This window comes from Epinephelus moara, chromosome 8 (genome assembly GCF_006386435.1).
Source record: "Epinephelus moara isolate mb chromosome 8, YSFRI_EMoa_1.0, whole genome shotgun sequence".
Lineage (NCBI taxonomy): Eukaryota > Metazoa > Chordata > Actinopteri > Perciformes > Serranidae > Epinephelus > Epinephelus moara.
Window position 1 is genome coordinate 15,761,957 of NC_065513.1, and position 71,862 is coordinate 15,833,818.

Consider the following 71,862-nt stretch of genomic DNA (forward strand, 5'->3'; position numbering starts at 1 on the left):
GAAACTAACAAATGCAAGCAGTGGTGCCCCCAAGGGAAGGGCATGGCCCCCCCGATGCAATTGCTGCCCCCCACCCAAAATACCTGGAGGCTAACATTAATGTCTTTAAGGGGCTGTGATATACTCAATGTTTTCAGCTAGCATGAAGGTAATGGTTTCTTGTCAAACAAGACAACCTAAGGCTTTCACTGATACCAGCTTGTTGGGAAAGGGGGTAGGCTTAAATAATGCTCCAAACTTCATCTGAAGTTTAGTTAGGGAACTAATGTGTCCCTTGAACTTGCTCCTCAAGATATCTGAAGAGAAATGGGCTCTATGGGTACCCATGGGTCTCAGCTAAACTTGAGTGGGCTTGTTCTTAGTAAATGTTTTGCTCCCTACAATCAATGTGCTGCTTTAAATTAAAGCTGCATGTGTCTTTTTTTTAAGAAAAGGACCATCAGACTGTTTTAAGAGCAATGAATCACCTAACATGTTCATACATAAATTAATAAAGAACCAAATGTTAACTGTACTGGTATTAGTGTATGAACATCAGATTAGATACTAATCAGTTAGTAGTCTGGGACTATCTGTAAATCAAGAAACCAAAGAAATACTTCAACAGCATAATGGAATTCCTGAAATTCAGTTATGGCTTTTTGTTTTGGTGTGCCAACTCAAGATTTTGAGAAGCCCCATGTGGCCACCCCTATGACAGTTTTCTGAGGGCGCCACTGAATGCAAGTGACATTTTTCAAGTGTCAGTTAGATTCAGTTGCCAACATTCAACGTCATTTATCACAACATGATATGTTAAAATTCAGCTCTCACATTGTAACCTGGGAGATACCACTTGCATCGTGTTCCCAACGATCTCTCTTATCAAGTGTAACAATGTGAACTCTCTGACCCTGAAAATCTGGATCCACCAGTTTAGCAACAAGAAATCATCTGACTAGAATCAACCTATCAGATTACATTACGTCAGCCCTCAGATGTTGCCATGAGAAAAAAAGTACTAGACATGCTACAGCATAACATATTGTAGGGCTGCGGTTATGATAATCACTGGGTTGAAAAGTTGCAATTACAGTTACACTTTTTCATGCCCTATGGCCATTCGTTGAAGTGATTCAACCAGCTGTACACACACACACACACACACACACACACACACACACACACGAAATATATCAGCCATCCACGTGTCCACAAAATGCTGCCTAGTGTTTATGACACCTGCTCAAACTGGAGGATGTAAAGCTCCTCCTGCCCTTCATTGCACATTTCCTTCACATATACCTGGGCATATCTCTGTATACATTTCACAGAGTAAAACAATGCATGTTTGCAGAGCTCTTTGTGACTCTTGGTATTCAGTGGAAGGATAGGACCTGACTTTCACAGCTGCATTATTTACATGTATTTGAATAGCACACGTGGAAGCAAAAGGAGACTAAATATTTAGGCCAGATTCAAACACAGATGCTGCTGTATGTGAGGCTGACATCCTCCTATTGTACTCACACCCACTGTACTCAACTGACCTGAACTTGTAAAGGTAAAGAGAGCTCTACTAGAGAAATAAAACTTGTATCTATCATTGTATGTACAGTGGGGGAAAGTAACTAGGTACATTTACTCAAGTACTGTACTTAACTACAATTTTGAGGTACTTGTACTTTGCTTAAGTATTTCATTTTATGCCACTGTTTACTTCTACTTCACTACAATTCAGAAGGAGATATTGTACTCTTCACTCACTGCATTTATTTGATAACTTTATTTTGCGGATTCAGATTGTTAATACAAAATACAAATAAATTATGATGTATAATTATTGATTAAGCTACATGGCAACATGTAAAATAACTTAAATGAGTCCCAGCTTTGCCAGCTGCATGTTATTTTCATGTGATATAAATATTAATTGCATCAACACGCAATAATTAATCCAATAATAATATGACATTATTCTGAAATGGGCCGTTCTGCCTAATGAGTACTTTTACTATTGGTGCTTAAAGTAGATTGTAATGCTCTTACTTTTGTACTTTTGCTTGAGAAAACTTTTGATTGCAGAACTTTTACTTGTAACAGAGTATTTCTCTCATTACTTTCATTTGTTTTTTTGGAATAAAAGATCTGAGTATTTCCTACACCACTGATTATAAATACATTTTTTTCTAAAGATCCACCACAAGGGGAGTGGAGGAGATAATATTTATATCAGTACTGCCACCCACAGGTTAGGTGCTGACATGATGGGGTATTTACTCCACATGAGGTGGCTGCGTCAGTATTTGACCTTATCAGCAGATGGCAGTATTGATATACAGTGCAAATAAAAAAAAAAGCTCATGACACCAGATTACTTCACATGCATGTAATTATAGGGGTTTGCAAAACACTATTAACCCATTATATGGTCAAATAATAACTTTTATATGTATAAAAATATTAATTATAGAGATTAAAATTCTGTTTTAGTAAAAAAAACAAAAAAAACATAAAGTCACTAAAGTTTACAGTCAAGCACCACAAGTAGTATTAACAATATTATAGGGACGACAGTTGAAGGTGTGTAGTCGCTTTAGACATGAGATAATCATCAAAATGTTAACTGGAGGTGTTTAACATCTCAGCAGGGTGTGGGGGACCTGTGGGCTCTTGTAATGAATATGTCTTAATTGTGGCAGGCTATTTGACATTTGAAAAGTCCGATGATCCCGCTCATTCTTGACACCTATTTGCATTTCCATCTTTAAGGTCAAATGAGTATGAATAATACATTAAGGAGGTTCTTAAGCTCACAGCCAGCCATACCTTTCTGCACAAAGGCACCAGCTGAGTGTTGCTGAGCTCGGTGAACGCTAAAGAAACAATCAATTAATATCACTTTGGAAAACCACACGTGAAGCAAATACAGCATCCTGTTATTAATGGGAATATAAGGTCATGAGTCAATAGAAGATATGCTGTAGGATCTGATCAGTTTCATGGAGTCGACTTGTTAATCACAGTGATATTCATTTTTTAGCCTTGTTGTGTGCATTCAGACTAAATTGTGCTGCTGGGAAAGTGTTGCTCCTTTTAAAAAAAATATTTTTAGTGACTTATCAAATGACAGTTCCCGGTGCAATATTAGGCATGTGAACTATCAAAGGGTTAACCTGGAATAAATTCAAGATCAAAGGAAGGCCCAAAAAAGAACCTTGGCAAGAGATTGGAAGAATTTAATGAGCAAAAATTAACATGTATTAAATCTGACCTCGTGCTTACATGGCAGATGTTGAGTGGAGCAGCAACCAGATACGTTATTAGAGATAAACAGTGGCGTGTTACATTTTGAGAGGAGCATGGGAACTTTCAGATAACCTTTTTTTTTTTTTTATTCCATTTCAAAAAGATATTTCATTTAAAGCTGAGAAAAATGCCTGCACTTAGAATCCTATTCACTCATGTGTTATGTACTAAATTTCATCGATCAAATGATGCTTTAATAATCAGGTTTCACTAGATATCATGGGATTTCCTTCAATATGATAAAACTCATATGAGATTAAAAGAAATAAAAAATAAAAATAAGGCAGGCGCAGGCAGGGGAATGTCTTTAATAAAGGAACTACCGAGTATAACCAGCACATCTGAAGTCATTCACTTGGGGGCTGAGTTTCATAATAAGGGTACTGTCTTAGGAGAATTGAACATTGCACTGGATGTATGGCCTTGAGGAGACAGATTTGCCGGCTGTTTTGACAACTCATTACCTGTAATTTCACTGACGGATTGGTGAAGTGGCTCCGAGAAGGCAGCCGTGGCACCAGAGACTGTGTGGTTTGTGCCCGGAATGATGTAAGATAGAACGCCGCATAAGCAAAGATTTATTATGGCTAATGATTGCTTAAAAACGGAGCGAGGGGGACTTGACAGTTTGGTGCCTCTGCCAGAAACGTAGACACATTCTCAGTCCACCTATCTATAGATTTAGAAGCCTGTTTGAAACAGAGTTAAGACGATTAACAGTAAACTGGTGACAAATATATATCTGCTCCTGGATCTTTCTGGCAGTGTTAAGATCATTATTGTTGAATCTAAGCTTACAATCAATTAATTCAGACTGCCCTGTTGTTTCCAGTGTGCCTGATGGTGCTGTCTAATATCTGGAAACTAATCTTTATTGGTAAAATGCACACACTGAATATTCCAATCAGCTCAAATACTCTAAAAAAAAGTAACATTTCCCAGTTCTCCCCGTGGGTAAGATCTTGGATAAGTCTCCAAGTCAGTAGGTGGTGGGGGTGGGCGTCAGTGGGCTCGTCCAGGCCAGTCCCCCCTGCTCCGACATAATTGGTCCATCCCTGGCACAACTCCTCATCTCCAAAGCCACCAAAAACTGTAACCTACCTTGTGTATTTTTCACTAATTGAAATGCCTAATGAGGTCCCAGGGGCTCCATCCCATTACCTCTGAGTTAATTAAAGCCTAAGCAGTGTGCCAAACGGTGAATAAAGATGCAGTAAAAGTGCAAGAGGAACAGGGAGCCTGAGCAGGGTTCGGTGTGCTGGGATGGGGCTGACCTGCTTTTTTGTCATTGTTGTGGGACGCTATATTCCAAGACAGAGCAGATGTCTATTATTTTTTTTATTTGTATTTATTTTGGGCTTCAAATTTTGTTACCCTGGTTCAAGCGCTTATTATCCAGTGTGGTTAGCCTAATTCTGCTTTATTAAACATTAAAACTAGCCGCCACCATCAGCAAGGTTTTTACAAAGATGCTCCCTGTTTAGAACTAAAGCAGAACACAAGGTGAAAAAACGCAGCAGGTGTGTTATGGAGTTTTCTTCTATTTCAGTGTGGCTGTGATAGAATTATAGTGCTCATTAAATCTACATTTGTAACACATTCAAAAGGCAGTTATCTACTTGTTATGCTCTGTGGTCACTAGTGTGAGAATATTAACCCAAACCACATTACCTTGTTAAGAAACCTCTCTTTATTAAAAGGCAAAAGCATCGACTGGTGGAACGTGAAAAGACAAAAAGAGGCATTTCTTTTAAGAAACAATTTCAAATGTTTATTTAACATGTCAAAGAAGGGGCACACACTCGTGAATTCAAAAGGGGGGCAGCAATTATTGGCCAGTACTATGACTTAAACTTAATACTAACATTAATCAGGTTTTGGCTAAAAAGAAAACATGTTTTTGTTCCTTTTTGTTTTTATAAAGAAACTTTATGTACATTGGTTCTTTTATACAAGAGGTTCATTGGATAAATGCATCAAAAAGAAACCAGTTCTGCAGTAAACTTTACAAAAAATACATTTTGTTTTCATTGAGAGATGTAGAAAAGGAGGCAGTCAAATATTGACCAATAATATTTCTTCCTTTTCATTATTTAGAAAAAAAGCAGTTCTAATACCTATTTTAAGGAAAAGCAATATACAGCACAATAAATGGGAGAGAATTGCCTTTGCGGATTCATTCAGTTGGTTTGGTGACCAGAGAGAGGGGCTGCGACTGGAAGAGGGCATGATGGGAGTGAAGGGCTGCCTGATGGAAAGGGGAAGGTGGGGAGAGCATGGAAGGGTGCAGGGAGGTGAAGGGGATTGGCCGGGTGAGGATGGGTGTGGTCGACTGGCTACCTGAAGTACCAATTGGGATGGAGAGGTGGGTGTGGGAGGAGGAGGAGGAAGAGGAGGAGGAGGAGGAAGAAGATGTGGATCCAGAAGCCTTCCCAGCTAGGGAGAAGTGGTGGTGCACGCGTCCCTCCGGTTTGGTGGTGAGCGATAACGGCTGGGCCTGCTCGGAGTGAGTGGCGGCGGGAGCAGCCGGGGAGGCCAAGGCTGCAGAGGGAGTGGCCGGCGAGTCCAGCATGCTGCCGTGTGACGACGCCGGGCTGTCACACATCTTCTCCGAGGGCAGGTACTGCACACACTGCTTCTTGCTTCTTATCGAGAAGTCTGGGGAAAACAAAGAGACGTGAGGAAGCTGAATTATGGATCTGCTGCTGGCTTCAAATCTGGTTCACGTCCCTCAATGCTGCCGTGACAGAAGCGAACGAGTGATTATCAAAGCAGTGAAGATGATGGCGGTGAAAACTGTGAAAGAAATCAACTTGAAAACGCATTCCAACAGGGAGAGTGAAACATGATGTTTAACATGTTCAGATGGTATGCATTTGCGATAAAAAAAGGAACATGACACGATGTAAATGTGGACTGAAGTGTGGAAAGTGCTCTTATTTTGGGCAAATTACAGTGGTCACTTGGTTGCACAACAGCACACATACCTGCCACTATTAGCACTGAACCTCATAAGCTGCTTGTCAAAGCATAGAAGCAGGGAAAGAAGTTAGTCAGTGTTAGTGAGGAAAAGAATCCATGCAGAAATAACTGAATAAAGGTGCAGCATCGCAGTTTGCACTTCAGCTTTGCAAGAAAATTCAAGTCCTATCCGTTAGTTCCTACACTTCTTCTCCCTTACTTCAGTGTGTGGAGAAAAAAATCTAAAACACAGACAGGAAGAAATGGCCCCTTACCTTCTGGTTTTGAGTCGGGTTTATTGTCTCTCTTCCTCTTTTTCCGCTTCCCCTGCACAGATAAGACAATGCTGTTAATTCTCATAGTGAAAGCAAAGCACCTCAACTGCTTCGGTTTTAAAGTTCAATTACTATAATTAACTGACACACTCATATTTGACTGAGCCTGGTGAGAAAAAACAAACTTCCTCTTCTCATATATAACATAAGAGATGATTACGGAAATGTGCTACTCACATAGTTGTCTCGTGCTGACCACCCTGGATAGAGCTGGGAGTGGAGTTGCCTCTCTTTTCTGGCCAGCTCATAGTATTTGGCTTGTTCCTCTCTTGACAGGGAATGCCACTGTGGACAAAGACAGAAGATATCAAAGGATTGCTAAACACGCACACATATATCACGGTCATAAATTCACATGCACATCAGTGACTGTGCTACTTACCCGTCTTCCAAGGATCTGGTTGATGGCAGCGCTCTCTTTCAGAGTGCACTCTGCCACTACTTTGGCTCTCATCTCCTTCATATACAGCATGAAAGCATTCAGAGGTTTCTTGATATGAGGCCTCTTGTCCTCTTCTTTCTTGGGAGGAACGGGGGATTTCCTGCTAATCCGAAACATTAAAAATATGCCATTTAGAAACCGTGAATGGTGGCGAGTTGACGGTGAATTAAAGCTAACAAAGGGAAATATTGTGCGGCAATGAAAGCAGGTTTTGATACAATTATAAGGCATTCTTACGCATGCATCGAGGGACTCATGTCACCACTGGGCTCCTGTTTGATAGCCGGGGAGACAATGGCGGGGTGCGGTATGCCGGTCTGGTGGAGGCTGTGCGGCGGCGGAGTCACCATGTGAGGGGAGAAGCGGCTGGACACCAAGCTGCGAGAGCAACAGGAGGGAATGTTTTAACAGTCGGGTTTAACAGGGAACCTCTGTGAACCTGACGAGAAAAGGTTCAGCTAACTTGGCACACAACTGCCCTGCCTTAACCTCTGGGTTAAATTCACTGTGCCTACTGTGTCCGTCTAGACTAAAATCATACACACAATGAGTTACATGCTTGCTTTTTGTTCAAATAAAGACTTTTTCAAAAGCCCCTTTATTCAGCAGTGGCTGGAGAAAAGTGGAGTGTGTTGTTACCATAGCGACAGCATGGCCGTGACACCTGAAACCACTTTCCTTACCACGTTCCAGAGAGCGTTCTGACAGCCGTCCACACAGAACACCTTTACAAAGTGTCTCTCTTTATTTCCAATTGTTAATACAATGGAGCATTGTAATGAACAAGGGGGGAAATTAAACTCCATCTCTCTCTATCACACACACGCCCTAGTTAATGTTGGAAAATTCCTCTATTTTAACATGTCACAGCTCTACCTCATGATACATGCAGTATGGACAAACCCGGAGCTAACTTAAAATATATAAAGGCATTACTAACAGTCAAACAGGGGCCGGGCAATATATGTCTACGTTATATAGATATCATGACATTGGGGTGTGCAACATATCAATTATACTTGATGTTTCACAGCTTGTTCCACCTGGATGTATAAAAATGACTACATTGCAAACATCGACTTTAAATTGCTACATCATTATTTTTAAGCTACAAGCACAAACATGATGCTTCACACACCCATCCAGACCTCTGGCTCCTGGGCGACAGTGGCTGAGCAGGCAGAGTATGTGCTTTTGTATGTGCAGGGCTTCACATCGCCACCATTTACTCACAGTTTGCAACCAACCAGCACCAGTACAACTTGCAAATATTATTAATAAATGAACTGGAGAGCCGTTAGTTTGTGTCAGGCACACAGTGAATAAATCCTCACGTTTAACTGCGCCATCGTGACAGTTTAACTCTCTGCTACAGGCTAACATCTAGCTGCTGACCAGAAGCTTCAAATTCACAGCAAACATATCAACGGAGACAAGCCGGGTGCTTCAAAATGAAAGCACCAGTGGTTAAATTTGGATTTATTTCACTGGAACAATACTTTAATTTTGTTTTTATTTATTAAACTTCATTATAACAGTACTTTATTTAACTTTATTGTAACAGTAGTTCATTTATTAGTTTAGTAATTTAGTAATCTGCAGTCTTTTAAGGAGGAATTCAATAAAGGCCATATCACCCAGCCCTGCATGATACAACACAAGATATCATCTTCGATTTTGGAAAACATAATAGCATTAAAATTTGTCTTCCCTAGTTTTAAAGGCTGAATTAAAGTAAGGTGACATTATTTCTGAGCTTACCAGTCTGTTTTAGCTGTTCTATTATTTGCCTTTACCCACATAAATATTTTGTGAATGTACCACTAGTCAACCCTACAACATTGTTGCAATATCAATATTGAGGTTTTTGGTCAAAAATATTGTGATATTTGATTTTTGCCATATTGCTCAATCCTGTGACAAACACAACAGCATTAGAGTCCAGGTTAAAAATGCTCACACAGCACGATAGTTAAAAGCTTGTTTTGACTCAATGTTTGATATCTACTATCTGACTGAATTTAGAATCCAACCCTAAGAAAAAAAAAGTTATAAATACATGGAGTCTAATAAAATATCTGTTATTAAGAGCTGATATTTTGCTTTTTTCCTTTTTTTTGAACCACTTAATAATTCATGCTGTATAAACAAGGAGGTGCCTGTCATTCCCTCGGTAATAAACCTATACCGACTTACTCTGTAAACATCCCACTCAGTCCCTGATGAATAACTCAGCGCTGCTCACAGCTGATGGCATGCAGACAAGCTCCACATTTTGAAAATAATGCTCCCATTCGTGTAATGCAGTCATGTTTATGGTACCTACAGTATGCTGTTGCCATAAGATTTTATTCTTAATTTGAAATTTTGGCGCAGTATTTGGCATGCCCTAAATCCGATGCATTATATAGTGTGAAAAAAAACTTGCGAGGTATGTTTGCAATTGTTGTGAGTCCATCTCAGGACGGCATTACACATCCTATTGATCACAGAGACCCTTCTGAATTTTTCATCTCATACTAACACCGGAAGGCTCGCTACAAATCTTTCCAATTTTGAAAGAGGGTCGGAGAATTTAGTCTGATTGGACGTGTAGGTTCAGATGAGCTTTGATTTGTCGTTATCGATTCCCAGCCCTTTCATCTCTGCGGTGTGTGTGTGTGTGTTGTGGAGTGGCTCAGAACATTGGCCTGACCACGGAAGTTTAGCTCTGAGAGAAAAGACAGAAGGAGAGTGCTGAATGCCAATAATGCCTTCACACTATTTAAGAAGCTGAACTTGTCTGTGAGAGACTTAGACCTCACATCCCTTTGTAGTCCTGACACTGCAGCCTGTGCATGATCTGACAATGTTTGTCACAAACGGAAAGTGTGTTATGTGAAATAAGATTCATGCTATTTCTGTAGAATGTTGCCAAAACAGTTTAACAATGCAAACAATGGATGTTTAAAAGTGCACATCAGCCATTTCTTTGACCTAGTGTGTAAAAAGGCTGGCATAGAAAGCCTGAGAAATGTGATTACAGCATGTCATACAAGCAGCAGATATTAGATGTCTCCCTTTGGGAGGGTGGGGGTGTTGCCGAACACGATCTGCTCACCTGGACATGGATGCATTCATTGCTAGCGCTGGATAAGGGTGACGGAATCCCCCTGGAGGGATGGAGTACATGGGCTGGCCCTGCCTGAGAGACAGAGGGAGACAGAGTGAGCGAAAGCTCCAGTGTGAGGTGGATCAAACACAGCTGACAGCTAACCCACCAGCACTAATCCTCTACTCATCAACTCAAATCCCCTGCTTGTGGAACAGCACCGTTGCAATTGATTACGAGAGCCGTAGCAAAACCCATGAATGTTCATAAATTCCTCCTGGTGAACTCAAATGTTTAAATTTATTATTGTTCTGATATGGCACACCTGCACTTAAACAGCAGGGGATAAAAAACAGAAAAAAATGTCCCTGTGTTCACCCTTTTTCTTCTTGACTTGAACTTTATCAAACAGTTTGTTGTGCCTTCCTAAATCTTAACTCAGCACAAGTTGGTAGCCACACTGTGGATTCGCTGACGTCAGTACTTCATCTGTGCTGTGGTTTGTATCTATGAAGAAAATGTGTCTGGCCGAGTGGACAGCTAAAAAATCAAAGTGACTTACTGTGGCATGAGCCAGCCCAGAGGGTGTGCGATGGAACCAACAGCGCCAGGAGACAGGGGGTAGTATGGAGAGAGCTCCGACGGGTGAGGTGTCCGAGGAATACCTGCAGGTGCCACAGACGGAAGAAGCCAGCTTTTAAAAACCAGGGCATAAAAACAGCATTTAACATCTTTGAAAATATTGTTATCATCTCCGCCATACTCTCAATACTCCACCCAGAATCTGAGTACAGCAGCTGTGCTGAATTCACTTTGGCGATCCCAATAGTGTCCACTTCTCAAGGTGGAAAAAAGTAACAAAATGTCCATAGAAACCTGCTCAGCTCGTTCCAAACTGAAACAGTTTTTCCAAAATGTGTTTAAACACGCCGTTTCCTTTTCAAACTTCATGACCCTGTCATGCTCATTAGTGCGCGTTCGTTTGTGCACATTAGCGTGCATGCTTCCTGGTTTCTATGGATGTTTCAGTACTTCTTTCCCTCTTATGACAGGTGGTCACGACTGGAATTCATTGTGTAACTGGCGGGAATTTTGCACGGTTGTTGACCTGTTAATTCAGTTACTGCAAAATGCTGAACCTCTTTGCTCCTTCTGTCACCACACAGATGAGACGACAACCCATCTTTTTTGGGATTGTACCTCTAGTCAGACTTTCGGTATGACCTTAATCTTTCATAAACAGAATATTAGATACTCAACTCAAACTTGAAATTTAATTAATTAATTATTTACTGATTTAAAGCCTGTTATCAATAATATTTTCTTAATAACACACTAGCAAATTTGCAAAACAGAAACCCAACCTTACTTTCTTCATGTCTTCCTTAAAATCCTGCCAGGATACACTAAAATACTGCACATATTCTGTGAAAACTAGAGCCATATGTCATTTCTTTTGTTTGTAATTTATTTTATTTTATTTGTGTTTGCTTGCTATTTTTATTTCTTATGTACTTTTTTTATGTATAATGTTCTCTGCACTACCTAAACCTGTTTTAAGTTCCATTGTGTAAATAAAGTTAAAAAAAAAACTGACATAAATTTACTGACTAAACTAGAATTTTTTACGGCCACTTGTAAAGATTACAGACAGTGATATGTAATATGAGGAATATCACTTTAAGATGTGAAGCGAGCCAGTGTCCATTACCTGTCTTTGGATCGAGGATTTCTGGGGAGAGGTGTGATGGTGGCGTGCCGGGGGAGAAGTGTTCATTGCTGTAGGTGATGAGGGGCGTCAGTGGGTGGACATGGTGGGCGTGCTGCACCACTGGGACTTTATTGGACTGTTGATGAAGAAAAAAAGAGAAGAACACACACACAAATAAGTTATGAGCAGGAGGAGACCAATGTGCAACAAGTGTCTGACAAGTAACATTCAAAACACAGTGAGAGTCATCCATCAAAGCTTTAATGTCTGTGGCTGAGACAAGTTTATAACTCTCCCAAAGTGTACACCACGCTTGCTTTCCGTTTCACATTGTTCAAAAGAAAAAGGACTGGAGTAAACAGGCCATCATGTGTGAATGCCCTCTACGGTAAACATCACATCAGCCTGCGCATGTGACCGGCCCTGTGATGCAATCTGGACCGGCACCAAGGAACACTAAAAAGCTTTGCAGACACATGCCAAGACCATTACGGCCATTTAGCTGAGGAGAGAACTGTTTGTTCAGTCCAACAAAAAACAACAACGGTGCCACCGAGTCCAAAAGTCACACCAAGTGAGCCACAAACAAACACAATCACGCTAAGGTAAACTGAATACCCATAAACAAGTGGAGACATCAGCTCCCACTCTGTCTGACGGCAGTCACTTGATGGGAAGAAGCAGACGCCCATGGGTGGATTACACTGCCACATTATACTGCATATGACCCTAATGTTAGAACAACACTTGAACTTCTGTATAACTTAAAGGGACAGTTCACCCTAAAACCTAAAAAACATATTTTTCCTCTTGCCTGTAGTGCTATTTATCAATCTAGACAGTTTTGTCTGCCTCCTCTTGAATATACTGGAACTAGATGTCACTCAGCTTGTGGTGCTCAAAAACATAAATTTCCAAAACTCACCAGCAATGTCTCTTTCCAGAAATCATGACCAGTTCCTCAAAATAACCCACAGACCTTGTTGTGAGCAAGTTTCATGAAGGAACTATTTTCTTTCAACTGAACTACACCTGCCAACCGTATCAACGTGCAGAAGGAAGTGTGCATCTACTCATGGAAGAGAGGGTCTTGCTCGTGACAGCACAACATGTAAACATTAATGTCGTCCCCCTCGGCTGAGCTGAGATCAGCTAGCTCAGTGTTGCTAGGAGAGCTAGCAGTAGATGCACACTTTCTTTTGTGCTGTGATGCGGTTGGCAGGGTGCCATCTAGTTCTATTATATTCGAGACAATGCAGACATCTCTACAGCCAATATCTGCAAATGTGGTAACAATCTGGATTAATAAATAGCACTGCAGGTGAGCGGAAAAACAGGTATTGTTGCTTTTGGGATGAACTGTCCATTTAAGTTAAGTGAAGAAAGAAGAAGAAGAAACTTCCTTTTACATTCAACGACGCTTTACCCACAGACCCCAGTTGAGATCTGACTGGCATCATGGCTACGACTAGGAGGATGAAGACAATAATAATAACCAGCGTCTCTACTTTCATTAGGCAGCGCTCAGCCTCGCAGTCATTTCCCCTGGCTGCCTGGCTGAATAGAGCACTTGTTGGCTCAACTTGTCACATGGGAGGGTCAAGGGGTGGAGGGGGGGTTTGAAGGGGGGAGAAAGGAGTCTTGTTCCTCCAGGCTAACCTTTCTTCAATATCCCTCCCCACCCCCTTCTCAACCTCTCGTCTCTCTCCAACGTGGTCTGCTAAGGGAACAAGGTTTGCATTGAGACTTCTGTACACTCTCTTGCTTCACGCTGCTTAGAATTGTTCCAAATCTTTGCTTTTTTTTCGGCCACTCTTTTTTTTTTCTTTTTAAAGGAAGGTCCAACCTTTTCCTCCTTTTAAATCTTTAGCAAATTGGTTTCTCCCGTGTCTAAAGCACGCTTTGATTCTGGTAATGCCAGATGGAGTGAGGAAAATATTTACTGGTGTTAAACATGGCTATATTAAGATCACTTTGCTCAGGACTTTTTTTTAGGTTTCTCCAGACTTAGAGCATATAAGGTCAATGCATATGGTGATGCGCAGAGAATACGCACAGCACAGAAAAGGCTTTGATGAAGCCTCATGGCAGAAATAGTGTTGACCTGCTGGGTTGAAATCCCAAGTCCCACATGTCATGTATATTTGAGTTGTGCTTTGTTGTTCTACTTAATGTACAATATGCCTGAATTTTCCCTATATTGTGAGGGCTGTTTGAGACCTCTAGACCTGGGTGCCAACACATTTTGGGAAGCACTTCAGTGAGAATTTGAAATGATGCCTATTAATTATTCATATCCTGGAATACACCAATCGTGTGCTCCCTACACATATTTCTAAGTTTGAAGGCACTAGTTTCAACTCCAGGCTGCCTTTCAGTTCAGCAGCTCGACAAAATGTGGAGAAAAATGGAGTCTGCAGGTTGCACACATGCAAAACTCTTCTAACCTGTATCCTACCTGCCAGGTTTTATCCAGGAGGAATAAAGATGGCTTCATCGAGGAAATTCCTCTCTTTAAATCATTTTTGAATGAAATAAATCAAAATCAGCATCATTTTTAAACTCATTTAAATGAGAATTACGAGAACTACGAGAATTAAGCTCTCCAGAACTCTGAGAGCAAAACATGTGGTTTTGTGAAAATGAAAAACTGGACTAATGGCTCAATCATGACTTAAAACTAAACACTAATGTATCAATGCCTTCTTTCACTTGCTTTATGTGTGGAGGTAATATTCCTGCAGCCCATGAGGGCTTCATACGTCTGGGTTCATGATCCACAAGCAAAGTGTAATAAGGAAACCACAAGGAACATGAGCCGTGTTTCAAATATAAACAACATCTACGTGATAGCACGGATAAAGGGCAACCTGGAACCAGATGGTATCTACATTGACTGACAGAAATCATGCTCTGTACATAGATGTGCCTGTTACAAACAGGTCTGCAGTGGCGTTAAGTATAAACACCCAAACTGGTCTTTTGGACATATTAACAGGAAGATTTAGAGGAAGAAATAAAAACAGCAAAAAGTTGCTGAGCCGGTGCAGAGAAAAAGATGTCTGTCTCATAAGAGGGTTTGAAGCTAAAAAGGCCGAGGTGGCAGTACCTCGCCTGGCTGTCCAACTTGGAACGGCGCTAAGAAAAGCACAGTCCTTGGTCAATGTGGGTGGAGGGGTGGATTTCATTCAAGCAAACATGTTTTTGGATCCTGCACATCTGAATTGAATTACTAGGCAAACAGCCGATGGGGAAGAGAGCTTAGAACAAACTGAATAACCCCACAGCTTTGTGTGTCTTTATGCTCGGTGATTCTGGGTGGGAGGCTCAGAGGCCTTTCAAAACTCCAGGAAAGACAGGGTGAAAAGAATGCCTGGCATGCTGAGAAATCCAAGCCTTGTTTGTCAACGCCAACAGGAAGCGGACGTGAGAGGGGACCGAGCGTGTCGTATGTCTTTAAAATCAACCCCTCCAAAAACTATGCCATTCATCACAGACAACGTGTGCTTTGCTGGTCTGGTCATCGCCTCTGAAAGGGTCAACGGGAGTAATATTCTAGCTTGAAATAATACAGAGCAGAGCGGCGTCATATTACTGGAGTGAATATCCCCAGTGGTCATTAAATAAATTGAGAGAGCGCTTAACAAAATCAGCAAAGCATATATGGGCACAAACATGGACAAATTGAGATCTAATAAATATTTGTAAACTGACATATATTAGCATTATTTTCTGGTAACTCTGCCGATAATAAACGCTGTAATTTCAAGGATTCATTCTGCGTACATTTCAGGGTTTGACTGAAATCAAAGCGCTGGTTCCTTATTCCATTTCTGGAGAGGATCTTGTCTCTGCAGTGGCCCAGCAGGACTGCAGACCTTAGATCAGTATTCAGTTCAGTCCTCCCAAAGCCTTTGATTTCGTGATGGATCCCGGTTGTTCACTGCCTAATGCAAAGCGAGAGAATCTCTCTGGACTCCCAGTCAAAGGTCTGTTGAAAGAATATGGGTCGAAAGCAAGTATGTGTATCGCTTTGGGAGCAAAAAAAAGAAAAGGCAGCAGATTTTCAGTTAATATCTCTGCTTTAGGTGTCGTATAGCCCTGAGAGTTAAAGATTGCACCGGACACATGCAGGGAGACAAAAGGCATCTCTGGAATGCTGCTCTAGACCTTCCCACTTCAATTCACTTAAACAATTCTGTGACTAAGTGACATATGACACGCTGACAGGACCCAGGTCCCTCGGTGCCTTGATTACTCTTGACGCTAATACGATATTGAAACAAGGAGGGCGATTCTTGCGTCCCTGTCAAGTGAAGATCAGCCCATATTTGAGCCCTGAGTGCACAGTGATCTGATAAGTAACTGAGGGACGGGCACCCTAGTCAGTTCTACCTCATTATAGAGTCACAGCTCCTTCTAATCCAGAATAACAGTACAAGTCAGTGTAGTCTGTAATGACACAGAGAATAGACATTATGGACAAATTACTCCGAGTGACCTCAGAGAAGGATGTACGCAGCCTTGACATCATTATCAGGAGAGTGTTAATGACTGTGAATCAGTGTGTTGTGGAAGATGAGTACAAGACACGCATGATTCAGACAGTTCCTCCTCTCCTCTCCTCTCCTCTCCTCTCCTCTCCTCTCCTCTCCTCTCCTCTCATCTCATCTCCTCTCCTCTCCTGCCTGGTCCAGCTCGGCCACTACTGATGGGCTGACACGTTCCCCATACTGCATCACCTGGCCCTGCAGCGCCTTTGATGTATTATTCATGAAGAGGCAGCCCTCTGAACACCGGGGTCTATATGGGGGTTTTGGGGTGCTGAACGTGTGTGCGTGCATGTGCGTGTGTGTATGCATGGTGGGGTGCGATATGTTCATAGAAAAGCTTGTTCCCCTCTTCCCAGTCCTCCCACCCCACCACCACCATTACTACCAAAAGCAATACCAACTGAATGCTAAACAAACCTGTCTGTTGAATAATTGAGGATCTCAGGCCAGAGCAGGCTACGATTAGCATACGGGCCTTATGGACCCAATCTGCACAGTGACAGGATGGTCTTTCCCTGGACTTTGGAATCTGCCGAACGCTCAGATTTCTATTTAACATTCTGTAATCTTGTTCGGCGCTGCCAGAATTAGCAGAAATGTCACAGCAATTTCAAATCATCAACAATGAGTGCGTTGATTTCCGCAGGGCAGCATATGTAGGAATGATAGAGATGATATCATTCACAAAAAAATCCAAATATCAACATTGTCTTCATGCGGAGGCTCGCCAGTGGATGATTTATTAATCTGCAGAGGAGGCGCTTGACTGAGCAGGCCTCTCATTGCTATCAGTACACTAACATTATGCATAGTTGACATGAATGTAAAATATAAGATGTGCCTACAAGCAGGCCTTGACACATATTCCACACCATGCCAGTCCATCATAGAAACAAAACAACGATGTCAGATTTAACACATGCTTGCAGAATGACTGCAGGAGTACAGGTCTGCTCCAGGAGTCCCTGCTGGTGTCTCCTCTCCTCGGGTCTTTCTCTCTGGCTCCTCTTGGCCCTGGGCAGTAATCCCTGGCCCCCCGTGTGTGCCCATCCGCTCCCCCTGCTCTCATTAGTGCAGTGTTGGGGCCTGGGGAGCCTGCAGGCCTGGGGAGACAGCCTGCTGCTCCCCTCCCACTCTCCCTCTCTCTCCTCGGCTGGAGTAATGAGCACATAATCAGCCTGGCTCCCTGTCAGCAGCAGCACACCAGAGGGGCATGTGGGCTCCTGGCCCAGAGTGGGGGGTAAGGCACAGCGGGGTGTTTCGCTCTCTATCCTCTGTGCCCAGGGTACGCAGCACCCGGTATTAGAGCTTCCCACCACTAATCAAATCATCCTCTAGTCACAGGTCACCAGATCAAGCATGGTGACTTCCTCTTTTCGTTCACATACCGAAAGCTGTTACACTTTCAATGAACTTCCCTACATTTTAAACTGCTTTAACATGAAAGTGTTACATGAAGACACGTATGTTGTCTCACATTCTTTTTCTGCCAGTTCAAGTGTTTGACTTGAGATGTTTGGCCTTGGGCTGCACATTCATTAGAGCTGTTATTTGACGCCAGTAAACACAGTAAAATGATCATAATAAATAGCAGGAAAGTATTGACATTTATTTAAAAGCAAGATAAAAGAAGCTTCTATCTATGCTAACAACAATGTTAGATATGTGTAGGTACTTTTAGGGTCCTATGTGCATATATAAAAACATTTAATAATTAATCAAAGGGAAAGGGACAAACGCTCCAAACTTAAGGGAAGTACATATTAAGGCTCGCAAAAAAAATGTGAAGGCTAAAAATTATTCCGTTTTTAACAGCTTGATCGCTCACATTCTCAGCCCTCTACAAAGTTTCTTTTTGTATTGACTTTTAAGGCTTAATGACGTTCAAACAGATGAAGGCCAAACAAAAAAAGAAAGAGAAAAAGAAAAAAGAAAAGCACCAAAGCAGAGCCACATGAAAAGTAACAGCAACCACCGAAGGACAGAACAGAAACAACCAAAGCAAGGAAGTCAACTTCAGTCAATGTGCTTTCATTTCCTTTAAATTCAACTGCTATTATCGTACTCATTGTTTTGACTTTTTCTCCTAATTCCGTCTCCCTGCACTGTGGATTCACAGATTTCATAACTGTCTTAAGTTATCAGAATCAGTTTGCTGTGACACAAACTTCACACAATAGCTGCTGTGTCTAACAGAAAAATCAACAGGGTCACTGACAGGTCAGCATTTATTCTGATCAAATATGTAACTGCTTCCTATTGAGACTTAAGTCAGTCCTGGATTCCCATGAGCAAACTCCGTCCCCTTCACAACAGTTTCCCATTGACTTGCCCTCAATGAGGACTTTGTCATGTGCATCGCTGCGATTATGGGATCCAGCGAGTCAACCACAAACTCAGCAAGCACGTCGTCTAGCCAGGATATGTGAGGTCAAGGGGCTGCGTCATAGCGGCTGCATTTACCCAAGTGTAGTGACAGTGGCTTTCTGCTCCATGCACTGCTTAACTTGACTTCCCGGAGCAGAAAACACCCAGATACGATCGAGCAGGTGCCAGATAGATGCTCGCGTTATCTAATGTTTTCAATCCCAAACACACATCCCTCAGCGAAGCCACACACCAAACAGGTCTGCTGAGGCCCCGCATTGTCTAACCAGAGTGTGACACCATGATGACTAGTTCACACCTGTGTGGGAAAGTTCAAGAATGGCAAGCAGGTTCGAGGTTGAGAGATTTATGGCGGAGACTGAGTTATTGAGGTAAAGGCAGACAGACTGTACAGCAGTTGGCCTGCGGGCGGGTGCTGTGGCGGGGTTGTGCAGGGGGTGACTGTAGATGGGGTGGATGGGAACCAGTAAAAATTTACATGCCCACTAACTTCATTATTGTGAATAATCACATTATGGTGATAGTTTGATTAAAGCATTTATATGATTCGCAGTAAACTGATTCCCCGAATAAGCTGACATGATTTGTTTGATAATTGACTTAATGTCCCGTAGGATGTAGACCCGGAGGAAACATCTTATTACTGCCACAAAATAAGGGAGGGATAGTGTTGGGACACTGCTGGTGTTCATTCAGTTATTTTGTGTGTGAAATTTGTCTTTTTTTCCTCCAGCCAGTCACGTTGCTCTTTGGTCAAAAACAATTTATCTGGTTTACTTGCAGTCTTTCAAATGTTTCTGGCTTCCTCATCTCCTCATAATCAAACTTTTGTTTTTTATTGAGTGTAAGTACTTACTAAATGCCCCGGTGTTGGAGAACGGGAGTCTTTTAGTCCTGCAGATCCAGGGACGTCCAAAAGAGGCCATTTCATCTGCAGGTACTGCGGGCAACACAAAGGAAGCAGAATTACAAAACAGAAGCAGACGCACTGCAGGGAAGAAACATGCACGGTAATAAAAACAAAATGCATTCAGAAATAGACATGATAAAGAAACAACAAAGCTAAATCCAAAGCTCTGTTTTGCAAAAAAACACAACTCTAATATTTACTTTTAGTGAACCGTGGGGACTGAAGCGTGCAAAAGTGGTATGAATGGTGTCAAGCCCGCAGAGATCTCCAGCAGACACCTGTACCAGACCCACATCGCTGCTGGAGTCAGACAGTGAGTTTTGGCATGAGGGAGAGCAGGGAGAGCGATGTGAACACAGCGGACTGGTGGAGGACTGTGAAATTGCCGTTTGTCAAGGAAAAACAAGAGGCCAGCTGTGGGCGCCCATCGCTGAGCGGGTGGGAAGAGACAGCTGGAAGGAAGCCCCGTCTAGAGCGGCGAATGGTTGAGCCTCCGACTCGGAGCTAACTCCATTGGTTTGGCCTTTTGACCCCAGACATAGTCCCTCCTCCTTTCAGTATCACTACTTTTCACACATGTACCAAAGTTATCATGAGGGGGTTGTGTAAGTGTTTGCTCTTTTTTTTCCCCCCACGTCACAAAGACTTCCACCACCGTATTGCCCGTCTCTTTGCCACTGTGCCATGCGGAAAGAGCTGTGTGTACTGGAGGAGAGGTTTTTATGATTTACAGCCTCATACAACAAGCTTTTTTTTTTTTGTCCTCCAGCGATGGAGATAGCATGAAGCCAGAGCTCCAAAAGCACGGCTCAACCATCTGGTTTATGAATCAGTTTAAATACCGGACACAGCAGCTTGTCATGCATGTGGATTTTCTCTCTGGTACAATTTCAAATTAATTAAAAGGGTTTTATATTATAGGTTGTGTTTTGCTCATCCAGACCCATGTAGTGCAGAGACATAAAGGTATTGTAGAACATTACTGAAGTTGCCTTTTGGGCACGGGAGCGTATACGGGTTATATATTCTGTCTGTAAGTGGTGATTATACAATCTCACCATGCATCCTCTGTTATTACTCTACAATGCATACTATCATTTGTATTTACATAGCACTGTGCATATGAATTCCTCCGCCCAGAGCAAACATCGGATGAATGGAAGAGACACGAAATAGTATCTGACGTTTAATAAATGACTGACGACAGCAGTTAAAGAATATATGCAACGCTTTGTCCGCTTTTCAAAAGTTGTTGCAGGATAAATGATGACAAACAAGCAAACTGGAGGAGTCATGCATTCAGGTTCTGATTTTTAAAACTTCATTCATCACTCAGGGTTTGTAAGGAGGAAGGAAGCTTGGATGGCTGTGGGTTAAAAATGGAAAAGACATTATAGCAGGAGGGGGGAAAGGGAGAGGAGGGAGAGAAAAAAAAACATTTTCAGGAATGAGTTTGTCGGAGCAGGCAGAGGGTATTGTTTCCTGACAGCTGGGGTCCAACAGAGCACCGAGGCAGGGGGAAGGGGACCCTTTTTCCCTTCGAAAAAGGGGGAAATTCTTGGAGTTGACATCAGCCCTCTTCATTTTCACTATACTGCTCAAGGCTGAATCGTAGGTTCCAACTAATGGGCCCAAGTCCATACAACTGTCAGGAGGCAGTTGCTTTTAGAGGCTGCTAGCTCCCTATTGAAACTTTACTCTGCTGTGTGCATGGCGCCTAATGAATGCTGCTCTCCGGAGAGAAAATCCAAAACAATGCAGTTTTCTCTGTCTAATCTATGTCAATCATGAGTCCTTCCACAAATGAAACGAGCGCTATTGTGAGCGTTTGGTCTTGCCCGGCCGTGCCCACCCCGGCTCTCCCACCCAATCCATCCCTTATTTGACAGCTTCTGCCAGGACTGAGGAACATGCCCCCAGGCACTTTTTTTTCCCTGAGCGCCTACTTTTCTTTTAATTGCCAGCGTGCCCTATGGAGCAACTGTTCACACACTCCCCGAAACATCCAGCCAGGTAAATGCCAGCCGCACACTGTCACATTAGCTCCAGTCCAGACTACAGCAGCACACCACTCACACTAACACATGAGAGGGAGAGAGGGAGGGTGTTCCGGAAACAAAAGGCGAGGAATTGTGGGCCATGCTGCTCAGCAAAAACTTTCTCAGTGTTACAGTGAGAAAAAAAACCCACAAGGGAAGTGTAAGAAAAAAAAAAGTTAGGACAGCTGTATGAGAGCCAGCACTTAAAATGGATGATTCAAATAGTTTTGACATGTTTTAAAAGATATTAAATGTTTGTAAAAGATTAAAACAGGAGATGCATCAGTATCACTGTAACTGCAGGACATTTAGTGATCCTTTACACATGCCCTTATTTTATTAGAGACAAATACAGACATATGGCTGAGGCCCATAGCAATGTCTGTTTCAGCATGGGAGCTGGAAGCTCTGGTAAACAGACTCGGACGGACTACTGAAAGAAATGTGTAACTAAAGTAAAGTTTAGTTGATCCATTTTCATAGCTCTCTAATTGTCTTCCAGCCTTCCCTGCTGCCTCCAACGCTTAGAATAGACATCAGTAGAATGTGCTACTTTTACAGGACCCAGATGCGACAAAGGTGGCAGTGATGCCACTGAAATTTTCCAAAAAGCTACACTGGAGCCCTTTGGTTTTTTGAACAGAGAGAATGCAACATATGCTCTGGGGCATGTGGCCTGCCAGAGCTGGGTTCTAATTGTTACATCGCTCTCACAGAGCGAAGGAAAACACAGCCAAGAGTCTTTGTCATCTCTGAAGTGTGTGGTGCCATACTGCAGGCCAACATCAGAGCACCGAGAAGAGACAGATGTCTGGACATTTGCTGTCAAACTAAGTCAGACACTCTGCCAAAGGGACAGAAAAAAAAATCCCAAACTTTGCTAGCTACTGTCTGCCCACTTCAGGGCTGCAGTGAGAAGTCAGAATGACTGTCAAAAAGTAAAGTCAAGAAATAATATAAAAGCAGAATTTGTTTGTAATTCTATAAAATGTGCAGAATAATTATTACTAAAACATTTTGATTTTGGAAAACAGTAGATGTGCCTTAAAACTAACACTATCTAAAACAGATCATTTGTTTCTGCATCTTACCCTGAATTGCATTAACTCAGTAAGTCACGAGCAGACAATGAGACAAAGTCAAACAACAAATAAAAGAATGAATATGTATAAAGTGGCAGCTCAGACGCTTGTGAAATGGCTTCGCTTAACTTGTGTTGAATAGCGGAGCAGCAGGAATGCCTCCATGGATCGCTCCAGCAGATAATGTCAATCACCTACTGTGTGGAGAGCCCCTCCCCATTGTTTTCTTTTACCCCCCAACAGAAAACAAATGGGCCGCACAGCTTGCTGTTTGGCTGAGGTGTTAATTACCGTCCCCTGCCCATATGAACAGCAACTTCAGACAATGGCCCTGTCAGGCCCCCTACACAACAGTCCCTCCCTGGTTTGCTCTGCTGATATCACCTGCTCATGCGGGGGCCATTGACACCTAAACCTGATCTATGCGCGCAACACAATTAAAGCCTCGGCGACAAAGACAATGTGATAAGGAGCCCCCGCCTTGTCTCGGAGTTTGCATTAAGGCTCATTGTTTACCAACATTAGAGGCAATTACATTGACAATTCTTAAGCAAACCTCGGCAGTCATTGTGCTAATTAGTGTGTAATTGATGGGGAAACGACAAGCAGCTCAGCTGGTCAGACCCACAATGCACTACTGGGCCACTGCAAATTTTTCTGAATGGGGACCATGTCCTATTATCCAGTCCACTATGAAGTAAGTAGATTAGTCAGGGAGGAAGTTATTAATTAAAGTTATCTTCAAGGAAGGTACACAGAAAAAAACCATTATATATATTTTGTTGTGGGTGTAATTGGTGGAGATATTAGTCATCCAAACAGACTACCTGGATTTCTACCCATTTTATTAGTGGGGATGTGCTTCAATTTTAGATGCTGCCCATAAAAAATCTATAAGTACTGTATTTGTCCATTTTTCCTCTCATCACTTGAATTTAACACACAGCCGAGTCTCTTTACATTTATTAACCCTGAGAAGCCTGTGGTCCTGCAGTGGAGATAGCACACAGCTAATGGCTACCACATTTGAAGTGTCCATTAGCCCATAGAGGAATGAAGTTAAGTGACTATGACAGGGGCACTCCCTCAGTTCGCCGGGCCTCTATTGTGACCCGGTTGGTCGTCCTGCGCTCTTATTCACAGCCAGCAAAAAAAACTGGGTCAAAGGTCAGACATCCAGAGTGCTGCGGTTTCTATGGCAACGTGGCCTATTAAGGCCAGGCTCATTGGCCTCTTAACATGCTCTTGTACACAAAAGAACTATTAGTGCAAAGAGGGAGAGAGGAGAGTGAAGAGGGGAGGCAGCGCGAGGGAGGTCCCAACAACACAGCGACAAGGTTTTTCCAAGATTTCCAAGATGGTTACACACTCGGCCTGCGACTCCAACCATGTCTACATGGAGCACGCAGAGAATCTGAGCAGCCCATAAGAGGATGCTAAGAAGAAACTGTACGTGCGTAATTTATTAACACATAATCAGAAGGAGAAAAATCTGTTGTGGTAGTTTGTGCCACATTTGGAGGGTAAAATTCTCATTTTCTGCAAAGAATTTCCAAGACTCACTTTTTAAAAAGTCAGTGAGCAATGGTGTCACATGACTGTCTCATGTATATTCTACACAAGGCCAAGCTGGCCAGCAAACTTGTTTTATTTGAAAAGTCCTGGGAGTGAATTTACTGCTGTTTCAGTAATAAAACAGCATTAAAAGTATACAAGGCCAAGATAAACCCCCCCTAAAGAGCTTCTTTAACATTCTGCCCCGGTGAATGAGCTGCGACTTCAGCAGGAGTTTGCATTTTTGCAACTCAAGCAATTATTTGTATCAGGGTTTTTTTTTTCCTTTTGCATGACATGATCCTGAGTTATTGCTTCCTGTATCCACAGCATTAGAGTTCATATGAGTCATTAAATGAAGCCGCCATTGTTCTTATTCTATCTCACTGACTCTCAGGTACTTTGAATCAGACGTGGAGCAGTCCGGTCTCGCTGAGGTTAAACTTAGGAATAAGTGAGTAATTCTGTAACGGCAGCTCATATAAAACTCACTGTATAATTAGACACACAAGAAAATAATTATGCATCTGGTAAGAGCAAGGCCATCTCATAAAGACAGAGAGGAGGGCGCGAAGCTATTCAAGTCAATTATGTGCAGTCAGTTATGTGGTTTCCCGTACCTGGGAGATCTGCTTTCAATTGTCACACACTGCTCCGCTTAATGTCAGTGTGATCTGTAGCATGTCCTGATGTCAGGACAGGCTACACCTCGAATGTCAAAGATGTCGTCCTTTTCCATGTCCTGTGGCATTGTTTGTCCAGTCATGCAGGAACACAACTTTTTATTGTTTGGGGAGTAGCCTCGTTTCATTGAAATTCACAGCCGTAAACGTCTGTATAATTAACTCCAGAACACAAGGTGGTTACCAGTGGTTGGCTGGATGTTTACAGTAAAGCTCGACTTAAAAATGAAACGCGTGTGTGTGCGTCTGAGTGTAGGTGTGTGTGCAAGTCTACGCCAATGACACACAAGTGAGACCTGAATTGTTCATTTATGACCGAGCACAAATTGACTGGAGACAGCATGGGTTACCAATATAATACAGCGTTTCCTGCCAAGGCATTTAGGAGGCAATAATCCAGCATGCACCCCTCACACCGAATAGGGCAAATACCACAGCGCAGTAATCACTCCAAACTCTCGGCAAAGACATAAAAATAATCTTTTTCTCTTCTTTTTCCAGAAACTGCAGATAAATATTTACCCCCACCGAAAGAGTAAATTTGAGCACCTCTGCTAAAAGTGTGTCTAAAAGTTTTGTTTTTTTTCCCCTGACAGGGCACAGTGGGTGATTGTTTCTTTTTTAAAAACTTCCTAAGAGCAGCTGACAGTGGCAGGGGAGGCAACGAGGCATCTTGAAGGGGGAAAAAAGTCAGTTTTGAAAGCCTGAGGTGGGCATAAGTGGGTGTAGTGGAAAAGGCAAGAGAGAGAGAAAAAAGGGCCTAAATTAAACACATTTGTTTCTGCTCTCACATACCACAAGTCTTATGAAAACAGAGGGCTGATTGTGTTCACTCTGCAAGTCCACCCCCCCANACCCTCACACACACACACACACATACGCACACACAGCTGCCTGCAGATGCCTCCTGTGTTTGCTTGCCGAGTGCAGGCGCAAATCTCCAGGCCCCGCAGACTCCTGGGCCCTGCCTCATCTCACTTTTTACTACCTGACATCCCTATCACCCCACCGCTAACTCCACTCGCTCCACTCTCCCGTCTCCTCTCCGCCTGCCCTCCCCCCACCAAGTCTGTCCTACTCAAACAAGCAGACACATTCACAATCCACAGGTATGCATCGACACCCGCTCCTGTCGCACAGGGAGACAGACACTGACTGTTAGAATTAAAAACTATATCATATATGTACACTTTAAAATATCTAAAAATGGACTTCAAAATCAAAATAAATCTCTTATCTAACAGGCTAAATCGGAAAAACAACAAAAATAACATTTTTGGACAGAAAATAAACTCATTTGACACACAATGCTTTGTCTGTTACACATGATCCAATAATATAATGAAAACAATATTTTGTAAAGTAGTTTCAAACTTCCACACTGTGCCACAGAGCACCCAACTTACTACCATGACATTCCCCAGGATTAGTTATGCGTATTGTCAGCAGGCTGCAGGGAGGTCTGGAACGTCGCCAGAGCATTTTTATACCTTAAAACATTTGTAAAAGTCATTCCCCTGCAATCTACAGGCTTCATTTTCATCACGCTGCGTGCATAGTGATATTGAGTGCTAAATCATGATCTAGTGATAGCTTTGGCTGTAAATTCCGATGCACGCTCACATCCAGGGATCCTCTTACATGACTGAAACTTTGTAAAGAATAAATTTTCCAGTAAGAATGTATAGGTTTTCAGTGTTGGAGGAAAAAGCCTTTAGAGGAGTCACAAGGCGGGATGAGGTTGGGTCATGAGGTCCCCTACCTCTTCAAGGTTCATCAGGTCTCTTGAAAGCAAAACAATGGGAGTAGAGACATTAAGCAAAGAACTGCCCTAGATTTTTTTTTGCTCTGTCAATATTGAATAAATTACTTTTAACACATTTTGTTAAGAGACATGTTTGAGGGGAACTAACATTGATTTATATGAGCTGCTAGAGTTTTCAAAGTTGCAGAAAAATGTCGTCGTAACATTAACCAGACCACTGAGAACTCAAGGTTGGACATGCTATTTAAAACAATATATATATGTACAGCTGCTGCTATCTTTCAGTTTCAATACAATCTAATGAGAACGGCAAGGTGATTACGATCAGGGGCTGCTGCAAATATCAAATTCCCAGGGACAGAGTTTAGGAGAGGCCCCTCACAATTACACAGTATTCAGGAATGCAGAGCATGAACCACAGTAACATGGAGCTGAAGACAAAATGCTCACATCCCATTTTGGACGTTAAGCACACACCACGTGACAGACGAGGTTTACGAACAGCATAAAAATAAAAAAAAGTACGAAAGTTTATCTTTCATGAAGAGCTGTTTCTGCGAACCCCAAATCGGTGCCACAATGCAACAAACTTCCACTCAATCCAAACTGCACACTTCTGCAAACAATTAGTGTTAACCCAAGAACTGTAAGCTGCTCAGAGAGAGCGAGGACAGAGAGACTGAGGGAGAAGGAGAGAAAGAGAGAAAGGGGGAGTGACTGGAGAAAGAGAGGGGTGCTTGTGCACAATTACAGCAGGGATTTATGGCCTGAGAAACAATTTATAAATCACAGCGCCTGAGCTAATGTGCTCCAGATTGTTCTCCATGCAGCTGCAATTTTGGTCTGCGTGAAACGGCATAATAAACCTGGCTGGAGGACATGTTTGGGTGGTGGTGGTGGTGGTGGAGCAGGGAGAAAAGTTGAGTTTGTGGGTGGGGGCTGATGCGGGTGAGGTTGTGGGTTTGCAAACTTTTGGAGGTGTTTGGAACAAAGAAACTGAGAACTTTTTTTTTGGTGTGAGATTTTGCTGAGGTGCCATTCTTGTTTGTTTCAGTCGACAGAGAAAGAGCAAATAAGAAGGTTTGTGCAAAAATCTCAGAAATATAAATTCCCAAACCATGCGAGGACCAATTACGGGATGTGTTCTATGGTAATAGTGGGCTTACACAGTAGCAGGACAGTAAATGCAACAAAACTGTAACTGAATAATTACTCAAGTTTCCACTGAGAAACAATTAAAGTCTCAAGCCGTAAACATAAGACAGTTTTATGACCTCATTGTGAAACTGTGAACTATAACCTTCTAATTACACTCTCCACATGAGCGAAAATGAATTTTAGGTTATAATAAGAAAAGACAAATGTTGCAAACCGATCCCTTCATTGTGGCTACAGGCTGGTGTGGACGAAGGGATCGGATGTGCTGAGGGGAAGCCTGGGCTTTTGTGGCCACTCAGCCAACTGGCCCTGAACCTTGACCTCTAACCCTTCACCCTGGGGGGCAAACAAAGCTCTGAGTGACATCTGAAACTAGACACTCTGTGGGGAGAGAGTGTCTGGACAGGACTCAAATAACCCCATTAACTCTGCAGAAAAGATTTATGGCTTTTTATTCTTGCCCGTGCAAAATCTTGAACGCTGACGAGTCCCGTGGATCCGTCAAAGACAATTAGAGGTGTGCACCCAGTTTCGTCTTGTTTACTCGCCAACACCTCCATCTTGCACGAAGATAAGCAGAGAAAAAAGTTCCATAATTAACGACTCCGGGTAGAGTTGTGATTAGCGGTGATACACACATATGCCAGCAGTTAGTCTGTATCCAAATAAATTCTGCTTAATACGAACAACATGAAGCTAATCTTCAGGCGGTTTTAAGAGAGTCACTGATGCATATTCACCAGCACCTCTGATGGATTCTATACAATGGATTACGTAAACAGCTCTGGCATTAGTATACTGTAAACAAAAACAGAGAGAAAAGTTGATGGTAAATGTGCTGCGGTGAATGCGGGCCTCCGTCGCCAGAATGCTGAAAGCCACTGTAGTATTTAAATCAGGCAAGGAGGGAGGAAGACTGGGCCAAGCATTCTGTAGCTCAGCTGTGAGGCTCTAAGCCGTTGCCCTAGGGTCTTTGTCCTGCCTTTCAGGGCAAGTCTGAGGTAGTCAAAGACCCTATTCATGACCGGCGCTCCCCCTGCCAACACACCCATACAGCCCCAGTCAAGTCAGCCGAGAGCTATAGAGCCTTCCCATTTCACACGAGAATCAGACCTGCCCCTAAAGCCTGCTTCAGGGATTTCCAATAGCCAACCCCTCCAACCCATGTACAAATCAAACAAAAGGGCTCCTTGGCCTACTCCATGTCATATAGGGCTGATTAGATCTTTTTTTTTCCTAATGTAGCTACTCTAAATTTGAGGCAAATAAGTCAGTCACATTTGTAGGGATTTAGTATACAGCCATGTAAATGGATGAGGGATTATGTCAGCGGACGACGTGGAGCGGCCATCCAACACCCTATCATTATCATTCAATAATACAAGATTCACCTCATGCCTATTTTAAAGAAACAGACAAACATGAGTATGTCAAATGATAAAGTCACAGAGCAAGGACATCTAATCACACTAGTCATCTGAGGCAGGCACAAGGGGGAATCCCTCTATCACTACTCATGTCCGAGGAGCACAAGACCCTTGACAACAGCCATTACTCATAAATAATCATTACCTCATCATTTTAAATTGAGCAGATAAGGTCAGGCAAGAGTCATATTCTTCGGCCGAGGCCAGACTGAAAAAAAATATCAAGACGTTTCTGCTGCTTCTGCTGTTTATTCGAACAGGATCCACAAGTCTGGGTGCAGATAAGGAGGCTACACAGTTTAGATGACTTGCGCCTCTGCCACGCTTTAATTGAATTTGTTGCTCCGCAGAACATTGTGACTTCTTAACAAGTACAATTGGTTTACGAGGGTAACTAGGGGAAGCAAGGGGCACCTAAGGGTTACGTTCTTATCAATATTAGGACGAGCAAGCTCATGGGAAAACAGTACTTATGTGTGTGATATTCTAATTTCTAATTATCTCTAACCGAAAATTATTTTACCTTATCTCAACCCTCAAAGAATTGAAAGACTTATTTCAATTAATTCCATAGTTATTTCACGAGAGCAAATATGGCCGTCAATAACAGCTAAAATAAATCTGGGTTTAATTCCATAACTACCTAGGCTCATCTTTTCCTCTTGTATTCTTAGACAAAGTTAGTAAAAGTAACCCCAAAGTAGCACATGTCCCATTTATATAAAAGTATTAAAACATGGAAAAATTCCCTGTGGCTCCGTTTAAGATTTATGTAGTCAAACATACTATCCATTACATACTCCACTTGTGTTTTTAGAGCCGGAGCTAAATTCAGATTACAGATGGCACGTCAGTCTCTCAGTTACATCATCAGTTACAGCTCTAAGTTTATAGCATAAGTAAGTTTTAATCTTTATTTATACATAAGTATTAAGTGAGAGACAGATCCACGCTGTGACATGAAGTAAATAAAAGAGTATCAGTGAAGTAATAATTTACATGAATTGAAGCTAACCCAAATCAGCTATAATCTGCCAAAGGTCTGTAGGTTGCACGTGTACGCAGGTGCAATGTGTTGACGTGACATGTTTCCGTCAGGGGACGTGAGCCGCTCCGGCAGGCCAAACTTGCTCCACCATTACGGGGACAAACTCAGTGGGAAGCAGCCAAACTGATTTATAACTTCAACAAGAAGAACAGCTGCTCTGCTCGCTGTCAACTAACCTCATCCTGGACGGATATCCATCCACTTCTTAATTTAGTATGACCACTACAACCTCACTGATACTACGCACATACTGCATGACATGGCCTTTAACAGACGCGGCACAGCGAGAACACATTTCTACGTGAACTGAAGCGAAGCCCGATACAAATCTTCGTACTGCTGATGCAACATGTGCAGGATCTGATAGCCTCCTGCTGTTTGCTGATTGGGCCTCGGCTGTAAGGGAATGGTGAAGCATTGTGGTCGACGGTGGAGAAACAGCGCTCTGTGGGAGACAGAATCCCTCAGATAAGTGAGTGCCTCAAGGTCTGGAAGCCGGCCCACCTCGGGATAACAGGCAAAGGAATAGCAGGACCCGTATCTGCCCCAGTTTATGCTCCCACCACCACATCTCATCAACAATCTCTCCTCCTGCCTTCTCTCTCTCTCTCTCTCTCTCTCTCGCTCTCTTGCTGCCTGCAGTGCTTAAACTGAAAACAGCTGCTTGGAATACCAGACTGATGAAACCCTGTTTAGAGCTTTTTCGTTTTCTTCCTGCTGTACAATCACGTTTTATTAGCATGGAGTGAAGCGTTTAAGGTACAATTACAGAGGGAAAACATTTCTTTATGTGAGCTAAACAGTAGTGGTTATGGCTATGAGTGGGCCACATACACTTATATGGGACAGTCCAGCAGCACAGCATACTGTGCTGCTGGACTGTGCTGCCCCCCCAGTCTATCAGTTAGATACAAGTACGACTACAAGTAAGGACTGTTTTCGCTATCAGCTAATCTGAAGGGTTCAATCAAATTACACTGTCTGTAGCCGAAACAACAGTCGATTGATAAGATGATCAACAGGGATTAATCTGCATCTATTTTGATAATCAGTAGGACCCAATAACAAAATACAATACCAGTACCTTTAAAGGTCCAGTGTGCAGGATTTAGGGACATCTATTGGCAGAACATCATATTCGTAACTATGTTTTAATTAGTGTGTAATCACCTGAAAATAAGAATCATTGTGTTTTCGTTACCTTAGAATGAGCAGCTTATATCTATATATGGAGGGGTTCCTCGTCTATACAGTCCGCCAGTCACATGATTGGAAGTACTTCGTTTATGCTGGCAGATGCCTCAAGTATGTAGTATAGCCATTCTTTTGAACGTTTTGGTGGCATCTTGTCACGCTGAACTGCCAACTATGTCAAAAAAACTGCACTCGACTTCACGGGTTGTAGCTGCTGTAGTAGTGGGCCGATCACATGAAACATCAAATCGAAGAACGCTTGCAGTTATTGGCTGTGAGCAAAATCATATAAACAGTCTTTTTTTTCTAGATCTGGGTACAAAAAGGATCAAAGGATCCTTCATTGGAGACGTTTTGATACTACTTGGTGCTGGGTTATTTCAGTCATGGTATCTCGTACTGATACCAGCACTAGTTTATCACTTAGTAGTTGCAGACATGTTTCAAGCAAGCATTCCCAGAATATTCACTGATTCTCAACTGTGACTATTTGATGTTTTTCTCTATCACATTTGACAGTAAACTCAATATCTTTGGGTTTTTTATTGTTGGTCATACAAATAAGCCTGGGCTCTTTTCCATTTTCTAGAATTTTACAGCCCAACCAATTAAATATATTTAATTAACAGCTGCAGCCATGAATCACGTATTTAGTTTAACTAACAGACCATCAACAAAAATATGTTCGATGTCTGACATGCTGATGTAACCAAAACAGAAAGCAGAAGCTGCAAAGAGCTCATGTTTGGATTTAAATTGATTTTACAAGATAAACGAGTTTAACAATTTATCCATGATTAGATATTGTTCCAGGACACATAGTTTCAGAACTGTGGTCACTTGGGAGTGAGTCTGACCACCTTCCTGATAAATCCAGGGGCCCACCCTCATCCCTCCCATCCCCCCCTTTGCACCAGGGCTCCAGGTTAAGACCACAGAACAGACATGACTAAGCTGGTATTCACATGACACATGATACATGTCTCCACCTCCCACATCTTCATCTCCCAGAGCTTTAATTCATGGTAAAAACTTTTTTGATAATTAGCAGCTGTGGAGGACGGCAGATAGCAAGCTTTGTATTTCCACTGCTCCAGACTCAACTCTTCTGTCTCTGAGTTTCATAATAGCTCAACCAAGCAGTGACCATCCCCTACACAAGGATTGCAATTGTTTGAAAGTGTAGACCAAACACGTGTAGACATGACCAGCAGTTTCCTCAATAAGTAGCTAGAGATTTTTTGTTTACTGAAAGGCTTTAATATCTAACTCTACAGCAGCTTTTTTGTTGTTGTTTTGATGTCAAACAGACATGGTCAACAACACGTCGTTAAAGTGCTTCAAAGCTATAAAGAGATTTTGGTGTGAACTCAGGTTGTTAGGGATGTTCACCTTTGGCCAAATGTCTCTCTTGAAAACACAAGTTTGCCCAAATTTTTTAACAGGGAAAAAGCAATGTACCAAACCGCGGAGCAGCTCCAGCCAAACACAGCGAATGAGAAAAACACATTAATTGATAAAAACACATTTGCACACATATTCATCTTGGCACATCAAAGGGATTCATTGATGTCACTGAACATGGGGAGTCTGCGGCTGGAGAGGGGAGATGTTGGTTATCCTTTCCTCAAAGGGTGCTGAGATGCTCCTGATGGGCCCCGCGCTCGAGAAGCCAGAGAGCGCTATAAACAGAATTTCTAATGTCAGGCGGGCGGGTGGGTGGGTTTAGGTAGTGAACTAGCAGGCTATGGGGTAGTGGGAGGAATTGACGCCAGCTCATGCTTTCCACAGAGACCAAAGAGGGAAGGATACAGACCAGGACTGACACCATTTCACACAGTTCTTTACAAGTGATGTTAGGAAGTCAGCGTGAGCATCAACGGTCTGAAAACTGAACGCATGATCCTGTAAGACTGTATAAGAAAGGCTGTATGTGAAGCTACAGATTACAGAAGTGTTTCTTTCCACTCTGACGCCTACTGATTTCAATGTCTGTTACACACTGAGTGAATTTATACATGTAAAGTGGAATATTTGCAAACTGCTCTGACTATACAATCACCACTATACACTGCTTTGCTTTGTGTTGCACTAATTAGGCCTGTCCTTGAGTACCCCTGTGTCACATAAAAGTAACTGCTGAGACACACAGTTGTTGAGATACACAACAATTTCAACTGTAATCAATTAAAATGCTTCTATTTTAAAATGTGAAAGTGTGCGCATCAGTCCAAACATCCCTCCTCCTCCTCAAACTAAAATCATGACGAATCTAATATTTCAAAAACGTTTATTATTTTGCCAAATTTAATTTAATTTCCTCAAGCCCTAGCACTGAGTTTATTATCAGAATGAATCACTCCAGGCGAGAGCTCTCAGCCAGCGATGGCATTTCTGCGGTCGCTCGCGATCTGTTTTTAATTGAACAGTGCCACTAAATTGATGTAGATGTGTTTGCCTTTGAAGGAAAAATCTTTTAAAAACTATAAACCCAGTCAAAAATGTTAGCTCTGTTGACACAGCGCTTGGTTGAAAAAATATTTGCCGCGCTAACATTCAGGAACACAACACTGAGGGTTGTCAGAATGTGAGCCCTGTACACTGTTCCCTCTGTTGCAAAGTATCCACAGAGCCTCACCTGAGCACCCCTCCCCACCCCTCCTCTCCATCAACCCCCGACACTCACAGACCTTACACACACAAACGTGCAGCACGCATGGATGCATGTGTGCACATTCGCGTATGCAAGCAAGGTGAGCGAAATGCCAAGTGAGCCACCTGATGAAAAGACACCTCCACACAAACAGCGTTTGCTTATGCAGGGTGAGGCCCTTTTATTCAGTGGGACAATGTCTGTGTTGACTTTTTCTTTGTCTGCACATTTTTAAGCACCAAAAGCAGCAGAAAAAACGGGGGGAGGAAAAAAAAAGAAGTCAGAGAGGCATGCAATCGTAGCCACCGACATGTTCAGACTTATACAAGTTCTCCATTCATATCTCAATCTCAAACAATTTTCTATTCAACAATCATGCTCGGGAGTTGGAGTGTCCCGCTGCGCATTTGATGAAGATACATTCGAGCGACTAACCTCGCTCTCGCATACGTGCCACCTCTCACACACAAGAGGCATTTCACTCTTTGGTGATGATGATGATGTACTAGCAGAGTTATCTAAAAGTGCTGATGAGGCTGACAAGAGGTGGCGTCAAAGCAGAGTGTGTGCTCACCAATTAAATCTGGCACCAGTCTGTCACTACGGGAACAATGTGGCGATAATCACATCAATGAATTGACAAACAATAAGCTGGATTTGTCGGACTGACTTGGTAGGAAGGGAGGAAAAAAGAAAACTCTCTCTGGGCCCGGCACACCACAGCAGGCAGAAGTCTGGTGGAACATCTCTGCAAACATAAAAAACCTCCCTCCTCAGCTCTCAGTGGATTACAGCAGAATGTCAGCTCTGAGCAGGCTTTAAATCAGTTATGCTTGGCCCTCAGGGGAACTCTGTGCTGATCCCATGTAGGCCTGTCTCTCATTGCTCATGATAGGGTTGCCACATCCAAATTTAAAAGTTCGGGCCTCAAATCCTTCATCGTTCTGCACATTGCTGAGTGAAATCATTGCACGATGACTCTTGAGCAACATCTCGTATCTATTACTGAGCAGTGTGTTCCCTTAAATGCTGATATGTGCGAAATACATATGCATTACACTGCTTCAGTACTTTATTATTACGCAAAGATGTCAGACCGGAAGGGGGAGTTGTAAATAGATGCATGCAGGAAATGAAAAAAAACATGCCTCACACACACGTGCACACATTATTCTATCTGTAATTACAAAAAAATATATATATTTTACTCAAAGCAATGAAACTAAGAGCTGCAGAGGAGTCTGTCGGCTGGCAATAATCACGTGATCTGTTAGAGAACCATAACTTTAATATGTCTCCATGCAGCACAAGTACAACCACATACCACACCACACTTATAAAACAAATCTGTCAGTCCCAGCAGGGCTTTCCAAGACACACACTATAATACACTGGGATTGTTTGTGAGAAGTGGCAACACAAATTAGGCTACCCTGTGGGCAAATTTTTTTATCTCACAAGCCAATCAGCATATTCCACACAATGATGATGCCTGATAAATGGGGCCGAGGAGTTTGGTTAAACTAAGTTGTTGGCCAGGCGTGGGTGCAGGCCGCTGGTAAATATCATCTGTATTGAACTTCATCCACAGGTGTAAACAAACCATACCCCCAGAATGCGAGCCTAAAAAGGTGCTAAGTCGAACCTCTCTCATCAATCAAATTCACTGCGTTAAGCCACAGGCAATATGGAGGACCTTAAGACATCTGCTAAGTATGCCAGCCATTGTCTGCCTGCATGTTTTCTGCCACGCTGATGATTGACACAGTCAGCTCACTCTGTCCCATTGACCTCATTCTTTTCTCTTTCTAACATGGAGGATTATACCTCTGAATTTTAAATCCTCTCCAATTATTTGCTACTTTGCCTCGAGTAACAAGAACAGCAGTTTTTAATTTTCAACTTTGCTTTCCTGGACAAAAACACAAGACAGTGAGCGGCTTTCATACAAGACACAAGACAAAACAAAGCAGAGACTAGATAATGGGCTGCTAAAAATTCAGACAGTTACTTAAGACTGTTTGCTCCTTAATTATACCAAACACATCCAACAAAGTTTCCTGCTAAAAAATCTGTCAGAAAAAGCACAGCACGTTACGCTGCATTTACATTCCCGCGTGTTTATCTCTGACATTATCCCCTTCGAAGCTCTGGTGGCCAGAAGCAACGAGATAGACGATCTACACACAGTGGTATGTATCACCTAGTGTGAGCAGAGTAGCCATTTAGTTAATGAGCCCCAATGGAGACCTCCAATGAAGCCATCAAGACTGCTCAGAATAACAATGGTCAACTAACGCCTTTCTAATTGAATGGAAGGTAGAGGGAGGCGAGGGGAGTGGGCCTGGAACAGTGAAAAGGAGACAGAAAAAAAGGGAAGGGGGGGGCAAAAGGGGGGCCTTTTCAGTCAGATGCCTGCCAGGCCTTAACGAAAGTACTTGTTTTTCGGGGGGGGATGTGACATGGATTGGGGGATGGACGAGCTCGGAGGAACACAGCTCTCCAGCAGGGATTATTTCAAGGAAGTTTGCATAGTTAAATTGCATTTAATAGGTTGCCATCCCAAATAGTGGTGGTGAAATTGCTTAAAATCTTGCATGTTTGTTAGGAATCAGCGTCCATTGTCACTACATATGACATGTTCTTTGACCTTAGTGTGGACTGTTTTTTTATATCATGAACTTACTTCTGTGACTTTATTAGTCATGTCTGCAGCATTTCTAACTGCTGTGAAATCATTGTACAGCCTCCACACTTTATTAGCCTGTCGTTAAGGCGTGTTAAAATGTGAAATGTATGGATTATACTGGAGAAACCAAAGCAACTATAATCCCAGCGCTGGCTGAAAGCCCTTAACAAGCTTCGTGGACGACTGATGTGATGCAACAAGTCAATGAATCATTGCGAACTCCGCATCAACAACACTTACTTAAGAGTGTCAACCTTATCTAGGCTTTTTAAAAGTCCCTGCACAACAGCTGTCACAGACATGGCAGCGAAATGCCTCCCATGTGTGTCAAAGCGAGGTATTACATTGTGTTACTGAAGGATATGACTTCAGGAACAGGTTATTTTTTTTATACTTTCTGCAGGGAATGTGTGCAAAAAGCCTGTAGGGTTCAAAAGTAGTGATAGTGGCTTGACTGCATACTGAGGGAAGGCCTTCCTTAAAAACACAAGTGCAAACACAAAGGCAATCTTGCACTTCTAAAATACATTCTTTTGAAGAATACTTGCATCTACAGTGCAAAATATAAGAAACTAATGGTGGAAGCATATTAAATAAAAGCATGTTTAGTAAAGCAAGGTCACTTTAAAGTATGATCAACGTGCAGCATGGGTGTTGCAGGACATTTTCGACAAGGAGTTGCCATAAATCATTCTAAAATAATTCAGGAAAACAAATAATGACTAATGTGTCTGAACTTTGAGCTGATTGAGAAGTTGTCAAATGCACGGCTTGTGGAGGGGTTGGGTGGCAGGGAGAAATTTATATCCCCAAAAAAAGAACAAAGAAGTAGTTAGTACTCCTTGAGAGGCCACTCGGAGGGAATATGGCGGTCTGGCAGTGCACAAGGAACTTTTACGCACGGCCAAAGTTTTTGCAGAGCGCGAGCAAACGAGGAAAAGGGAGGAAAGGGTAACATATCCACAGGGGGGAACTTACTGTTCGTGCACTCGGAGACAGTGACCCGTTGGATAGGTATGGATTGGTAAGGTCTGGGATCATGAGAAACGGGTAGCCTGGATAATGAGGACTCTTAAAAAAGCCACCATCTTGCTGCCTCCTCAGTGCTGCAAGGAGAAAGAAAAGTGAGGGTTGATATAAAGGCACAAAAGCGACACATTTGCCAGCTGTGGCACATGAAGAGGTTTAGTTATGTATGTTTTTTACCTTCATTGAAGTAGTCTCTTGCTTTCTCATAACTTTCTGAGTCTGGTCTGGTTTGGGGGCGCCTCTCAGCTTGCTGACAAGGGGAGAAATATACACACGGAGGGGGAGAAACTATTGAAACTTTCAACACTATTATTATTTCTCTTCACGCTGGGCAGCATGAGACGCTTTTTATATATTTGCAATGTCCTTACCTCTGAGTCTGACGAGCTGCTGTTGTTTTCCGACTCGTTCACTAAGGAGGATTTCACATCATCCAAATCCCTTTCCGCTGACACATTTTCGGATATCTTTTCCTCCTGCTCCCCTTCGTCTTTAAACGAAATCATCTCATCATTGGCCCCCAAATCATCCCCACCACCTCCGTTCAGCTGAGGCATTTTTGCAGGATAGATCGTATCGAGGTGAGGCGAGAAACAAACAAAAAAAACAATCGCAGTATATTTTTATATGATCAGATCAATGTAGTCCAAACGTGTCACTGGAGTAGTAAACTAACTACAAGAAAAAGTGTTCATGTTTCAAAAGCCCCTTTTCATCCTCTGAACGTGCTCCACTGGTCCATGACGAGCCTCGCGATAATAATCCACAGTTAAAGTTGCGACAGAGGCAGAAAATATCGCAGGATATTTTGGCGTCGGCGGCCGGATGCGCAGCAACTTGGCAAAGTTTGGTCTCCTTCGCAGCTTGTGGACAACTTGTGGCCCCTGTGTGTGTCTCCTTGTTGTGCTGCTGAGGAATGGGACTCTCTCTCCTCCTCCTACAGAGCCCGGGGACCACATAAACTACAGTCCGAGCGACCGAGCGGGGGTTACTCAAGAACAAGGAACGCGTCCGATATGATCTCCTTTAATATCCATGTGTGAGAAAACAATGGCTCGAGTTTTAAAAAAAAAAAAGAAAAAGAAAACACGAGACGATCAGGCTGCAGTTTTCTCCACTTCTCACTCGCTTCTTGTTTTTTCCTCCCTAACAAGCGACGATCCGCAGTTTCTTCCTCTTGCAAAGTTTATCAAGGAGAAATAAAAGCCGATGCAAGTGTGTATAAAAATGTTCAACTGGACGTGGTCGCCCTTTCCCTCCACATTGCTGCCGGGGAATGCGCCCTGAAAAACTACTTGGTTGTTCAAGTGGAAGAAAAGCGCAGCCCGTCCGTAGGGGAGGAGTTTGCACTGAAAACCGACACTTCATTCACCACCATGTAGATCAGCTATTCTTCACCCTCAAGCCACCAACGCACAGCCACCACAGCATGCAGTGAAATGAGGGCATTTGGACGGAATAAAGGAGGTTTGCAAATGGAGAGATACAGTAACCAAACACATAGGGCAGAATGAGCCAGTTATTTATAGCAGTATTATTATTAGTATTAATGCTGACTTTATTTTTTAAAGGATCACTCAGTCAATTTTGCATGTGTTATGAGAATAAACTTATGTTTTCTCATGGGAAGTTGAAGGAAACTTAAGCAGCACCAATCTATTATGTGGTGATCAGCTGATACCTACGCAATATTGTCAGGGAAAGATAAGAGTGTAGGTTTTGTTTCAACATTTGGGAGGACACATATGTAATCAGTGGGTTAAGGGGTCCAGAAAAATTCAAACACTTTGATTTAGTGCATTCAGGTGACATGTATGCATCAATTTGTGCATTTATGACTTTTTTTATGTGCATTTTAATTTTGTCAAAAAAAGAAGCCCTCTGCTGCTTTTCTGTTTCTATTAATATCGAGGGGGATGTGTCCCCTCTGCCCCCCCCTTAAATCTACGCCTATGGGGCAAGAGACCACACTGCCTCCCTCTGTGTGAAAATGACAGAGCAGGACTAAGTGAGAAAGTCATAATTACACACTGCCATGTAAATTGCACGTCTGTGTGTCCTAAAAACAATGCGCTGGGAAAGACAAAGCGCAATAACACCTGGGATAAGCAGGGGCCCATTGTGGCACAACTGTAGGCATGACAGAGAGAGGCAGCATGCAGGCCTCCTCTGACAGGACAAACCTCACTTCTCTGTCTCCCCCCCCCCCCCCCCCCTCTCTTTGGGCTGTAATACATGGCCCCATTGTTGATTTGAGGAACAGGACTGGAGGCCCTGTTTTGCAAGCAGTCTTGGAAGAAGGAGGAAGGGAAGTTGTTTCAGCTTTTTTTCTCCATTCCTGTGGAGTAACCTGCACATTAATCTGAACCATGACTCGGAGATGTGGTTTTTTTTTAAATGCACGAAAAAGAAATGTTTGCTCTCAAAGTTGCAAAGTTGGATGTACACACAGAAGTTAGCTGCTGCTCCTGTGTCCCTGAAGCTCTTTTAGAACATTTTCCATCCCCCATCCTGTCTTCACCTGTCTCAGTCCAAGTCCGATGGACCTCAGACTTCTCTTTACTTCTGATGCAATTCGACAGGCTTCCCCCCGTTTGAGAAAAGAAGTCATTGATGTTGTCGACTGCGTGTCAGCAAGCTGAGGGTTGACTGACAATTCAGCAGTGTCTCCACGGGCCTCATTAGATCCACACTCCTCCTGGGTGTGAGTGTGTGCGCGCTCAGTGTGTGTATTTGTATTCAGTTAAAAGCAACATATACTGTAGTTGCATACTGCATCATCTATGAATTGCATGCCGGGTGGTTATGGATAGTGGGGTTTCTCAGACGCAGAGATACAGGTTTGCACTTGCTTGCACACACACACACAGGTGAATATTTGCCCTCAGGGCTACATATCATTGTTTTTCTTGGCTACAGTATGCAGGGAATGCATTCTCCAAATGATGCTCGCAAAAGATGTTCATCCACATTTGTGATGCAACCCTTTAGCCTGACACTGAGCTAAAATCTATTTTTTTTCCACCAAAAAAACGAAGATTTTCCCCCCCTAAATGTATCACATGTCAGAGATGTAATGGACTGTGCATGTCCCAGCAGGTGTAATTACAATTATTCAGTGCTCATGCACCATAGCTTTATGAATGATTAATAAAGAAATCAAATATTAAAACAAGTCAACACAGAAAAAATAATAATGACATGCATAAGCAGTCGCTGAGCAGGAATATCTCTTAAATACTGACACTTCTCACACACGCACAAGTTTCAGCAGTGTGCTATTAAGCACCATTGGCATGCAGTAAGTAGACTGTTGTTCACAGTGAGCTGTAACAGAACAGCGAGACATAACACTTAGGTGATAAATGTAAAAAAAAAAAAATATCCAGTGTATCAGAAATGTTTTATTCTGAAGTGAGAAAGCCACCATTTCACAAACAAAAGGATGCCTATTGTTACAAAATGGATGCAGGCGTGACAATAAAGCAGACTAATTGATCGCTTTTAGCTTTAATGGAAGACATAATTATTACACATACATGTTTGCTGATTGAGAAATTTCAGGTGTCTTTTATGTGTTTTGTTTTGGAGCTCCATGCGCTGGTTTAATCATTAAAGCATCTGCACTTTGCTTTTTTTTGTAGAAAATCTGACAATGGAGTATTTGGTAAAAATAAATTTCTTCATACCTGCAACACGTGAGAGGAGAGGATATTTATCTCCTTTAAATATGCCTACGTATCCCTCCCTTCTGTACGACTGCCTCGTTGGAGTGGGATTGGTTTTAACTGGGAGTTGATGAGGGGTCAGGAGAGATGCGAACAGCCACAATCTTAGCCTGGGGGCAGATCGACTGGTGGCCAGAAAATTTATTCAGTGGGTGCTGTCCCTGCATCTGCCTTACTTTGAAGTTGCTCTCTCAACTCTGGCTTGTCGTACGTGACAGTGTGTTCATCTACCCCCCCTTTCACTAAAGAGAGTGGGGGGAAAAGCAGAGATGGAGCACTCGTGTGTGTCGATACCCATGTATGTGATTCACCTTCCACGTGTGGTGTGTGTGCTCCTACCAGAGTGTGCACGGGTGCGTGTGTGTGTGTTTGTGTGGTGTTGTGTGCGTGTGTTTGAGAGACAGTGAGGGAGGAGAGAGGGGGGAGATGCTGCGTGCCAATCCATACTCGCTTTGGAGAATTCAAGGTCATTCTTTCATGTTTTGCCAACCATCGGTCAATCAGTTTCCAATCAAAGTGGTGCTTAATTCAGCAGTAATTCCCATCTCCTCATCACGTTTTCGCCTCACTGTTCCAGAGGCGTTAAAGCATTTCCCTTGTCTTCCCTCTGATCTGCTGCAGTGTGTCCAACATGTCTTGCCAGGGCCAAACCCGCCCTGTCAAGCTCTCTAATAATACTAGTTAAAGTGTGCGGAGGACATGTCAGATCACACAATGTGCGACTGCTGCGTCCATCTATCTCACTTCAGGAGATTTAGGTCTCACTTGATTGTCTTTGAAGCGTACCCAAGTCATGTTCTTTCATTAATCCAAAGAGCCCTCCGCGACGTCTCCATTCGTTTTTTTTTGGGGGGTTTTTTTTGTACAGCTTGAATTTCGGGAGATGGTGCAAGAAGATGGTCAAAGCAAATCTGTAAGAATTATGAAAGATATGACCTCTTAGCCTTGCATTAAGATGCTCAATAAAACACATTGTTTTGTGTTGTTTTTATGGCAAAAAAAAAGATTCAAGGGTTTCAAATCATTCAATATCTGCCACTGGTGTTGAATTATCCACGCTGTATATACATTTTTTAAACATCCTGAAACTCCCCTCGTATGACCTCGACATATAAACACCGAATGTGTACCAACTTTCTTTCAGGCATCACAGAAGGATCAACAGATTTAAAAGACGGGAAAAACTAAACATTTGTCTTTTTAACCAAAGGGCAGGATCCACTGCAGATGGATTTACACAACTCGTTTTTGCATCACCGCTGTGCCATATTAGCTCACCTCCTCAGTCATCACACTAAGTCTGGATGGGAGTGCCTCATGCAATCATGGATCTCACAAAAATAACCTCATATCCGTTTTAATCCACAGAAAGGTCTCCTTTCCAGGCTGGTATGGGCGTATATGGCATTTAAGACTGTGTGAGGATATGATTAGATGACAGCTTTTACTGCCTAAAGGGTGTAACTGAAACACTACACTGTGCAGAGAGAGGAGAAAATAAAAGACTTTGTTGCAAAGTTTGATTCCTTGCCTCTCTCCTTCTCGCTGGTGTTCTGTTGCATTTTGTAGTATCCTTATCCTGAAGACAAGAAAGTGTTTGGTTGCAGAAAAACGCTCAAAGACAGCATAAGGAAATGACTGTGTTTATTTCGATATGATCAAATCAGATTCGTTACAGCATTTCATTTTGTGAGATACAGAGTGAATTAACACATTTTTACTGTACTTTAAGACTCCAGGAAAGACAATGTGTGGATGATTCTTGTGTCACCAAAAGCTAATCAGTGCAACCTCATAAGGCTTAAAAGACATCAAACATGTCCGAGTACCCCAGCGTGGATTTACATGGCTGCTAAAAAGTGCCCGCTCATGCCTCTTGACAGAAATACATGTTCATGTTTTCCTGTATTGCAGAGGATGCTTTTAAGGAACATTATTTCTGAGATCTTCAAAGCCTGCCAAAAGCACTCTCCTTTTGGAGTGTGCAGCAGCTTGAAAATGTACTTATATTTTCCAAATGGACAGGAAGAGGCCCTCACTGGTATTGAGGTGATGCTAATGCATTGTGGCGCTAGTTTTTCAGTGTTCCTCAGTTTACAGCACAAAAATACAGCCCATATTAAAGTAACATTAATCTTTTACGGGCTTGATTTTTATATTAACTTTAATTTCCCATCATCTTAAATACAAGGAGACAAATATGCTCTTTATTTTTGCTATGTCTATATGGAAATCTGTCTTTTATAGTTTAAGGGAAAAAAACAAGCACAGCCAACAATGCCAACAGGTCCTCCTGGACACTATTTACTATGCACAGCTCTGTGGCTACCATAATTGTCCACCAAGCCTGAGCCAGACTCTATCCAGATGCTGCATCCAGGCTTACTGCTATCGCCTGGTTTTATTGATCCAGTTAACATTATCGCGCTGCAAGGTCACAGTCTTCAACTGTCTGTGTTTTCTCAGCTGAGGACTCATTGCAGCAGCGCTCTTCCGAGGATTGGAGATTCTTTCCTGTGATGTAAAACCCTGCCCTAGTGAGAGGCTGTTGACTTTATTTAATATGTCCGCCAGATTTCTTTTTTTTTTTTTTTTTTCATTTTTTATGAGCATTACGCAAATGAAATGGTTTGCATTATGCGTGAACCATACGTTCCGCAGAGGCATGCACGGCTGCAGACAGCTGGAAGTAACTTGAGCCCCTCGGTCACTTATCAGCCCTGGCATCCCTGCCATTTCCCATAGCCATCTTCAAGCCAGAAGAATCCAGCCATTGTTTTCATCTCCGTGGGCCCTGTGTTAACTCAGCAGTGCCTCGCTGATTGTTGCAGAGATATTAAAGAAAATGGTAGATTTTGTTTTTTGTCCATATAACCCTGTCCAGTGACATCCAAGCTCCCTGTGTGTGTGTGTGTTTGTGAGTTTGTGTGTGTTTGAGGGGGTTCTACTTGATGCAGTCGTAGAAAGCAGCTGCACCTGCCCTGTATGTCAACAACAGGGTCTGGAGCAGACACTCAAGAAGAGAGGTGGCTTTCACACCACTGGCCTCGCTGAAGCTGCTTACTTTCTAAAGACAACAATGACCACGCTGCTCTTCTGCGCCACGGAGCTTTTAGGCTCTATAGGCTTGGCGCCCGGTCTGTGTGGCCTCGAGATTATCTCCCGACTGAGCCCTCTACATACAAGCTTATTGGACTTCCTCATGTCCCCTTGTTTTTGTGGCTCTAAAGTTTCCAGGATGCTTTTTGACTGTCTGTTTTACACATAGAGACAGGATCCCCCGTGGGGGTTGTTAGGAGGTTACAGGGGGGTAGTAAAGAGGTCAGGGAGAAACTGTCAGTCTATTTCCTTTCTCTGGCCTTGGGAAACTGCACCACAAGTCTTCTGCATATTTTTAGCGTCCTTGCTGTTTTTTGTCCGTGTGTATTCACAGCACTTTTGTTTTTCACATGGATTACTTATTATTAGTGTTGTCTTTTTGCTCCCTTTTCTTTTCCTTACACTCTAGCTTTAGCATGACCATGTCCAGCACACGGTGAGAATAATGCACAGGGTCTGGAAGCCATCATCTTTATGTGTTAGTGTGTAAATCTTTCTCCCATAGATTTGCTGCACAATCCTGTGCTGGAGGTTACCTCACGGTTGAACGTCTACAGCTGGTAGTGTGTGTACAATCACAGGAGGTGGAGAAAAAGAAGCTTGCATGTATGTCTCATGTCCACCAAAGCCTATACACTTAAACATGAATTTTTAAACACGAGCAGTAATGAGTGGACTGAGATCTGCTACGTCCAGCAAAATAGCGGTTTCGATCTTTGTCGATTTGAGTCCAAATATTGGTCAGATTGGTTCATTTGTGCGGGCTGTGTTAATGTGGGATAAAATGTGCTCCTGTTTCTAAGCTGTGAAGTAGTAAATGCCTTCTTTGGAAAGTGCAGATCTATGTTCCTGGTACCTTGTATGCTGTTTTTAATTCAGAGGGTAAAACAGGTGCCACGTTTTGCTGTTAGTAAATCGATGTGCCTGCAGTGTACTCTTCACAGGGAACTGAGTCATGTTGATCAGACTCTCAGAACTGAAAATGGACATGGTTGTAGAGGACTGTTTGTGAGCACAAAAAAAAAATCCAAGAGAAATGGCATGAGATGGGTCAGATAATTAAGCAAAGCGCAGCTCCCTCTCCTCTTTGCACCGAGGTGAGGTCAGGTATTGAGTGATTCAGCCAAGAGAGTGAGCTCTCATAAACCTGCTGGGCTTCCAGTCATGCTCATTTACATCCAGACCTTATTTACTGAGAATCACCTGAACTGACAGTGCCCAGATAATATTACTCACAGACGTGTCTTACCTGCTGCACCACATTTCTTCTTGTGTTATCTGTAGGTGCATCAACGACTCTCTCTCTGTCTCCTCTGCAGCTCATTCCTTCTTGTGTGAACTACTCGCTGCTCATGTGCGGTTGTTAAAATAGCTGTCTGTTAAATAACTGTAGCACCTTTTTTTAAAAACCGCTGTACATGTTGCTCTGTGGAGTTTACATCATCTTTAAGCCATCTCGGCTATTATCACTCTCGGTGCTCTGGCGACAGTCCCTATTTGTGTTGTCACTCAAGCGCTTCAACATCATACAGTGAGTGCTGCAAGTACAGTGTCTTCTCAAATAGACTTTGGTGAGAACAGAGAATCTAGCCCTGAGAAAAAGAGCTACTGTACAAAATCGTCCGAGTGAAGAAAACCACCTCGGAGATATAACATGTAAACAGAGAGCACGCTGAACCACATTAAGATTATCTTAACCAGACTGTTGTTCTTGCTTTCTAACTCCACAATACAATTATCACTCAGTGAATGGGACGGTACGTGCCAACAAAAATAAGTCATTTCTGTTTTGCTTTGGCCCACCTCTCTATAATGCTCGGCTCTGCAGCTGCACTGCGCTGTGGAAAACAAACAGTGCAGTGCAGCTGGGCTCCTCAAGACAGCGAAAGGGGGAATTTTAATCCCATTTTTTTTCCTTTGGCACCAGTCAGATTTATTTGGTCATAAAGAAAGGAAAAGCACCCCACCATCTGAGAAGGATTGGGGAAGTGAGAACGCAAATTATGCCAGAACCCCAGTTGCAGACTTCGAAACACAACAGGCCAGGAAATGAATCCCCAATAGGTCAAAGTGCTCATAGCACAGAGGAGTCTAATTAAGTCAGATAGTGACACATTACTGGGATACCTGGACAGCTCAGATCAGACAGTCATACTTCCAGGCAACACTAAGAGCAGACTAAATATGCTGCAGTGCAGATTTTTACAGTGATATCATTCACAGTAACAGTTTAATCTCCATGAGGCACTGCAGCTAAAGGCTAGCCTACACGTGTCTCTCATCCATTCCCTGCAGCGCGGTCTGAAAACAAACTATCCAGAGAGCCTCAAACCATTTCCAGCTGTCACGTCCCTGCTCCAGTATAACTCCTAACCTGATATGACAGGGCAAGACGAGGTGAGGGTCACGCCTAGAGGAAGATTCATAACATGTAACTCAAGCTACAAGCATTATATTCGTAATTGCCTGTGGTTGAAAAATGACGATGGCCAAGTGCTGCAGCTATTGTCTCTCACGTTACCTTTATTAACTTCTCATCTTACATCAGACACTACAAGTCTTCATACATACAATAACAAGGCTAAGAACAATGAAAAGCCACAATTATGCAGAAGTAGATACATTTACTCAAGTACTGTGCTTGAGTAATACTCCAGGTACTTTTTACTTTTATATTTTATACTTTTACTCTACAACCTTGAAAGGTAAATATTGTACTTTTTTACGCACGATTAAACTACCCAAAGTATGTTTTTGGCGTCTACCGCCTCCAGATGGAAATATCTGGTTCTTTGAGATGCTCCGTTATGGTCACCAGCTACTTGCTACCTGTCTTTTTCACTGAAAACAGCAGCCTGCTGTGGCCAAAAATGACGCTATGAGAGTTGTGATAGTGAACCAAAATACCAAAGTTGCCTGTCAGGTAGCTAAACAATGAGCTGAAACTCACTCGCTCTGTAAAGCCGAGGGGAACTGCATTAATCACTTCTCACATTGTCACATTTTTGCGTGGTCATTTGATAGATTGTTGTTTTTTATTGTGCTGTTTCATGGTTTTTGTTATTTTTGATTGCACAGCACTTTGGTCAACTGTTGCTTTTAAATGTTTTTTATATATAAATTGGACTGAATAATAAAGATAAGATTTTGAATACAGGAAAATACTTATAATGCAGTATTTTTTTTTTTTTTTTACAGTGGTCACTACTTTTACTACAGTTACATATTTGAAAACTTCTTTCTCCATCCACATTGTAATTATGCAATAATGATTTCTGGAAATAATGTGTCATTTTACCTATGAATGTGAGAAACAGTGGATGTGTCAGACTGTCTGTCATTCATTTGCACCATATTAATGTGGTGTAACAGATGAAAATAAAGTTTGGGGACAGATACAAGCATTAAGGATCACATCCTTTTTGTCGCTGTCGAGGTGCTGTGGACAGCAATCCATGTGTAATAAGCTGATAAAATGTGATTCAACAAGCATCTGGAATATTGTTCAAAGCTCCAGTTAGCTCAGCACCATAAAAAAGACAAATGTGTCCCTGTGAATGCCCAGAGAATAACATGTCTACTCATCCCATTCCTCCAGTACACCGAGGCACAGGACAGGCTGCAGGCCCTAAAGCTCTTTCATTCAAGTGCAATAAAAAAAATGAGACTATTGCTCAAAAGCACTGCCGGGCACAGGAAAAGGGGAGGGGTTGGATCACCCCCCCCCCCCCCCCCCCCCCTTGTGGCCCCCATAAAGAAAAAAAAAGAAATGCAGCAAAAGTGCCCACTTGGATTCTCCTATGGTAGATAAATCATGATAAAGTTCCCTCTAGAGTGCCCTTCCAGTGAAGAAGGCTTGATGAGGTACCCCACAGGGTGCCCTTCCAGTGGAGAAAACGTGATAAAGTGCCATCTAGGGTGCCCTTCCAGTGGAGAAAACGTGATGACATGGCCTTTAGTGTGCCATTAAATGGAGAATCATGATAAAATGTCCTCTAGGGTACCCTTCCAGCGAGAAAATGTAATAAAGGGTCCCTTTAGGATGCCCATCCAGAAGAGAAATTGCAATCACACGACCTCTTGGGTGCCCTTCCAGTGGAGAAAACGTGATAAAGTGCCATCTAGGGTTCCCGTCCAGTGGAGAAAACACAATGACGTGCCCTCTAGTGTGCCATTAAATGGAGAATCATGATAAAATGCCCACTAGGGTGCCCTTCCAGTGGAGAAAATGTGATAAAGGGTCCCTTTAGGATACCCATCCAGAAGAGAAATAATGATCAAATGACCTCTTGGGTGCCTTTCCAGTGGAGAAAACATGATAAAGTCCCCTCCAGAATGGCCCTAAAATTGAGAAAACAGTGCAATGCCATATAACCACTACGTGCCAGAAAACTTTCCGTGTGCTAGTACCCCACTGCATGCCACTGGATCCCTTTTTATTTTTTTCACTGCTGCCACTCAGACAGCCTGAGTCTACTGCTGCTCAAAAGCCTTAAAAAATTAACTTCACAGGAAAATATCATTTGGATGCTGTTTCACAAAGACACAAGAACTCAAACTGATATACACCTCAGAGTGTGCTGTCAGTTTGTACGTAGTCAAGACATGCACAATAAGTTTCCATAATGGCAGCATAGCGTCTCTGTTAGCCATCATAAACGTCTGCTGTTATGAGGCGACGTATTTAAAAACAGCATTTATGTGGCTGTTTATGTGCTATTGTGTTTAAAAGGTCACTGCAATCAAAGACATGTATCTACTCCATAGTCTCAGCCAGTGTTTAAGCTCTGTCTGTGGTTTAAGTATAACATTTGTGTGGTAAAAGTGGTACAATACAACCACTCCTTTCTTGGCTGTTTTTTTTTCCTTTAATGATATGCCTTACCCTCTGTTAGCTGCCTAGATTGAATTTCCCATTTTTGTATGGGAAAGCTTGTGGACTAAGTTCAGCAATAAAGATATGCAAAGAACGCACGCAAGGAACAGAGCTCTACACATACACAAAAAAAGAAGGTACTAAGGGCAGTCAGGATGTTCAATATGAAATAGTCAGTCGGAGCATTGTCCTGATTTCATTTCCTGAGACTCTTGATAATGACTGGGGTTGCGGAAGAAAGACGCTGTGACAAGAGAGAGAAAAAAGAAGCAATTTTAATGTTTTGTTTTTTAAGGGGTGCGTGTGTGGAGGGGTGGGGGGTGTGTGTGTGTGTGTGGGGGGGGGGGGGGTTAGCTCTTTATCATGCCCCACTATCAAACCTCTTACCTCCCCTTTTGGGCCTTTAGGAGCATCCTGTGACCCCCCGACCTCTCGGACAATAGAGGCCAGGACGTTTCCCAGTGAGCGGCGATGGAGCCAACAACAGGAACATGAGGGGTGCTCCTGGGAAACAAACTGTTTATTGTGCAGCAGGATGGACAGCCCCCCATGTCTCAGTCACTTACGTTCACACACAATCACAGACACTCTCCACACACCTCTGCACAGTAAAATCCTGTCCAATGACAGGTGGCTGCTTTCATATCTCTGAATCATGTAGCAACAGTTTTATTCAAATCTCCTGAAGAGAGGCTGCATGTGTGTGTGTGTGTGTGTGTGTGTGTGTGTGCTTGGCTGTAACAAAAGTACAAGGATAACAAAGATATTTCCCTTTGACCGAGGTCACAAAACATTACCATATGCTGTGACTGAGAGGATATCTTACTTCTTTTATTATGCTTTTAGTATGAATCTACTCTCTTTGTCCCAGGACATTGTTTCAACTGTTGCTCTCTCCTTCTTTTCTGCACTGGGGCAGACTGCAGATGATAAGTTTATATTTAGTCAGACTTTCTATTTGATAACACTACCAGGCCATGTGTTGGTGCTGCCACTGCCTGTCTGTTTCAGAGGAAATCCCTTCTTTGTCTCTCAAGGAAGCTCAGCAAACTGGGAAAACCTGAATTTGTCATCAGAACTCAAACAGCTGGAACACATTTGATTACGGAGAGTCACCGCTAAACGTATTAGTCAACACTCCAGACTAGTTATTACCTAGACTCTGGAGACCACTCATTGCAAGAGCAGCACAGTAAAACAGTTTCCAGAGCTGTCAATCAACATGCCAGAGCTGTGGAGCAACACAGAGACACAGAGGGCTCTGGGGATTGCTCTTTAAGTGCTTAACCCCAAAGGATTACTGGTTCTTTATGACTATATGTGTGGTTTGTGTCTGTGTGCCACATGATGCACATCTGATAAGGGTGGATCAGAGGTGATAGAAGCAGAGGACTGGATCTGATCTCATTATTTCTGCCATCTCTGGAGAGACATTAAAATCTGATAATCAGAGAGAAAAAAAAAAAAAAACCCCACATAAATCACTTTAGTGGGGATGAATCCATAATTCATAATTGCTGTTGTAATAACAGTGTTTTAGTGATAATAGTTTATCCAAATGTGGAGCGTAAAGCATGTTTGGACAAGAACTTGCAGTTTGGAGAGCTGGTTTTACCTGATTTTCCAGTTTGTGATGCTTTTTTTAACTTTGCTGCATTCAGCTGCTGAATTTCCCACATTGAATTCACTTTTTCTTTTCCTATATCTGCATTTAATTTCCCATTTGTTCCATGCATGTAATAAACGGTAGACTTTAGATGCATTGCTACAGTTTAAACTCCATAACATAAGATGCTTTGAAAGGGTCCATTCTTCACAATTACTTTTTGTATGTTGAAAAGGAGTCCAAAAACTGTTATTCGGCAAATAAGTCATCACTCAGCCTGTCACTTTTAACAGGTTTGGTCTCTGAAAACACTAAAATGAAGTTATTATTTTTGAGCTGGACCCCTGCTTGTAAATGAGACATCCCGTAACCAGCTATGCAATTAGGCCTATAAAACCTGCAGAGTAGTCTACAGCCACAGTTAGAGCATATAATGCCATTTAATAAGCACATCCTTGAAGCTATAAATGTTTATATGATTGCATCATTCAAACTTTGTAAGCCAAAAAATAAAAAAAATAAAAAAAGGAACACACAATCATGTACCAGCTTGCTTTAACATCGGAAACACAAGAAGAACTCTGGGTAAAGCTGGAGAAAGCTCTTAGAATTGACTTTTAGTTATTGATCCGAGTTGAAAAACCCACCAGTACTGATACCCACATAAGCAAAAGGAAGATTTGAGGAATAATTCAGAGACTTTCTGGGTCAAAGGCCACCTTAACACTGACAAGCAAAATCAAATCACAGCTAAGGAAATGAGCCATGAAACACTGATTGCTCCATACATAATGACCCTTTTTTCCAGTTGCTTAGCTCAAGAATTATTTGATTGTGCAGAGTGCTGACTTCACTGCAAACATGAGCACTGCTTGCACATATTGCCTGAGTGTATAATCAAATCAAGACCATTGATACAAGGAGTGAACAAATATCTCTTAGTATGTGGGAACAATGGATCTTTGTTCCATGAGAGAGCCCTCAGAAAGCTAATACACTGACCGAAGGTAGAACACCTCTGGGGACTGAGAGCCTAGCTTGTGCTCAACATTAATTGGTTGTGCTTTTATTGGATAATTTAGACATTAGCAAGATCCATTTAAGTTAATTTCGAAAATGACAGCAAGCATATGCGCTTTGTCATGGCAACCATGGGAAAAGTGCCATCGAGAGGAATATACTTAAGCTCAGACGCAGCTTTAGGATAATTGCCACAATAAGTGGAAAGCTTTCTGTTATACAATGGAACTTCTGGTGATGATGATTCATGTGACCAAAAAGACAGATCACTTGAGTCTGTTGAGTCTGTGGTTTCAAATAACAGCACTATAGGCTATATTCCTCATGAGATGGGTCAACTAAGCTGCTACCCCCACCCATATCATCCCAGTCCTGACACACTCACACCTTGGCTCATACATCAATTTGGAACTTGGGGCACCAGTCCTGTAACTAAAAACTCAACTTCTGCTTATAGGTGGGAAATTCCCCATACAGGTCAGTGATATGTTGCCTTATGAAAGCCACAGCATTTCTTGCTTATTGCTTTGAACGTTTACAAGGTAGCATCACCCTGTAACTGAAGGGCTCACTACTGATATCTGTCCACTACAAACCCTGTAGGTTTAAAGCACACAGTAGCAAGCAAACCAATGTGATTTGAGATTTCAGAGGAAGCTACAGTAGGGTGACTGTGGGAGGCTTTGTGAACTGAGGCTTCAAGCCAACAAAGTGTGGGCTTGACCGTGTCTGAAAACCTCATGCTGATAAATGGCCTCTCCAAGTAGACAAACTCAGAACACAAGGCCCCTGCTGCACAAGACCCAAACTGCTACCTCTGCTGCTGGCTGAATCTGATTACAGGCAGGCCCTGAGGACAGGCAGGTCATTGAGAGCACAGAGATGAGCAAACAATAAGATATTATCTGAAGGAATCTTCAGCTTTCCAAAGGAAAATGGTCCCTCTCAGTGTCACATTGACGATAGGATCCTCAACCTGACACTGAATCAGCCATTTAAGAAGAATGAACACTGCGGCCCATTCATACATACGCACTAAAATAATGAGAGCTCTTTTTTCACTCTTGTTTAAGACATATAAAGGGAAGCTCATGAGGCTTTTCGAGACAAGGCTGTGCAGAAACCGGAGCATGCAGCTGACTCAGATGAATATGCCTTTACAATGATTGGGTATTGAATGAACAATTCTATAGTCTTTTTCTTTATTCTTATGTACGCGTAAATAATACACGTGTTGGGCTTCATTGTACTTTGCTGCTCCATTGTCATTTACTGTTTCGCTTCAGCAAATTAATTTAAAAATGTAAAAGTAATTAATTCATTCTGAGCCTGCAAAATGTAATGTGATAAATGACACTGAAGATCTTGGAAAAACGTTTTCCGATCAAAGCTGTACACAGTCCATTGTGGTCATGTCTTTCCTGTGTGTGTTTTTGCTCTTTTCAAATAGTGACATCTTGTGGACACCTGGGCTCAGTTATTGTGTTGAAGTCATAGACTAAGTTTAAGGCCATGGATTACTTTGTTGTTTCAACATTGCATTCCTATCTCTAGTAGTTGTGAGGTGTACATGATGATAAGAATGAATGCACTGATAATAATGATGATGATTTGATATACTGAGATACACTGATACGTTGAGAGGTTTATATATATTTCTAGAAGTAACAAAATTAGTAGCCCTTGCCAAAATATAAGTAGGAATTGGCCAATGTCTGAGAAGCACTGATACGGAGTTTTGGTTCGTCGCATTAGTGATTTAATTTAGCCTAATTACTAAATTAAAATTTAATTTCTATGAACAAGTAGGTGGGCCCCATACAGTTGTTTTGGAAAATAATAATTTTAATTATCTTTCATTATAATTAAAAGTGATATTATTTTGATTCTGTGAAGTGGATCGTGTGAAAACAATTATTGTAAAGGCAAAAAAGGACTCATGGTATGAAGTTGTAATTGTCAATTCACGATTTGTAAAAAAAAAAAAAAAAAAAAAAAAAAGAGGACAAGGAAATCTCGCGATACTTCCCAAACTGTTTGCTAGGCAGCAAGAGGAGTACGGGATGAGAGGAGAGACAGCAAAATATCTCGGTTGTTCTGTAGCAACTGCAAGCGACAGACAGATCGAGATTTAATACACACTTTGTAGCATAGGTTGATTTACAAACCATAAGCCCCAAACCTGCTGTATGTAGACGGGATTTCCTGGTTATACGTGAAGTGAGATTTGGAAGTACGCGGCCACAGAAGCCAAATTTTATGTGTGAAGTGCTAACTGTTAGCTGACAGGCTACAAAGCATAGCCATTGATGCAATGGCGTTGAAAAGAATTCAGAAGGTGAGTGTATATTTTTTCCATGCTAACCATACCTTCTTGTTGATAATTATCTCACCGTGGGACCTTCTGTGAACATCATATCAGTTTATATTCTTTTATTTATTAGTCACGAAGCATTACTTGCTTGTTTTTGTGCTGCTTTTAAAGTAATTCACAGACAAAGACGAGCTAACGGCCCTGTTGGTGCATTGCTACAGTAACGTTGCCGTTACGTTACCGTTAGCAGTCGATAACAACTCTAACGGCGCCATTATTTCGACAGCTACGTTTTGTCTGTGTTTATTTTTCGTTCTGACACGTAGCACCTTACCTAATGTAAAGGTTGCTAGCAACAACAAGCCAAGCAAGTCATTTCGCAGTGCAGCGCCAGGTTAGCAGTAAGCTAACGTTACTAGGTGCTTTGGTCTTTGGTTTGATTGATTGACGTGAAACGTTACAGGATTTGCTTTTAAATTCTTAGCTTGACAGTTGTCTTTATCCTTGTGGCTCGTCATTAAGAGTATGGCGGGTGATGTGTTTAGCCGGTGAATGACAGCTGCTTGCTTGTTGCCAAAATTGAACCCTAGTGTCAGTGTTGCCATATATGGAATGGCAAATGGGGCACTGGAGCAGGCCACGGTGTGTATTTATATAACAGAATAGATAGGCTTCCTTTCAAGAGATGTTAAATAACAGGCTTAATTTCTATTTAACCATCTGTTGTTTTGCTGTCTGTGCTCATTGTCGCTTCACGAGTAAATGGCGTTTGGTCCAGGTGTCTACATTCATTGTTGATACAGTAAATGAAATTTTACATACTAGTTACTAGTATGTAAATTTGTACTAGTTTTATAACCTTTGTAGTCAACATCTGGTCTGAAACTGAACTGATGCCTAAAATATTGATGTAGTCATCTGTCCTAAAACTCCTATGTACATGTCAGCTGCCCTGGAACATGTCTGCACAGCAAACATGGCTTCCACTGAAAAGACTCTAATTACAGCCCGGCTCAAATTTGGGGTTGAACCCAAAAAATGTTAAGTTAGCCCATAAAGCCAGACATTATATGGATTAAGCCCCAGTGAATTTTCAAAGATGCTGGTTAACTTCCCATTCTCCAAGGATAAATGGAAATAATTTCAAAGTAAACATAATTAATCCATGATTCAGCATTTTGGCATGTAGCGTATTGCCCTAATTAGGCTCCAGCATCATTATGTTTTCTTGTGTACTCACATATACACAATAAATTAACTTAAAACAACCACTCTGTTTGCTAACCCCACTTAAAATGTATGTGGTTTTCCTGAAAATAGCACAGGTGTTACAAAACTACAGCTGACAGTAAATTCAAGGCTGTTTCATTATGCAATTGTCTTGCCTTTAGGAGCTGTCAGACCTGCAGAGGGACCCACCAGCTCAGTGCTCTGCTGGACCAGTTGGAGATGACTGTAAGTAGTTAGAAAACTGCTGCATCAGTGTATGCCTGAAAGCAATAATACATTACTGCTGTATATAAATCGGCTTTTAAGATTACATCAATAGAGTCTGTCATTGTGCATCCGGAGTTTGCATCTAAATGTATAGGCATTATTAATCTTTTATAAATCTTTTCTTCCCAGTGTTTCATTGGCAGGCAACAATAATGGGACCGGTAAGTGAAACTGTATCTTAACCTAAGTGAAATATGATACAAAAACAATGAAATTGCTGTCCACCAACTTATCTTGTTTCTATTTTTATTTCAATAGAGTGACAGCCCATATCAGAGTGGAGTGTTTTTCCTCACCATTCACTTCCCGACAGATTACCCCTTCAAACCACCAAAAGTGAGTGAGAGTTTATCTGGGGCGTCACATAATGAGGCACATGTTTCAACTCATCATTAATATTTTTTACTGCGGTAAAGGTTATTGGCTTCAGTGGAAAATTACAACGTTCTTTTCCCATTTACTCACAGGTTGCATTCACAACAAAAATATACCACCCTAATATCAACAGCAATGGAAGTATTTGTTTGGATATACTGAGATCACAATGGTCACCTGCACTTACAGTATCAAAAGGTAAGTGAAAATACAAAATTCATACTAGTGTGTTGACATTTCATTTATTAAAACAATGGCTAATGTTGACTCAGTATACACAGTCCTACAACCTGAAGTTCAGAGGGGTATTCCAGGTAGGAGGTTCAACAAACTCTGAGTCTAACCCTGAACTCTGAGTTGATTTACCCTGAGATGGGAAACTCTGAGTTACCGGTTCCAGAACAGCTGATTTGAGTTAGTTCAGTCAACTCTGAGTATGTTCACTCTGAGTTAAACCGACAATAAAAAGCCAGCATCAATGGAGCTCCGACTCCACGATTCACCATGGCAACAGGTAAAAACAGCGCCTCCATTTTAATCCAGTGTATGTAGAGATATTAATGCATGTGTAGCAGACGGTGCACGTTTATCTTTAAAAGAAGAGCCTGAGTCAGAGCGAGGAAAGTGTAAATAAGTTAACCATAAAGTTAATAAAAAGTTTCGTTCAGTGTTGTCCGTTTATTCATCATTTATCACACTTACATAATTCTTAATGAAGATAAAGTGGTGGAATCTGACTGTGTATCAGGCTGTAGATATATTACATTATATTAATAATATATAATAATATATTTGTTCAGATTTGATCTGATGAGGAAAAACACAGGAGGCAGCAACTGAAAAATAGGAAGATTTAAAACATATAGGCTAGGCTATAGATCAAAGACATAAAGACATGACTGTAAACTCACAGTCTGACCCAGTAATAATATGTTTGGTGATTTGCACTTGAAAAGACGTTGAGGTTAAAATACAGTAGATTTTAAAATGTTGGACATCTATTTGTATCTTGACTCAACAGCATTCAGTGACTTTATTTCAGCTACAAATGTAGTAAATTTAAAGACACTGAAATGCTGCACCATTGCTCACTCAGAAATATTAACATATAATCCCCAATATTAGGCTATAGGAATTATGTTCCATCAGTGCGACCAATGACATCAGTGATAGAGATCATTAGTCATTGATACTACGTGTCTAAAGCTTCATACTGATTTTTAAAATTTAAATAATTAGACCTATACATTATGTGCAATAAACATTTCGGAGCTGCTCTAACAGACTGACAGTCTGATCCTTGTGCATAGTGTTATAAAAAATAATAAATATAAAAGGGACAGGTTTGATTCTGAGCTGAGGGTGAATTCTCGCTGTGTAATATTTGAATGCAAAGACAAAAACCGATGTCCAAAGAAATGATTGATGTGCATAAATTCAGTAGCCTAACGTAAGACAGTCCTGAGTAACAAACTAATATCCAGCAGGATTTAGACTGTGACAGACGGTAAATCTCCGCTAATTAATGCGCTTCGATACAAGCTTTGACACGGACTGAATGAATGAGTAAATGAAACAGCGTGCAAGAGGGAGGAGACAGAGAAAAACTCAGGGTTTATTGAAGAAAACCTGCCAGCGAACAAGTTAGGTTCACAGAGTCTGTTACCATGGTAACTGACTCAGAGTTTCAGTTACCTCTCTTTCTGGAACGGATAACTCAGAGTTTCCCTCATCTCAGGGTTAACTTACTCTGAGTTTTCACATAACCTGCTTTCTGGAATACCCCCCAGGGCTCTTGTATGCCTTTAGGTGGCGTTATGTGTACTTTGCCAGAGCTGAAATGTTGTACATGTATGTGTCAGAAAATGTACTTTGTTGCTACATTGCAACATCCAGAGACCGGACTGTAAAGTACATTGTACAGATAATTTTTGATTCAGATCTCTGCTCTTCCTGTTCATAGCAAACATAGTAGGTTGGTATTATCAAAAGAATGATGCTGTATGTTCATACTGATTTTTAAAATTTAAATAATTAGACCTACACATTATGTGCAATAAACATTTCGGAGCTGCTCTAACAGACTGACAGTCTGTATGCTGATACATTCCCTCAATTCAGCTTTTTTCCAGGCCTTTGTGACCCTGCAACCATGAGACTCCAATCTCAAGTCAGGTGCTATCAGAGCCGATCCGCGCATCACTATGGCTTTTTTCGCTGATTCGGTTCTGCAGGTTCTCTGCTGGTACACTGGAGACGGGGATCAAGCAGTTTGTCTCACTTGGGATAGATTGTGCTTTTTTGGTTCGTAGTTTATGATTGACGTGCGATTTATTCGCGTTTAGAGGGAATAAATTTCCGTTATAACGGAAACGTGGGCACAGTTATCTATACAAAATACACAGACTAACTAACTAACTAACTAATTAATTGATTGACTAACATAAACAAACTAACTAACTAATTAATTGATTGACTAACATAAACAACTAAAAATTGAAAAAAATTTAGCTTGCGCCGTTAGCTCCGGTAAGGGAAAGCATGAGGGAAAGCGGCTGACCGGAAGTCACGCACAAAAAAACGGAAGTTGATCACTATTTACTTCCGTGTTTGAAAATAAGGTGGATAGGATACAAAAAACGGACTTAGTGGATCAGTGCCTGTAAATATGTGTGCATTACAGTTATATACTCAAGACAGAAAAATAATGGATGTCACCACCATGATGTCAACAGTTGGTTTGTGGACTCTCATCTTGAAGCCTCAAGTTTGGCATGTGGGCTGTGGCCATTTTTATTTTATTTATTTATTTACTTACTTTGTGGAGCCATAAGTGACCATATTTATGTTAGAGGGTGAAGCTAACCCTGAGGCTAGCTGCTTGTTTTGTTAGTAAGGTGCATGTATGTTTAACTGTGATACTGTTAATTCTAATGTTCACTAGTGAAAAACAGGCTTAAAACCATTGATACAAAATCTACTTACAGAAAAAATGAACATCTGACTCCTTAGAGGGTCTTTTAGACCCTCTTATAAACAACAAACAAGACATTTCTTGGCGACCAAAACTACACTTCACTTTCATAAACTGTAAAAACATTTAAATAGTGGCAGCTATGGCTACGTCTATACTCTGTGAATCTGGGGTTATGCCATGGTTGCGTTAACCTAACCAACGTTGTAGGCGTGTCAACAGATGGCCAAGAGACCAAAACCGTTTTTCTATCAGGCTGTAAACATTTGCTTCTGCTGTAAAGTTTGATATTTTAACATGGGGGTCTATGGGGATTGACTTGCTCTTGTAGCCAGCCTCAAGTGGTCATTCAAGGAACTACAGTTTCTGGCACTTGTGCACTGGCTCCATTTTTTCAACCCCGGAGGTTGTCGCTTGACACAAATACATGATCAGTTATATTTTAAGGTATTTAGTCACGTATATATTAATATTCTGTTATCAATATCACTTGGCCCTACTGTGACGATTATCTGAAGATGTCAAAATTACATCTAGCTGTGCTGGTGTTAGGAGCAGGTCTGTCAAGGCCATAGCTGGTAAGTCTCCTCTCATTGTCACATTGTTCTTCTCTTAATGTAATCTAATTACTCTCCCATTCGTTCTTCCACAGTATTATTGTCTATCTGCTCTCTTCTTTGTGATCCAAACCCGGACGACCCACTGGTACCAGAGATTGCCCATACATACAAGGCTGACAGGGAAAAGTGAGTGTAACACATAAATGAGATTTACATCTCTCAGCTTTTCTCCTTGTCACATTTACTTGTCAGTTTTGGGGATACAGTTATTCGAGGTCACCTGAAACCTTTTCTGAACTCTGTTTTACAGATACAACAAATCAGCAAGAGAATGGACACAGAAGTATGCAATGTGAGAATGCCAGGGAGATCAAAATACAAATGAGAACAAAAGAAACACGTTTGATTTGTAACTTGAGGCAAATGAGCAACAGAGGGGAAAAAAAACTAGGCAACAGCCCATCTTTTGGAGCAGGAAGCAATACAATGAGGTACAGTGCCACCTGGCTTTCCATGTGCTGAGCTGCTACCATGTGCTGTCCTTCATGACTTGTATGGATCTGCTGAGCAGGACCTGATGGGCTCCTTAAAGCACTCCCATATGGAATACCGGAAACTCTTCACAGTCCATACCGCCACACTCAGACTTTAAACTGTTACTCCTGCTATCGTGATTATCACTATCATTGTTGCTATTCATACGCATCATTTTCACCGTCAATGACTCATATCGTTGTGCTACTCAAAAGCAAAATGTTTGATTTATTTAGGAGGTCGGCTCTCCCTTCATTTCAGAGGTACTGTCTGTGTCCCACTGGATGTCTTGTTATTACTGTATTTCCATGTATTTAGTGGCCTTTCTGTGTTATTATTTTCGGTATACGTGCAATTGAGGCAGAATGTTCCCTGTTCAACACAAAATGGTGCGGTGCCATTACCAGCAGCTGATCTGTTGGCACATACTGTCTCTACCCCGAAACAATGTGAAAGATGCAAAGAAGGATTGGTCTCTTATCACCCACTGCATTTTGAAATTGCAACAGTATTAGGTGGTTTTAAGGACACTGGAAAGCTGCTGTTAAGAGATAGCTGGCCCTTGTTTCACTGTTGTGGGGCTGTATAGGGCAAATGTCAACTTCCATTTTTCTCACACATGCTGTCATTGTATAAGTAACCACCCTTGGCTGGTGTCCATAGTGCACAAAATACTACTGTTGTTTGACTGAATACTTGTTGTGTAGCTGTGATCATGGCTACTCTTATATATGGCATATAGCTGAGCTGTGTGCCACCTCCTCAGTACAGTTACTCAGGTATCTAACCAAATCATCAGCCTTTTACCTGCAGTGACACATGGTGAGAAAAATAACCAGGTCCCATATCATCAGGCCTCAAAAAATGTACTGATCTTAGTTCACTGGTTCATATAAATGAAAACGCCCGTGCTTCATGAAGAGGTTAAATGATCAAAGACTGAGCGGCACTCCTGAAGTTCTTTATGCATATAGGCCCTAACGGTCTGTGTTGCACAAAAATATGCTGTTGCAGAAGTACTGTCATTTTGTCAAAGAGAAGGTTTTTTTCATTAGCCCTCTCGGGTTGTTTTCATCACCATCTCCATTTATTTTTGAACAACACTTGGATGTGAACAGCTTTTAAATGACGCTGTTTAACATGTACATGCTACTGTTTCTCTAAAACAAAATGGCCTTTGGTTACAGCTGGTGTCACTTATACTCAAAATGGGAATTTAACAGACTTGACATTTCTCAGAATCCATTAATTTCAAGTTATGTGCATCTTGTTATTTGAGGTGAATAAATACAGTTGCCAAGACGATTTTCATCTGCTTTAAATATAAAGTGATGTGGAGTATGTCGGCATTTGTTTATGTTAATATTTGAGTCTGCAAAGGTTTGGTTTGTTACGGGATTATTAATCCACACTGACAGTAAAGCAGTTTGTCTCGGTGATGCGTTTGTGACCTTTTGTATTGTATCTTTGAAAGCTTTAGTGATAGGCAACTTTTCATTCATGTCACCAGAATTGAACAAGATTGTGATGTGTCATAATGTAATATTGGTTTTAATATAATCCATTGTGACTGTTGGATAAAATAGTTAGGAAATGCTATGATTTTTTTTTCTTTCTAGACATGGCTCATAATGTGCTGATGCTGCCAATATAAAGGGAATTATTTGATATTATAAAGGGGAAGAAATGTAGCTCTTGAGGCATTATTGGGTGGATTCATTCAGACAGGTCTAAACATACTAAAGCATGAACATTTTAGAGGCTTTGATTGTAGAATAAACACCATGGTTTAGGCGTCAAATATAGACTTTCATTATTCTTAGCTGCTGTAGAGAAAATTAAAAAATCTAAACAAGTCATCCTGAAACACAGTATACACTAAAAGGTTTAAAAAATATATCTTCTAAAAGCAGTGAAAGTCTTTGCTGCCAGACTACAATTGAAAATGACGTGTGTTAATAGTACTAGTTCAAACTTTGTGTGCATTGTTGTTTGTTCATCTGGCTATTTATTTATTTGAAAGCAGAGTATCTTCCAACTGTACGATTGAATGCAGCCTCAATTCATCATGTGAGTGGTGCGACATTGACTTCCTTTGTCCAGTGTGCTCAATAGAGTTTATATAGGCAGCTTGGCATGCTTTGCACTCTGGAGAACCTTCTCACAGCCATTTGCCAGATATCAGGGATTTCGTTACAATTCATCCGCCTAACACCTCCGACTAAAATTTTAGCCTTAACCCTCATTGTGTAAATATATAGAGAGAACATTAATTTGTCATAAACTGTAAATTTGCTATCAGGGCTGTATCCCCCAAATGGGTGATTCATTTCATCACTAGATATGGAAACCTGCTTTAACAGTACCAATATTTTTGTTGGACATTTTCAGCCTGGCTTTCTCTGAATGCAGGACCAGCCTTCATGCATCTTAAAAATTTGGAATATGTGTGCTTGAAATGCCACCACGAACGTCCACTTGTCCTCACATAGCCTACACAAGATAACTATTGACCTTGTCATAACATATGAATAAAGCTCATCTTGGTTTACTATTGTCTGCTGTCATTTTTGTGTTTGTGTGTGTCTTTATAATGCAGTAATAACTAGCAGTAGAGTGAGCCAGAACCTGCTGTGCACTTATGGCATTAAGGGGGAACACCACTTAAATTAAGAATTGCAATATGATATTTCCATGACCTCGGAGCAACTCTCAAAGTCAGAAACTAGAGAAGTAAGTCTTAAACTTGATGGTATCATGGGGTAAAAAGTATAGAGCTGCTTCATAGTGAATGGGAGACTAATTTTAATAATTAATACCCAAATAAACTTGATTTTATTGTGGTGTCAGTTCTGAAACAGAAAATGTACCCATATACTCAGAACATTACCCTGAACATCTTTCCTAATTCATTGTCTTTGGAGCAGCTCCAGGCTTTATACCCTATGATATCACAAATTTGATTTTTAGCACTCTAGTTTTTAGTTTTGGGAGAAAATTGTATACATTTAATAATATTTTGGACTATTTTTGGCCATAGGAATAACATCAGTTTTGAAAATGGGCATAGTTTTTTCTTTAAAGGAGGAAGAAGTGCAGCTAAATAACTAGAAATATTGTTTTAAATAAGCAGAGCAAGTTGTGGAAATAGTGTAAATGTGCTGTAGATAATTTTGTTTTCAAAGTTTGGTCAAAAAGTAATGCAAAAGTTGCTCTTTGCAGGTAAAGCAACTGTATACCTGTGAACACTGCTCTCTAGGGTGCGTTTGATTCAAAAACCTCTCATGCGAGGTTTGCGGTGCAGACAATACAATCTTTGTGCAACGCCATCATTCGTTTTATCTCACTTTGATAAAATGATAATTCAATGCTTCTTAATAATTATTTACAAGTCGGATTGCAGAGATTCACAGCCGAGGTTAGAATAATAGAAAATCGCAAACTAGCTCCGCGCTTTCGGGGTGTCACGCTACTTCACATGCAGCGTACCCTGACTGAGATGTAGCTACCAGCTAACCCAGCTTCCACCACAGCTGAAAGTCAGCATCATCGCCACTCCTCCCAGTAGGAAGGGCGCATCCCGGATAGCTAGCTGGCTAGCTGTACTCAGCATAACGATGGCAGTTAACCTCAGCAAAAATGGCCCTGCATTAACAGCCGCGTTTAAAGAAGTGGTAGATGAAAAGTCCAATACCAACTGGTAAGGAGCAGCATTTATTAAAGCAGTATTAGCCCTATGTAGGAGGCGCTATGTTAGCTTCACTGTTGGCTAGCATTGAGCCAGTCGTCAAGTAAGTTAATGGTAACCCAACGTTAGATAAACTTAACCCGGGACCTAATGTCACTTTGTTAACCACGGCAGACCTTCTACTTATTTAACTTCATGATAACATGAGCTAAAGTCAGTTTTGCTTGAACGGCAATTTAGCTTTCTCACATGTATTGCCTGTCTGAGGTGTAATATCGTAAATGCTGAGCTAACTGAATAGCTAGTAACATAGTTAATTAGCTAGATACACCGAAAACCAACAGGCTAAGCAGTTAGCGTTAATGTCTAGGCTTTACGTGTATTTTATTTAAATCTTTTGGCGAGATAGTCTGCCATGAACTTTAATGAATAGGTTTACAGAATGGCTGCCTCACCCACTTCCTGGTAAGATATCAGAAGTTAGCCTAAATATGGTCAATATGTGAAAGTCAAATCCAGGAACTTCCTCTTTGCGTTACCTAACGTCACAGGAGTATCCGTGCTTGTCTGGAGATTAAAATGAAACCTGTTGATGACAGCTGCAGTGTTTAATGACGACCTGATTTAATTAATCCCAAGGAGCAATTGCCCAGGGAGTCCTGCTGGCCCCATATTCAATCTGGAAATGTGTCTCTTGTGAATGTCAGCCCTTCAGCCACTGCCTTGTGACACCACAACTTGCTGTAACTGTGTTTTGTTTCTTTTTTCTAAAATGATGATGACAGAAAAAAGTAGGTGCAGAATAAAGAAGCGGTCAGTCATCGGCTAGTTTCAGTGTGAGCAAGTTCCCCTTACCTAGCTCTGAAAGTATGCACTGAATCCCCTGCACTGATCAGAAGCAAATGCCTTTATAGGCCCCTGAGCCTCACAGTGTTTTCCAGTACTTTCATTTTTGCAAACATTAACATATACTGGTCTGCAATTAACATTCTTATTAATTACAATTACAATGTATTGCATGGATAGATGACAATAAAACAAGAAGATCTCACAAATTAAGTGTCTGTGTCAGAGCAGGCCAAATGATGTATAGGCTGTGTAGTATTGATGTGAGGCAAAATTATAACAGCATCTATGATTTTTTTTTATTATTATTATATGGAACCTAAAGGCGTTAGATATGGTTTGCAATCATAATTAAGTCTTCTCTGTGTTCCAGTAAATTAGAGCTACAACTAACGGTTATTTCCGTTATTGATTAATCTGTAGATTATCTCAATTTAATGGAATAGTTGTTTTGACTACAATATAATCAAAATGCCCATCATGATTCCACAGAGCCCAAGGCGATGTCTTTTAATGTCCAACCAATGGTCCAAAACCCAAAGATATTCAGTTTATGATCATTTACAACAAAGAAAATCATTAAATCCACACACGAGAAGCTGGAGCGAGCAGATGATTGGCATTTTTGCTTAAAATTGACTCCATTGATCATTTCAGCGCTACACTGAATTACAGCTCTAGCCTTGTCTCATCTACTAATAGGCAGCAATGACTACTAAGTACAGTTATATAACAATGTAGGCCTTATAAAGGCCATAAAATATTTTATAGACTTACTTAAACAACTTACCACCTAACATACCTAAACCTGACACAATTAAAGCCACTCTGCTAAGTGCATGTCAGCATAATCTTTTGATTGATATAATTATCTAGTTTTTTTTTATTATTTAGGGCCTATAAAAAAATAAAGTGCCTGTATATATAACAGGAAAAGGCTATTTGGCCTACCCAGACATAAAGAGGACAGACTGTTTGTCCACAAGAGCACACAGGCAAAGACTTGACAGAGAAAAGATGGGAAATGTGCCAGCATTAACCAGGGATTTAGTTTGTGTAGGGCTGCTAATCCTTAGTTATTTTTATTGGGCATTTAGTATCAAGAAAAAGTCAGTTAAATCTTTACTGCTGCAGAAGCAGGCAATAAAAGTTCCTGACATAGCTGATTTAAAATGGGATTATAGCTGTAGCACTGTTTTATTTACACTACATTACTTCTGTAAAATGTATCCTGTTGGAATAGGGCTGAAGGCTGAAAGTTGCTTAAAATCGTTGCACATAACATGCATTGTTTTGTTGAGTGTGAAATGCTGCACATCACCCTCTGGAACAAACTCTTTTCTGTCTGTGTGATCAGTTTAGCTGGCATTTTTACATCCTTAATCCCATGTTTTCCACAGGGCCTTGTTCACCTACGAGGGAAACAGTAATGATATCCGCCTGGCAGAAAAAGGAGGTGAGTAACTCAGTGGATATTATCACGTTTTTATGATCTCAACACGATAATATCAAATGTGTGCAGGAATTTCATTGTCAGCATACAGCTGCAGTACTGAAATATCAGCACAAAAGGAGTGCTTGCCTCTGCTTTCTCACCCCATCATTTGTAACAGAAAAAATGTCCACGGTTACACAACCGACCACAGTAACCATTTGAAATTCCACAATGTTTATGTGTCAGATGGAGGACTGGAGGAGTTGGTTGAGGAGTTGAACAGTGGAAAAGTGATGTACGCTTTCTGTCGGGTCCAGGATCCAAACTCTGGCCTGCCTAAATATGTCCTCATCAACTGGGTTTGTGCCGCACTTTACTGTCGTACATTTGTTTGTCCTCTTTGAAGTGGCCGTCCTTGAACTTATCGTGTGATCCTTTGTGTTTCAGACTGGAGAAGGAGTGAAGGACGCCAGGAAAGGAATATGTGCAAATCATGTCAGCTCCATGGCCAATTTTCTCAAGGTAACACTGCACTTATTTTTGAGTGTAGTTTAAATATGTATTTGAATGTCTACTTCAGTTTGTATATGTTTACAGAGGAGCTTATTTGTGTGCTAAATTGCATGTTATTGTTGGCTCTGAGCAGGACTTAAAATAAAAACCAAAGAAAACACTACACAGTATGCTGCAGGCATGGTTGGAATAATGCAACAGCTTTCATGGATCGGTGTCTGTGTCATTCATGTTAAACCAGCAAACAGCGCATGTAAACAGATTACAGGTGGTGCTCACAGGAACCAAGATACCAACTGTAGGTGTTTCCCTGTTTGTGTGAGCATTAAAATTAACTTTTATTCAATGCTATTTCAGGGGGCCCATGTCACAATAAACGCCAGAGCAGAGGAGGACGTGGAACCCGAGGTGATCATGCAAAAGGTGGCCAAAGCCTCAGGAGCCAACTACAGCTTCCACAAAGAAGCTTCCAGCCGCTTCCAGGACAGCGGTCCTCAGGGTCCCGTGGTATGCAGCGCATGCAATTCCTGCCTTGTGCCCTCCTGTTTGCTTATGTTTCATGCTAGAAAGATAAGCAGAGGGCTAGATCTTAACTAGGCTCCTTAATCTCAAAACATGGATACATTTGTTTGCACATGTTTGTTTTTTCTTTTCTCTTTGTCATGGCCTTTGATTTACACTCAGCCAGCTCTACCACTGAAAAATATTTCTCCCAAAAAAAAAACCTCCAGAGGACCTATAAGAAAGGCATGAACACACTAAATTTAGTCTGTTATACTCTCTTCATGAGAGAAAGCAGTCACTGACCAGGTTTACATGCACACTAATATTCCACTATGATTCTGAACATGACAACTTTCTAAATGTAATGTAGGTGATGCAAACAGTATATTCCATTTGGATTTTTCAGAATCAGGCTGTTTTCTGAATGAAGCATTTTCCGATTAAGACAGTATTAGTGAGGCTTAAGGAGCATTTATTAGACATGTATACAGCGCACTCAGAACATGCATCTCAATTGAGGTTTTAACCACAGTTTGCAATACATGGCCTCTTACCTGTTTACGGTCAGGTCTATGCATTGTCATAGAGCCATTGTACACAGACCTACTAACCTACAGTTTGCAAGGCTGGGGTAGAGATACATGACCAAAAGAAAACCTACTTTTAAACCTCATGAAATACTTGAATATTAACAAATTTTAGAGTATGCACAAGTATCGCAACACCAACCTCTTCAAGTAAGTGGCTGAAAGACTGAAAAAGGGAGGCTATGTTCACAGGGCTGACTAAGTCTGCCACCTGTGGGAAAAAAAGGAGAAAAATCCTGTTATGATGCAAAGAAGCCAAATTGCAGAAGTGGCTTCAAATGTTCCAATTTTCCATATTTTGACATGATAAACGACATGTTTGAGCACATTAATCTGAGTGTGCATGGCTGCATGTCAACAGGAGTATTAGTGCAATATTCATTTTTATTAGCCATGTCAACAGTTGAGTAGAAACATTGGGGTTTTTTTTTTTTGGAATAAGGCCAAAAACTGAATATCTTGTGCATGTAAAGGCAGTTATTAGCCTTGTTTCCACCAAACACTTTCGGTAGCGTTTCCACCTCAAACATACTCTTAAATGTGGGCGGGAGTGTTGTCACTCACTGCTCGTCCAGCACACACTGTACTTCCCCATTACTGGTGATACAGATGGAAGTCTGCATCTCGTTTATCATCCACAGAACGAGGCTGCACGCTGACATTTTCAGAACAAAATAGCTCAAAAATAAAACGGGCTGCAGTGAGAGTCTCTCTCGATGAGATATTTAAAAATAGCGGGTTTGTGGATTTAGTCCTTCTCAGGCAAGCTCGGGGGTTTAGTGTTGCTCTGCAACAGGTTTTTTTTTTGTATGAACAGTAGTTACAGCTTCAAAACCAGCCACAACTCAGCCCTGACCAGTGTGACCGTCCACTGTTGACCAGTTAATGGACTGCAGTGTTCACAGCTCCACCTTTTAGTACCAGATCTGTGTGCTAGGTACCCCAACAGTGGGGGGACCAAAAATGGGGACGATGTGGAAATGTTCCATTTGTACCATCCGCAACTTTTCGCAGCGGAAGCAGAAAAAAAAGTGTACCGGACTGAACTGTACCGTACTGTACTGCTCGGTGGAAACGGGGGTATTGGTTCATATCTGATAGTCGTTAAAAGAAACAACTCGCACTAAATAAATCAGGCACATCATGTGTTGGTGTGACATTAGTTATAGAGGGAAGATAAACATTCTAATAATAATAATTATATTTATAATGTAAAATATTGATTGCCTTCTTCTTCATGTAGGGCTCAGTGTACCAGAAGACCAACGCCATGTCTGAAATCAGAAAGACCAACAAAGACAACTTCTGGGCTCAGGCAGAGGTAGGCTCCTGAACTTGGATTCAGCTTCTGCAAACTTCAACTTCACCTCTGAGAGACGGTGTCATGAGCACGTTAAGCATCTCTTTAAAATGACTCCCTGAGAAATTTGTTGTTTTTATATAGGATGTTTATGAATCATCAACTCATTGAAATTGGAAGAACTCTGAAATATTGTACAAGTTTGCAGTTTTGAAACATTTGACACACATTTCCATTCCTCTTAAAAGCCTATATGAAAATACAAGGCAGGCAGTTTTTACCCATCACCAATGTTAACCGAAGTCAGCGAAAGCTTTGTTGTAACTTTGTCCTTTGTGTGCAGTTTTGGCTCCTCACCATACCTGTCACAGATACACCCACATAATGCTGCTCTCTGCTGTGCAGTTTTTTTTTAAACAAACTATTGTGAAATCAAGCTTTTTTTTTTCACCAGAGTAATATTTGCAAAGTACCAAACCCATCACTGACCTGTCTGTTTGGCTTTTAGAAAGAAGAGGAGAAACGCCGCCAGGAGGAGCGACGCAAGGCGGACGAGGAGCGCCAAAAGTTGGAGAAAGAGAGGAAAGACAGAGAGGCCAAGGAGGCAATGCAGAGGGACAAAAGGGACAAAGAGAGGGCCACTCAGATCGACCAACAAAAGTAGGTAGCAGATGAAGGAAATGCACACTGGTTAAGACTGGTTTGAAGCTGCACCTATTTAAGGGTTCAAATTACATTTCCTGTTCTTGTCTTCTAAATGGTCATTTGTTGAATAGGAAGTACCAGCAGCAGCAGGAAGCTGAGAGTAAAGAACAGGAGAGACAACGCTTGGTGAGTGACAAGATTGTAATCGGAGTAAAACCTGTGAGGTAACCTGACGGAGGTGTGCGGAACAGATGCTGAAATGACTACTTTCATATTGAGTTTCAACAATTATGTTGATAGTGTAATAAGCTTTGGTAGTGCATACATCCTGATTAGTCAGGAAGGTAGCAACTGTCAGCAGTGCCATCATTGATATCAACATTATCAGGAGGAGCAGGAGGAGAACCAGGCAGCCCAGAAGAAAGCAGTCAGGAGAGGTGAATCTATGGAAAAGGCCAATGTGAGTTCCCCTTCCCTGAAAGTGCTCTCCTCTGGCCAAACTTTCTTTTTTCTTGCCTATCTCAAAACAAGCTTTTGTGTCTTTCTAACAGAATATTTAGAGCTCGATGTAACACATCAGTCTTCCAGCTTTTACTGCGTGATGTCTCCTCTCTCTAATGGAAGTCAGACATCTGTCTCCTCTGTAGTTTTTCTTTAGCAACATCTCCCACTGCATTATTAATAAACCGTGGCTGACTAATGCTTATTGTACATATTATTCATTCTCTTTTTTTCTAGGAGGCAGCTTCTCTCATCTCTCAGCGTGCTGTGAACCCCAGAGAGATGTTCAAGCAGAGAGAGAGGGGAATAACTCCCAGTGACTCAGACGTCCCCTCAGCTGCCCCTGCCAGCCCCCAGCCAGGTATCACCCCTGCACACACCGTGACCTCTTCATATAAATGCGTTTGCTTTAAATGTCACAGCCCCTCCTGCATTACTGCAAAGCTCTTTTATCCTCTCTCAGTTAGCGGTAGGTGATTTCTAGAGGAGGTTGCCTCCCGACGCTGTCTTTATCAGAGCTTTAACTTTCCATCAGACTGCCCAGGTGTCTCATAGTCATACTTAACGCTGTGTCTCCATCATGGTGTCTTCTCTTCTTCTGCTCAACCGGTCTGCACTTTGTTTTCTCTCTTGCCCATTTTGTTTGTTCGGCATGTTTTGGGGGTTCCATGTGTCTCTCTGCTCAGGGCGTCTGCAAAGCCCTTTTCTGTCTAAGCCAGTGTATGAAAGTGAGCGAGCCAGCTCACCTCAGCGCCAAGCTTCTCCTGTGCCAGCAGGCTCCGCCTCTCCTGTCCGTGCCACAGGTGTGAGCTCACACACACACACATATGCACACATACATGTACATACACAGAGAATGCACCCATGATATATCAGGTGATGGTGTCATTCTTAACTAAAAGCTTCATGCTTCATCTCTCATTGTTTCTATGTGTGATCATCTTCATATTCCTCATAATCATCATGAGCCATGCTTCCATTCAATGTTCTTTTTGTTTCCTAAGAAACTTCCAGATTATGGTTTTGTTACTCCTCATGTGAAATGTGCCAGCAGTCCCTTTGTGTCTGGTGGTGGTTTCGAGCCTGTGTGGACTTGTGAACGTGTTCCCCTGTGTACATGCATGTCTGTGCTTGTGTTTTTGGGTGATAAGAGCCTGATGTGGATGATGGACAGTCCAGGTGTGAGTATGATGAGCAGGAGGCGGCCCCCCAGGAGCAGTGTGAAGGTGGGGCTCATTTCACACAACATCAGCCTCAGTG

At 41.8% G+C, this 71,862-nt stretch overlaps 3 protein-coding genes across 7 annotated transcripts in view; 2 read left to right on the top strand and 1 right to left on the bottom strand.

Annotated features, from left to right (window-relative positions):
• Nucleotides 1-5,028: 5,028 nt before the first annotated feature.
• Nucleotides 5,029-39,302, bottom strand: tcf7l1b (transcription factor 7 like 1b). 3 transcript variants are annotated; one of them, XM_050051400.1, is made up of 12 exons: nt 38,372-39,302; nt 38,178-38,250; nt 37,950-38,077; nt 19,626-19,709; nt 11,829-11,964; nt 10,680-10,782; nt 10,127-10,210; nt 7,264-7,404; nt 6,967-7,129; nt 6,762-6,869; nt 6,525-6,576; nt 5,030-5,946 (listed from the first exon to the last, which is right to left on the bottom strand). In XM_050051400.1, the coding sequence occupies exons 1-12, from the start codon at nt 38,555-38,557 to the stop codon at nt 5,465-5,467; spliced, it is 1,740 nt and encodes a 579-aa protein (XP_049907357.1). In that variant the 5' UTR covers nt 38,558-39,302; the 3' UTR covers nt 5,030-5,464. The 3 variants fall into 3 exon arrangements, with proteins under 3 accessions (XP_049907359.1, XP_049907357.1, XP_049907358.1); XM_050051401.1 differs by having other exon boundaries at nt 5,031-5,946; nt 6,967-7,126; XM_050051402.1 differs by lacking the exon at nt 10,127-10,210 and having other exon boundaries at nt 5,029-5,946.
• Nucleotides 39,303-54,370: 15,068 nt separating this feature from the next.
• On the top strand, nt 54,371-63,133 carry ube2d4 (ubiquitin-conjugating enzyme E2D 4 (putative)). Its single transcript, XM_050051414.1, has 7 exons — nt 54,371-54,667; nt 56,035-56,098; nt 56,270-56,301; nt 56,399-56,476; nt 56,608-56,713; nt 60,142-60,235; nt 60,360-63,133. The coding sequence occupies exons 1-7, from the start codon at nt 54,644-54,646 to the stop codon at nt 60,403-60,405; spliced, it is 444 nt and encodes a 147-aa protein (XP_049907371.1). The 5' UTR covers nt 54,371-54,643; the 3' UTR covers nt 60,406-63,133.
• A 987-nt stretch (nt 63,134-64,120) lies between these two features.
• Nucleotides 64,121-71,862, top strand: part of dbnlb (drebrin-like b) — a 10,524-nt gene continuing 2,782 nt past the window's right edge. The window contains exons 1-12 of one of the 3 annotated variants that reach the window (XM_050051403.1): nt 64,123-64,283; nt 66,518-66,573; nt 66,799-66,911; nt 67,000-67,074; nt 67,423-67,572; nt 69,400-69,477; nt 69,965-70,116; nt 70,233-70,287; nt 70,490-70,561; nt 70,840-70,963; nt 71,289-71,405; nt 71,754-71,828. In XM_050051403.1, the coding sequence (XP_049907360.1) occupies nt 64,201-64,283; nt 66,518-66,573; nt 66,799-66,911; nt 67,000-67,074; nt 67,423-67,572; nt 69,400-69,477; nt 69,965-70,116; nt 70,233-70,287; nt 70,490-70,561; nt 70,840-70,963; nt 71,289-71,405; nt 71,754-71,828 (1,150 nt within the window). In that variant the 5' untranslated portion in view covers nt 64,123-64,200. Of the gene's footprint in view, nt 64,284-66,517; nt 66,574-66,798; nt 66,912-66,999; nt 67,075-67,422; nt 67,573-69,399; nt 69,478-69,964; nt 70,117-70,232; nt 70,288-70,489; nt 70,562-70,839; nt 70,964-71,288; nt 71,406-71,753; nt 71,829-71,862 lie in introns of all 3 variants that reach the window. The other 2 variants (XM_050051404.1, XM_050051405.1) reach the window with 2 other exon arrangements.

Bases quoted from the DNA above. Each gene is read 5' to 3' on its own strand.
- tcf7l1b (XM_050051400.1), bottom strand. From the start codon at position 38,557: ATGCCTCAGCTGAACGGAGGTGGTGGGGATGATTTGGGGGCCAATGAT. The intron at 38,251-38,371 runs GTAAGGACATTG...TCCCCTTGTCAG, and splicing joins GCAGCTCGTCAGACTCAGAG to CAAGCTGAGAGGCGCCCCCA. The intron at 6,870-6,966 runs GTAAGTAGCACA...CTTTGTCCACAG, and splicing joins ACCAGATCCTTGGAAGACGG to TGGCATTCCCTGTCAAGAGA.
- ube2d4 (XM_050051414.1), top strand. From the start codon at position 54,644: ATGGCGTTGAAAAGAATTCAGAAG. The intron at 56,099-56,269 runs GTAAGTAGTTAG...TTTTCTTCCCAG, and splicing joins TGGACCAGTTGGAGATGACT to TGTTTCATTGGCAGGCAACA. The intron at 56,477-56,607 runs GTGAGTGAGAGT...ATTTACTCACAG, and splicing joins ACCCCTTCAAACCACCAAAA to GTTGCATTCACAACAAAAAT.